Consider the following 72,089-nt stretch of genomic DNA (forward strand, 5'->3'; position numbering starts at 1 on the left):
GAATAACAGTTTTCAAACATCAAATAAAGGGTTTATATAGCTATATATATCAATTTGCATCTGAAATAAACAAGAGAAACACTTATTCAAAGCTGTTTTCAAAAGTTATGTTTAAAATGAAATATTGTCTCAAACTGATGTTCTCAGACTGAGAGAATGACGTTTTTTAAGATGATGCTGGAGCTCTGAATAACAGTTTTCAAACATCAAATAAAGGGTTTATATAGCTATATATATCAATTTGCATCTGAAATAAACAAGAGAAACACTTATTCAAAGCTGTTTTCAAAAGTTATGTTTAACCTGAAATATTGTCTCAAACTGATGTTCTCAGACTGAGAGAATGACGTTTTCCAAGATTCTGCTGGAGCTCTGAATAACAGTTTTCAAACATCAAATAAAGGGTTTATATAGCTATATATATCAATTTTCATCTGAAATAAACAAGAGAAACACTTATTCGAAGCTGTTTTCAAAAGTTATGTTTAACCTAAAATATTGTCTCAAACTGATGTTCTTAGACTGAGAGAATGACATTTTCTAAGATGCTGCTGGAGCTCTGAATAACAGTTTTCAAACATCAAATAAAGGGTTTATATAGCTATATATATCAATTTGTATCTGAAATAAACAAGAGAAACACTTATTCAAAGCTGTTTTCAAAAGTTATGTTTAAAATGAAATATTGTCTCAAACTGATGTTCTCAGACTGAGAGAATGACTTTTTTAAGATGCTGCTGGAGCTCTGAATAACAGTTTTCAAACATCAAATAAAGGGTTTATATAGCTATATATATCAATTTGCATCTGAAATAAACAAGAGAAACACTTATCCAAAGCTGTTTTCAAAAGTTATGTTTAACCTGAAATATTGTCTCAAACTGATGTTCTTTCACTGAGAGAATGACATTTTCTAAGATGCTGCTGGAGCTCTGAATAACAGTTTTCAAACATCAAATAAAGGGTTTATATAGCTATATATATCAATTTGCATCTGAAATAAACAAGAGAAACACTTATTCAAAGCTGTTTTCAAAAGTTATGTTTAAAATGAAATATTGTCTCAAACTGATGTTCTCAGACTGAGAGAATGGCGTTTTCTAAGATGCTGCTGGAGCTCTGAATAACAGTTTATATAGCTATATATATCAATTTGCATCTGAAATAAACAAGAGAAACACTTATTCGAAGCAGTTTTCAAAAGTTATGTTTAACATGAAATATTGTCTCAAACTGATGTTCTTAGACTGAGAGAATGACATTTTCTAAGATGCTGCTGGAGCTCTGAATAACAGTTTTCAAACATCAAATAAAGGGTTTATATAGCTATATATATCAATTTGCATCTGAAATAAACAAGAGAAACACTTATTCAAAGCTGTTTTCAAAAGTTATGTTTAACCTGAAATATTGTCTCAAACTGATGTTCTCAGACTGAGAGAATGACGTTTTCTAAGATTCTGCTGGAGCTCTGAATAACAGTTTTCAAACATCAAATAAAGTGTTTGTATAGCTATATATATCAATTTGCATCTGAAATAAACAAGAGAAACACTTATTCGAAGTTGTTTTCAAAAGTTATGTTTAACCTGAAATATTGTCTCAAACTGATGTTCTCAGACTGAGAGAATGACGTTTTCCAAGATTCTGCTGGAGCTCTGAATAACAGTTTTCAAACATCAAATAAAGGGTTTATATAGCTATATATATCAATTTGCATCTGAAATAAACAAGAGAAACACTTATTCGAAGCTGTTTTCAAAAGTTATGTTTAACCTGAAATATTGTCTCAAACTGATGTTCTCAGACTGAGAGAATGACGTTTTCTAAGATGCTGCTGGAGCTCTGAATAACAGTTTTCAAACATCAGATAAAGGGTTTATATAGCTATATATATCAATTTGCATCTGTATTAAACAAGAGAAACACTTATTCAAAGCTGTTTTCAAAAGTTATGTTTAACCTGAAATATTGTCTCAAACTGATGTTCTCAGACTGAGAGAATGACGTTTTCCAAGATTCTGCTGGAGCTCTGAATAACAGTTTTCAAACATCAAATAAAGGGTTTATATAGCTATATATATCAATTAGCATCTGAAATAAACAAGAGAAACACTTATTCGAAGTTGTTTTCAAAAGTTATGTTTAACCTGAAATATTGTCTCAAACTGATGTTCTCAGACTGAGAGAATGACGTTTTTTAAGATGCTGCTGGAGCTCTGAATAACAGTTTTCAAACATCAAATAAAGGGTTTATATAGCTATATATATCAATTTGCATCTGAAATAAACAAGAGAAACACTTATCCAAAGCTGTTTTCAAAAGTTATGTTTAACCTGAAATATTGTCTCAAACTGATGTTCTTTGACTGAGAGAATGACATTTTCTAAGATGCTGCTGGAGCTCTGAATAACAGTTTTCAAACATCAAATAAAGGGTTTATATAGCTATATATATCAATTTGCATCTGAAATAAACAAGAGAAACACTTATTCAAAGCTGTTTTCAAAAGTTATGTTTAACATGAAATATTGTCTCAAACTGATGTTCTCAGACTGAGAGAATGGCGTTTTCTAAGATGCTGCTGGAGCTCTAAATAACAGTTTATATAGCTATATATATCAATTTGCATCTGAAATAAACAAGAGAAACACTTATTCGAAGCAGTTTTCAAAAGTTATGTTTAACATGAAATATTGTCTCAAACTGATGTTCTTAGACTGAGAGAATGACATTTTCTAAGATGCTGCTGGAGCTCTGAATAACAGTTTTCAAACATCAAATAAAGGGTTTATATAGCTATATATATCAATTTGCATCTGAAATAAACAAGAGAAACACTTATTCAAAGCTGTTTTCAAAAGTTATGTTTAACCTGAAATATTGTCTCAAACTGATGTTCTCAGACTGAGAGAATGACGTTTTCTAAGATTCTGCTGGAGCTCTGAATAACAGTTTTCAAACATCAAATAAAGTGTTTGTATAGCTATATATATCAATTTGCATCTGAAATAAACAAGAGAAACACTTATTCGAAGTTGTTTTCAAAAGTTATGTTTAACCTGAAATATAGTCTCAAACTGATGTTCTCAGACTGAGAGAATGACGTTTTACAAGATTCTGCTGGAGCTCTGAATAACAGTTTTCAAACATCAAATAAAGGGTTTATATAGCTATATATATCAATTTGCATCTGAAATAAACAAGAGAAACACTTATCCAAAGCTGTTTTCAAAAGTTATGTTTAACCTGAAATATTGTCTCAAACTGATGTTCTTTGACTGAGAGAATGACATTTTCTAAGATGCTGCTGGAGCTCTGAATAACAGTTTTCAAACATCAAATAAAGGGTTTATATAGCTATATATATCAATTTGCATCTGAAATAAACAAGAGAAACACTTATTCAAAGCTGTTTTCAAAAGTTATGTTTAACATGAAATATTGTCTCAAACTGATGTTCTCAGACTGAGAGAATGGCGTTTTCTAAGATGCTGCTGGAGCTCTAAATAACAGTTTATATAGCTATATATATCAATTTGCATCTGAAATAAACAAGAGAAACACTTATTCGAAGCAGTTTTCAAAAGTTATGTTTAACATGAAATATTGTCTCAAACTGATGTTCTTAGACTGAGAGAATGACATTTTCTAAGATGCTGCTGGAGCTCTGAATAACAGTTTTCAAACATCAAATAAAGGGTTTATATAGCTATATATATCAATTTGCATCTGAAATAAACAAGAGAAACACTTATTCAAAGCTGTTTTCAAAAGTTATGTTTAACCTGAAATATTGTCTCAAACTGATGTTCTCAGACTGAGAGAATGACGTTTTCTAAGATTCTGCTGGAGCTCTGAATAACAGTTTTCAAACATCAAATAAAGTGTTTGTATAGCTATATATATCAATTTGCATCTGAAATAAACAAGAGAAACACTTATTCGAAGTTGTTTTCAAAAGTTATGTTTAACCTGAAATATAGTCTCAAACTGATGTTCTCAGACTGAGAGAATGACGTTTTACAAGATTCTGCTGGAGCTCTGAATAACAGTTTTCAAACATCAAATAAAGGGTTTATATAGCTATATATATCAATTTGCATCTGAAATAAACAAGAGAAACACTTATTCGAAGCTGTTTTCAAAAGTTATGTTTAACCTGAAATATTGTCTCAAACTGATGTTCTCAGACTGAGAGAATGACGTTTTCTAAGATGCTGCTGGAGCTCTGAATAACAGTTTTCAAACATCAAATAAAGGGTTTATATAGCTATATATATCAATTTGCATCTGTATTAAACAAGAGAAACACTTATTCAAAGCTGTTTTCAAAAGTTATGTTTAAAATGAAATATTGTCTCAAACTGATGTTCTCAGACTGAGAGAATGGCGTTTTCTAAGATGCTGCTGGAGCTCTGAATAACAGTTTATATAGCTATATATATCAATTTGCATCTGAAATAAACAAGAGAAACACTTATTCGAAGCAGTTTTCAAAAGTTATGTTTAACATGAAATATTGTCTCAAACTGATGTTCTTAGACTGAGAGAATGACATTTTCTAAGATGCTGCTGGAGCTCTGAATAACAGTTTTCAAACATCAAATAAAGGGTTTATATAGCTATATATATCAATTTGCATCTGAAATAAACAAGAGAAACACTTATTCAAAGCTGTTTTCAAAAGTTATGTTTAACCTGAAATATTGTCTCAAACTGATGTTCTCAGACTGAGAGAATGACGTTTTCTAAGATTCTGCTGGAGCTCTGAATAACAGTTTTCAAACATCAAATAAAGTGTTTGTATAGCTATATATATCAATTTGCATCTGAAATAAACAAGAGAAACACTTATTCGAAGTTGTTTTCAAAAGTTATGTTTAACCTGAAATATTGTCTCAAACTGATGTTCTCAGACTGAGAGAATGACGTTTTCCAAGATTCTGCTGGAGCTCTGAATAACAGTTTTCAAACATCAAATAAAGGGTTTATATAGCTATATATATCAATTTTCATCTGAAATAAACAAGAGAAACACTTATTCGAAGCTGTTTTCAAAAGTTATGTTTAACCTAAAATATTGTCTCAAACTGATGTTCTTAGACTGAGAGAATGACATTTTCTAAGATGCTGCTGGAGCTCTGAATAACAGTTTTCAAACATCAAATAAAGGGTTTATATAGCTATATATATCAATTTGTATCTGAAATAAACAAGAGAAACACTTATTCAAAGCTGTTTTCAAAAGTTATGTTTAAAATGAAATATTGTCTCAAACTGATGTTCTCAGACTGAGAGAATGACGTTTTCCAAGATTCTGCTGGAGCTCTGAATAACAGTTTTCAAACATCAAATAAAGGGTTTATATAGCTATATATGTCAATTTGCATCTTAAATAAACAAGAGAAACACTTATTCGAAGCTGTTTTCAAAAGTTATGTTTAACCTGAAATATTGTCTCAAACTGATGTTCTCAGACTGAGAGAATGACGTTTTCCAAGATTCTGCTGGAGCTCTGAATAACAGTTTTCAGACATCAAATAAAGGGTTTATATAGCTATATATATCAATTTGCATCTGAAATAAACAAGAGAAACACTTATTCGAAGCTGTTTTCAAAAGTTATGTTTAACCTGAAATATTGTCTCAAACTGATGTTCTCAGACTGAGAGAATTACGTTTCCTAAGATTCTGCTGGAGCTCTGAATAACAGTTTTCAAACATCAAATAAAGGGTTTATATAGCTATATATATCAATTTGCATCAGAAATAAACAAGAGAAACACTTATTCAAAGCTGTTTTCAAAAGTTATGTTTAACATGAAATATTGTCTCAAACTGATGTTCTCAGACTGAGAGAATGGCGTTTTCTAAGATGCTGCTGGAGCTCTGAATAACAGTTTATATAGCTATATATATCAATTTGCATCTGAAATAAACAAGAGAAACACTTATTCGAAGCTGTTTTCAAAAGTTATGTTTAACATGAAATATTGTCTCAAACTGATGTTCTCCGACTGAGAGAATGACATTTTCTAAGATGCTGCTGGAGCTCTGAATAACAGTTTTCAAACATCAAATAAAGGGTTTATATAGCTATATATATCAATTTGCATCTGAAATAAACAAGAGAAACACTTATTCAAAGCTGTTTTCAAAAGTTATGTTTAACCTGAAATATTGTCTCAAACTGATGTTCTCAGACTGAGAGAATGACGTTTTCTAAGATTCTGCTGGAGCTCTGAATAACAGTTTTCAAACATCAAATAAAGTGTTTGTATAGCTATATATATCAATTTGCATCTGAAATAAACAAGAGAAACACTTATTCGAAGCAGTTTTCAAAAGTTATGTTTAACATGAAATATTGTCTCAAACTGATGTTCTTAGACTGAGAGAATGACATTTTCTAAGATGCTGCTGGAGCTCTGAATAACAATTTCAAACATCAAATAAAGGGTTTATATAGCTATATATATCAATTTGCATCTGAAATAAACAAGAGAAACACTTATTCAAAGCTGTTTTCAAAAGTTATGTTTAACCTGAAATATTGTCTCAAACTGATGTTCTCAGACTGAGAGAATGACGTTTTCTAAGATTCTGCTGGAGCTCTGAATAACAGTTTTCAAACATCAAATAAAGTGTTTGTATAGCTATATATATCAATTTGCATCTGAAATAAACAAGAGAAACACTTATTCGAAGTTGTTTTCAAAAGTTATGTTTAACCTGAAATATTGTCTCAAACTGATGTTCTCAGACTGAGAGAATGACGTTTTCCAAGATTCTGCTTGAGCTCTGAATAACAGTTTTCAAACATCAAATAAAGGGTTTATATAGCTATATATATCAATTTGCATCTGAAATAAACAAGAGAAACACTTATTCGAAGCTGTTTTCAAAAGTTATGTTTAACCTGAAATATTGTCTCAAACTGATGTTCTCAGACTGAGAGAATGACGTTTTCTAAGATGCTGCTGGAGCTCTGAATAACAGTTTTCAAACATCAAATAAAGGGTTTATATAGCTATATATATCAATTTGCATCTGTATTAAACAAGAGAAACACTTATTCAAAGCTGTTTTCAAAAGTTATGTTTAACCTGAAATATTGTCTCAAACTGATGTTCTCAGACTGAGAGAATGACGTTTTCCAAGATTCTGCTGGAGCTCTGAATAACAGTTTTCAAACATCAAATAAAGGGTTTATATAGCTATATATATCAATTAGCATCTGAAATAAACAAGAGAAACACTTATTCGAAGTTGTTTTCAAAAGTTATGTTTAACCTGAAATATTGTCTCAAACTGATGTTCTCAGACTGAGAGAATGACGTTTTCCAAGATTCTGCTGGAGCTCTGAATAACAGTTTTCAAACATCAAATAAAGGGTTTATATAGCTATATATATCAATTTGCATCTGAAATAAACAAGAGAAACACTTATTCGAAGCTGTTTTCAAAAGTTATGTTTAACCTGAAATATTGTCTCAAACTGATGTTCTCAGACTGAGAGAATGACGTTTTCTAAGATGCTGCTGGAGCTCTGAATAACAGTTTTCAAACATCAAATAAAGGGTTTATATAGCTATATATATCAATTTGCATCTGTATTAAACAAGAGAAACACTTATTCAAAGCTGTTTTCAAAAGTTATGTTTAACCTGAAATATTGTCTCAAACTGATGTTCTCAGACTGAGAGAATGACGTTTTCCAAGATTCTGCTGGAGCTCTGAATAACAGTTTTCAAACATCAAATAAATGGTTTATATAGCTATATATATCAATTTGCATCTGAAATAAACAAGAGAAACACTTATTCGAAGCTGTTTTCAAAAGTTATGTTTAACATGAAATATTGTCTCAAACTGATGTTCTCCAACTGAGAGAATGAAATTTTCTAAGATGCTGCTGGAGCTCTGAATAACAGTTTTCAAACATCAAATAAAGGGTTTATATAGCTATATATCAATTTGCATCTGAAATAAACAAGAGAAACACTTATTCGAAGTTGTTTTCAAAAGTTATGTTTAACCTGAAATATTGTCTCAAACTGATGTTCTCAGACTGAGAGAATGACGTTTTCTAAGATTCTGCTGGAGCTCTGAATAACAGTTTTCAAACATCAAATAAAGGGTTTATATAGCGATATATATCAATTTGCATCTGAAATAAACAAGAGAAACAGTTATTCGAAGCTGTTTTCAAAAGTTATGTTTAACCTGAAATATTGTCTCAAACTGATGTTCTCAGACTGAGAGAATGACGTTTTCTAAGATGCTGCTGGAGCTCTGAATAACAGTTTTCAAACATCAAATAAAGGGTTTATATAGCTATATATATCAATTTGCATCTGTATTAAACAAGAGAAACACTTATTCAAAGCTGTTTTCAAAAGTTATGTTTAACCTGAAATATTGTCTCAAACTGATGTTCTCAGACTGAGAGAATGACGTTTTCCAAGATTCTGCTGGAGCTCTGAATAACAGTTTTCAAACATCAAATAAATGGTTTATATAGCTATATATATCAATTTGCATCTGAAATAAACAGGAGAAACACTTATTCGAAGCTGTTTTCAAAAGTTATGTTAAAATGAAATATTGTCTCAAACTGATGTTCTCAGACTGAGAGAATGACGTTTTCCAAGATTCTGCTGGAGCTCTGAATAACAGTTTTCAAACATCAAATAAAGGGTTTATATAGCTATATATATCAATTTGCATCTGAAATAAACAAGAGAAACACTTATTCGAAGCTGTTTTCAAAAGTTATGTTTAACCTGAAATATTGTCTCAAACTGATGTTCTCAGACTGAGAGAATTACGTTTCCTAAGATTCTGCTGGAGCTCTGAATAACAGTTTTCAAACATCAAATAAAGGGTTTATATAGCTATATATATCAATTTGCATCAGAAATAAACAAGAGAAACACTTATTCAAAGCTGTTTTCAAAAGTTATGTTTAACATGAAATATTGTCTCAAACTGATGTTCTCAGACTGAGAGAATGGCGTTTTCTAAGATGCTGCTGGAGCTCTGAATAACAGTTTATATAGCTATATATATCAATTTGCATCTGAAATAAACAAGAGAAACACTTATTCGAAGCTGTTTTCAAAAGTTATGTTTAACATGAAATATTGTCTCAAACTGATGTTCTCCGACTGAGAGAATGACATTTTCTAAGATGCTGCTGGAGCTCTGAATAACAGTTTTCAAACATCAAATAAAGGGTTTATATAGCTATATATATCAATTTGCATCTGAAATAAACAAGAGAAACACTTATTCAAAGCTGTTTTCAAAAGTTATGTTTAACCTGAAATATTGTCTCAAACTGATGTTCTCAGACTGAGAGAATGACGTTTTCTAAGATTCTGCTGGAGCTCTGAATAACAGTTTTCAAACATCAAATAAAGTGTTTGTATAGCTATATATATCAATTTGCATCTGAAATAAACAAGAGAAACACTTATTCGAAGCAGTTTTCAAAAGTTATGTTTAACATGAAATATTGTCTCAAACTGATGTTCTTAGACTGAGAGAATGACATTTTCTAAGATGCTGCTGGAGCTCTGAATAACAATTTCAAACATCAAATAAAGGGTTTATATAGCTATATATATCAATTTGCATCTGAAATAAACAAGAGAAACACTTATTCAAAGCTGTTTTCAAAAGTTATGTTTAACCTGAAATATTGTCTCAAACTGATGTTCTCAGACTGAGAGAATGACGTTTTCTACGATTCTGCTGGAGCTCTGAATAACAGTTTTCAAACATCAAATAAAGTGTTTGTATAGCTATATATATCAATTTGCATCTGAAATAAACAAGAGAAACACTTATTCGAAGCTGTTTTCAAAAGTTATGTTTAACCTGAAATATTGTCTCAAACTGATGTTCTCAGACTGAGAGAATGACGTTTTCTAAGATGCTGCTGGAGCTCTGAATAACAGTTTTCAAACATCAAATAAAGGGTTTATATAGCTATATATATCAATTTGCATCTGTATTAAACAAGAGAAACACTTATTCGAAGCTGTTTTCAAAAGTTATGTTTAACCTGAAATATTGTCTCAAACTGATGTTCTCAGACTGAGAGAATGACGTTTTCTAAGATGCTGCTGGAGCTCTGAATAACAGTTTTCAAACATGAAATAAAGGGTTTATATAGCTATATATATCAATTTGCATCTGTATTAAACAAGAGAAACACTTATTCAAAGCTGTTTTCAAAAGTTATGTTTAACCTGAAATATTGTCTCAAACTGATGTTCTCAGACTGAGAGAATGACGTTTTCCAAGATTCTGCTGGAGCTCTGAATAACAGTTTTCAAACATCAAATAAAGGGTTTATATAGCTATATATATCAATTAGCATCTGAAATAAACAAGAGAAACACTTATTCGAAGTTGTTTTCAAAAGTTATGTTTAACCTGAAATATTGTCTCAAACTGATGTTCTCAGACTGAGAGAATGACCTTTTCCAAGATTCTGCTGGAGCTCTGAATAACAGTTTTCAAACATCAAATAAAGGGTTTATATAGCTATATATATCAATTTGCATCTGAAATAAACAAGAGAAACACTTATTCGAAGCTGTTTACAAAAGTTATGTTTAACCTGAAATATTGTCTCAAACTGATGTTCTTAGACTGAGAGAATGACATTTTCTAAGATGCTGCTGGAGCTCTGAATAACAGTTTTCAAACATCAAATAAAGGGTTTATATAGCTATATATATCAATTTGCATCTGAAATAAACAAGAGAAACACTTATTCAAAGCTGTTTTCAAAAGTTACGTTTAAAATGAAATATTGTCTCAAACTGATGTTCTCAGACTGAGAGAATGACGTTTTTTAAGATGCTGCTGGAGCTCTGAATAACAGTTTTCAAACATCAAATAAAGGGTTTATATAGCTATATATATCAATTTGCATCTGAAATAAACAAGAGAAACACTTATCCAAAGCTGTTTTCAAAAGTTATGTTTAACCTGAAATATTGTCTCAAACTGATGTTCTTTGACTGAGAGAATGACATTTTCTAAGATGCTGCTGGAGCTCTGAATAACAGTTTTCAAACATCAAATAAAGGGTTTATATCTCTATATATATCAATTTGCATCTGAAATAAACAAGAGAAACACTTATTCAAAGCTGTTTTCAAAAGTTATGTTTAACATGAAATATTGTCTCAAACTGATGTTCTCAGACTGAGAGAATGGCGTTTTCTAAGATGCTGCTGGAGCTCTGAATAACAGTTTATATAGCTATATATATCAATTTGCATCTGAAATAAACAAGAGAAACACTTATTCGAAGCAGTTTTCAAAAGTTATGTTTAACATGAAATATTGTCTCAAACTGATGTTCTTAGACTGAGAGAATGACATTTTCTAAGATGCTGCTGGAGCTCTGAATAACAGTTTTCAAACATCAAATAAAGGGTTTATATAGCTATATATATCAATTTGCATCTGAAATAAACAAGAGAAACACTTATTCAAAGCTGTTTTCAAAAGTTATGTTTAACCTGAAATATTGTCTCAAACTGATGTTCTCAGACTGAGAGAATGACGTTTTCTAAGATTCTGCTGGAGCTCTGAATAACAGTTTTCAAACATCAAATAAAGTGTTTGTATAGCTATATATATCAATTTGCATCTGAAATAAACAAGAGAAACACTTATTCGAAGTTGTTTTCAAAAGTTATGTTTAACCTGAAATATTGTCTCAAACTGATGTTCTCAGACTGAGAGAATGACGTTTTCCAAGATTCTGCTGGAGCTCTGAATAACAGTTTTCAAACATCAAATAAAGGGTTTATATAGCTATATATATCAATTTGCATCTGAAATAAACAAGAGAAACACTTATTCGAAGCTGTTTTCAAAAGTTATGTTTAACCTGAAATATTGTCTCAAACTGATGTTCTCAGACTGAGAGAATGACGTTTTCTAAGATGCTGCTGGAGCTCTGAATAACAGTTTTCAAACATCAAATAAAGGGTTTATATAGCTATATATATCAATTTGCATCTGTATTAAACAAGAGAAACACTTATTCAAAGCTGTTTTCAAAAGTTATGTTTAACCTGAAATATTGTCTCAAACTGATGTTCTCAGACTGAGAGAATGACGTTTTCCAAGATTCTGCTGGAGCTCTGAATAACAGTTTTCAAACATCAAATAAATGGTTTATATAGCTATATATATCAATTTGCATCTTAAATAAACAAGAGAAACACTTATTCGAAGCTGTTTTCAAAAGTTATGTTTAACATGAAATATTGTCTCAAACTGATGTTCTCAGACTGAGAGAATGGCGTTTTCTAAGATGCTGCTGGAGCTCTGAATAACAGTTTATATAGCTATATATATCAATTTGCATCTGAAATAAACAAGAGAAACACTTATTCGAAGCTGTTTTCAAAAGTTATGTTTAACATGAAATATTGTCTCAAACTGATGTTCTCCGACTGAGAGAATGACATTTTCTAAGATGCTGCTGGAGCTCTGAATAACAGTTTTCAAACATCAAATAAAGGGTTTATATAGCTATATATCAATTTGCATCTGAAATAAACAAGAGAAACACTTATTCAATGCTGTTTTCAAAAGTTATGTTTAACCTGAAATATTGTCTCAAACTGATGTTCTCAGACTGAGAGAATGACGTTTTCTAAGATTCTGCTGGAGCTCTGAATAACAGTTTTCAAACATCAAATAAAGTGTTTTTATAGCTATATATATCAATTTGCATCTGAAATAAACAAGAGAAACACTTATTCGAAGTTGTTTTCAAAAGTTATGTTTAACCTGAAATATTGTCTCAAACTGATGTTCTCAGACTGAGAGAATGACGTTTTCCAAGATTCTGCTGGAGCTCTGAATAACAGTTTTCAAACATCAAATAAAGGGTTTATATAGCTATATATATCAATTTGCATCTGAAATAAACAAGAGAAACACTTATTCGAAGCTGTTTTCAAAAGTTATGTTTAACCTGAAATATTGTCTCAAACTGATGTTCTCAGACTGAGAGAATGACGTTTTCTAAGATGCTGCTGGAGCTCTGAATAACAGTTTTCAAACATCAAATAAAGGGTTTATATAGCTATATATATCAATTTGCATCTGTATTAAACAAGAGAAACACTTATTCAAAGCTGTTTTCAAAAGTTATGTTTAACCTGAAATATTGTCTCAAACTGATGTTCTCAGACTGAGAGAATGACGTTTTCCAAGATTCTGCTGGAGCTCTGAATAACAGTTTTCAAACATCAAATAAATGGTTTATATAGCTATATATATCAATTTGCATCTTAAATAAACAAGAGAAACACTTATTCGAAGCTGTTTTCAAAAGTTATGTTTAACATGAAATATTGTCTCAAACTGATGTTCTCAGACTGAGAGAATGGCGTTTTCTAAGATGCTGCTGGAGCTCTGAATAACAGTTTATATAGCTATATATATCAATTTGCATCTGAAATAAACAAGAGAAACACTTATTCGAAGTTGTTTTCAAAAGTTATGTTTAACCTGAAATATTGTCTCAAACTGATGTTCTCAGACTGAGAGAATGACGTTTTCTAAGATTCTGCTGGAGCTCGGAATAACAGTTTTCAAACATCAAATAAAGGGTTTATATAGCGATATATATCAATTTGCATCTGAAATAAACAAGAGAAACAGTTATTCGAAGCTGTTTTCAAAAGTTATGTTTAACCTGAAATATTGTCTCAAACTGATGTTCTCAGACTGAGAGAATGACGTTTTCTAAGATGCTGCTGGAGCTCTGAATAACAGTTTTCAAACATCAAATAAAGGGTTTATATAGCTATATATATCAATTTGCATCTGTATTAAACAATAGAAACACTTATTCGAAGCTGTTTTCAAAAGTTATGTTTAACCTGAAATATTGTCTCAAACTGATGTTCTCAGACTGAGAGAATGACGTTTTCTAAGATGCTGCTGGAGCTCTGAATAACAGTTTTCAAACATCAAATAAAGGGTTTATATAGCTATATATATCAATTTGCATCTGTATTAAACAAGAGAAACACTTATTCAAAGCTGTTTTCAAAAGTTATGTTTAACCTGAAATATTGTCTCAAACTGATGTTCTCAGACTGAGAGAATGACGTTTTCCAAGATTCTGCTGGAGCTCTGAATAACAGTTTTCAAACATCAAATAAATGGTTTATATAGCTATATATATCAATTTGCATCTGAAATAAACAGGAGAAACACTTATTCGAAGCTGTTTTCAAAAGTTATGTTAAAATGAAATATTGTCTCAAACTGATGTTCTCAGACTGAGAGAATGACGTTTTCCAAGATTCTGCTGGAGCTCTGAATAACAGTTTTCAAACATCAAATAAAGGGTTTATATAGCTATATATATCAATTTGCATCTGAAATAAACAAGAGAAACACTTATTCGAAGTTGTTTTCAAAAGTTATGTTTAACCTGAAATATTGTCTCAAACTGATGTTCTCAGACTGAGAGAATGACGTTTTCCAAGATTCTGCTGGAGCTCTGAATAACAGTTTTCAAACATCAAATAAAGGGTTTATATAGCTATATATATCAATTTGCATCTGAAATAAACAAGAGAAACACTTATTCGAAGCTGTTTTCAAAAGTTATGTTTAACCTGAAATATTGTCTCAAACTGATGTTCTCAGACTGAGAGAATGACGTTTTCTAAGATGCTGCTGGAGCTCTGAATAACAGTTTTCAAACATCAAATAAAGGGTTTATATAGCTATATATATCAATTTGCATCTGTATTAAACAATAGAAACACTTATTCAAAGCTGTTTTCAAAAGTTATGTTTAACCTGAAATATTGTCTCAAACTGATGTTCTCAGACTGAGAGAATGACGTTTTCCAAGATTCTGCTGGAGCTCTGAATAACAGTTTTCAAACATCAAATAAATGGTTTATATAGCTATATATATCAATTTGCATCTTAAATAAACAAGAGAAACACTTATTCGAAGCTGTTTTCAAAAGTTATGTTTAACATGAAATATTGTCTCAAACTGATGTTCTCAGACTGAGAGAATGGCGTTTTCTAAGATGCTGCTGGAGCTCTGAATAACAGTTTATATAGCTATATATATCAATTTGCATCTGAAATAAACAAGAGAAACACTTATTCGAAGCTGTTTTCAAAAGTTATGTTTAACATGAAATATTGTCTCAAACTGATGTTCTCCGACTGAGAGAATGACATTTTCTAAGATGCTGCTGGAGCTCTGAATAACAGTTTTCAAACATCAAATAAAGGGTTTATATAGCTATATATCAATTTGCATCTGAAATAAACAAGAGAAACACTTATTCAATGCTGTTTTCAAAAGTTATGTTTAACCTGAAATATTGTCTCAAACTGATGTTCTCAGACTGAGAGAATGACGTTTTCTAAGATTCTGCTGGAGCTCTGAATAACAGTTTTCAAACATCAAATAAAGTGTTTGTATAGCTATATATATCAATTTGCATCTGAAATAAACAAGAGAAACACTTATTCGAAGTTGTTTTCAAAAGATATGTTTAACCTGAAATATTGTCTCAAACTGATGTTCTCAGACTGAGAGAATGACGTTTTCCAAGATTCTGCTGGAGCTCTGAATAACAGTTTTCAAACATCAAATAAAGGGTTTATATAGCTATATATATCAATTTGCATCTGAAATAAACAAGAGAAACACTTATTCGAAGCTGTTTTCAAAAGTTATGTTTAACCTGAAATATTGTCTCAAACTGATGTTCTCAGACTGAGAGAATGACGTTTTCTAAGATGCTGCTGGAGCTCTGAATAACAGTTTTCAAACATCAAATAAAGGGTTTATATAGCTATATATATCAATTTGCATCTGTATTAAACAAGAGAAACACTTATTCAAAGCTGTTTTCAAAAGTTATGTTTAACCTGAAATATTGTCTCAAACTGATGTTCTCAGACTGAGAGAATGACGTTTTCCAAGATTCTGCTGGAGCTCTGAATAACAGTTTTCAAACATCAAATAAATGGTTTATATAGCTATATATATCAATTTGCATCTTAAATAAACAAGAGAAACACTTATTCGAAGCTGTTTTCAAAAGTTATGTTTAACATGAAATATTGTCTCAAACTGATGTTCTCAGACTGAGAGAATGGCGTTTTCTAAGATGCTGCTGGAGCTCTGAATAACAGTTTATATAGCTATATATATCAATTTGCATCTGAAATAAACAAGAGAAACACTTATTCAATGCTGTTTTCAAAAGTTATGTTTAACCTGAAATATTGTCTCAAACTGATGTTCTCAGACTGAGAGAATGACGTTTTCTAAGATTCTGCTGGAGCTCTGAATAACAGTCTTCAAACATCAAATAAAGTGTTTGTATAGCTATATATATCAATTTGCATCTGAAATAAACAAGAGAAACACTTATTCGAAGTTGTTTTCAAAAGTTATGTTTAACCTGAAATATTGTCTCAAACTGATGTTCTCAGACTGAGAGAATGACGTTTTCTAAGATTCTGCTGGAGCTCGGAATAACAGTTTTCAAACATCAAATAAAGGGTTTATATAGCGATATATATCAATTTGCATCTGAAATAAACAAGAGAAACAGTTATTCGAAGCTGTTTTCAAAAGTTATGTTTAACCTGAAATATTGTCTCAAACTGATGTTCTCAGACTGAGAGAATGACGTTTTCTAAGATGCTGCTGGAGCTCTGAATAACAGTTTTCAAACATCAAATAAAGGGTTTATATAGCTATATATATCAATTTGCATCTGTATTAAACAAGAGAAACACTTATTCAAAGCTGTTTTCAAAAGTTATGTTTAACCTGAAATATTGTCTCAAACTGATGTTCTCAGACTGAGAGAATGACGTTTTCCAAGATTCTGCTGGAGCTCTGAATAACAGTTTTCAAACATCAAATAAATGGTTTATATAGCTATATATATCAATTTGCATCTGAAATAAACAGGAGAAACACTTATTCGAAGCTGTTTTCAAAAGTTATGTTAAAATGAAATATTGTCTCAAACTGATGTTCTCAGACTGAGAGAATGACGTTTTCCAAGATTCTGCTGGAGCTCTGAATAACAGTTTTCAAACATCAAATAAAGGGTTTATATAGCTATATATATCAATTTGCATCTGAAATAAACAAGAGAAACACTTATTCGAAGTTGTTTTCAAAAGTTATGTTTAACCTGAAATATTGTCTCAAACTGATGTTCTCAGACTGAGAGAATGACGTTTTCCAAGATTCTGCTGGAGCTCTGAATAACAGTTTTCAAACATCAAATAAAGGGTTTATATAGCTATATATATCAATTTGCATCTTAAATAAACAAGAGAAACACTTATTCGAAGCTGTTTTCAAAAGTTATGTTTAACATGAAATATTGTCTCAAACTGATGTTCTCAGACTGAGAGAATGGCGTTTTTTAAGATGCTGCTGGAGCTCTGAATAACAGTTTTCAAACATCAAATAAAGGGTTTATATAGCTATATATATCAATTTGCATCTGAAATAAACAAGAGAAACACTTATCCAAAGCTGTTTTCAAAAGTTATGTTTAACCTGAAATATTGTCTCAAACTGATGTTCTTTGACTGAGAGAATGACATTTTCTTAGATGCTGCTGGAGCTCTGAATAACAGTTTTCAAACATCAAATAAAGGGTTTATATCTCTATATATATCAATTTGCATCTGAAATAAACAAGAGAAACACTTATTCAAAGCTGTTTTCAAAAGTTATGTTTAACATGAAATATTGTCTCAAACTGATGTTCTCAGACTGAGAGAATGGCGTTTTCTAAGATGCTGCTGGAGCTCTGAATAACAGTTTATATAGCTATATATATCAATTTGCATCTGAAATAAACAAGAGAAACACTTATTCGAAGCAGTTTTCAAAAGTTATGTTTAACATGAAATATTGTCTCAAACTGATGTTCTTAGACTGAGAGAATGACATTTTCTAAGATGCTGCTGGAGCTCTGAATAACAGTTTTCAAACATCAAATAAAGGGTTTATATAGCTATATATATCAATTTGCATCTGAAATAAACAAGAGAAACACTTATTCAAAGCTGTTTTCAAAAGTTATGTTTAACCTGAAATATTGTCTCAAACTGATGTTCTCAGACTGAGAGAATGACGTTTTCTAAGATTCTGCTGGAGCTCTGAATAACAGTTTTCAAACATCAAATAAAGGGTTTGTATAGCTATATATATCAATTTGCATCTGAAATAAACAAGAGAAACACTTATTCGAAGTTGTTTTCAAAAGTTATGTTTAACCTGAAATATTGTCTCAAACTGATGTTCTCAGACTGAGAGAATGACGTTTTCTAAGATTCTGCTGGAGCTCTGAATAACAGTTTTCAAACATCAAATAAAGGGTTTATATAGCTATATATATCAATTTGCATCTGAAATAAACAAGAGAAACACTTATTCGAAGCTGTTTTCAAAAGTTATGTTTAACCTGAAATATTGTCTCAAACTGATGTTCTCAGACTGAGAGAATGACGTTTTCTAAGATGCTGCTGGAGCTCTGAATAACAGTTTTCAAACATCAAATAAAGGGTTTATATAGCTATATATATCAATTTGCATCTGTATTAAACAATCGAAACACTTATTCAAAGCTGTTTTCAAAAGTTATGTTTAACCTGAAATATTGTCTCAAACTGATGTTCTCAGACTGAGAGAATGACGTTTTCCAAGATTCTGCTGGAGCTCTGAATAACAGTTTTCAAACATCAAATAAATGGTTTATATAGCTATATATATCAATTTGCATCTTAAATAAACAAGAGAAACACTTATTCGAAGCTGTTTTCAAAAGTTATGTTTAACATGAAATATTGTCTCAAACTGATGTTCTCAGACTGAGAGAATGGCGTTTTCTAAGATGCTGCTGGAGCTCTGAATAACAGTTTATATAGCTATATATATCAATTTGCATCTGAAATAAACAAGAGAAACACTTATTCGAAGCTGTTTTCAAAAGTTATGTTTAACATGAAATATTGTCTCAAACTGATGTTCTCCGACTGAGAGAATGACATTTTCTAAGATGCTGCTGGAGCTCTGAATAACAGTTTTCAAACATCAAATAAAGGGTTTATATAGCTATATATCAATTTGCATCTGAAATAAACAAGAGAAACACTTATTCAATGCTGTTTTCAAAAGTTATGTTTAACCTGAAATATTGTCTCAAACTGATGTTCTCAGACTGAGAGAATGACGTTTTCCAAGATTCTGCTGGAGCTCTGAATAACAGTTTTCAAACATCAAATAAAGGGTTTATATAGCTATATATATCAATTTGCATCTTAAATAAACAAGAGAAACACTTATTCGAAGCTGTTTTCAAAAGTTATGTTTAACATGAAATATTGTCTCAAACTGATGTTCTCAGACTGAGAGAATGGCGTTTTTTAAGATGCTGCTGGAGCTCTGAATAACAGTTTTCAAACATCAAATAAAGGGTTTATATAGCTATATATATCAATTTGCATCTGAAATAAACAAGAGAAACACTTATCCAAAGCTGTTTTCAAAAGTTATGTTTAACCTGAAATATTGTCTCAAACTGATGTTCTTTGACTGAGAGAATGACATTTTCTAAGATGCTGCTGGAGCTCTGAATAACAGTTTTCAAACATCAAATAAAGGGTTTATATCTCTATATATATCAATTTGCATCTGAAATAAACAAGAGAAACACTTATTCAAAGCTGTTTTCAAAAGTTATGTTTAACATGAAATATTGTCTCAAACTGATGTTCTCAGACTGAGAGAATGGCGTTTTCTAAGATGCTGCTGGAGCTCTGAATAACAGTTTATATAGCTATATATATCAATTTGCATCTGAAATAAACAAGAGAAACACTTATTCGAAGCAGTTTTCAAAAGTTATGTTTAACATGAAATATTGTCTCAAACTGATGTTCTTAGACTGAGAGAATGACATTTTCTAAGATGCTGCTGGAGATCTGAATAACAGTTTTCAAACATCAAATAAAGGGTTTATATAGCTATATATATCAATTTGCATCTGAAATAAACAAGAGAAACACTTATTCAAAGCTGTTTTCAAAAGTTATGTTTAACCTGAAATATTGTCTCAAACTGATGTTCTCGGACTGAGAGAATGACGTTTTCTAAGATTCTGCTGGAGCTCTGAATAACAGTTTTCAAACATCAAATAAAGTGTTTGTATAGCTATATATATCAATTTGCATCTGAAATAAACAAGAGAAACACTTATTCGAAGTTGTTTTCAAAAGTTATGTTTAACCTGAAATATTGTCTCAAACTGATGTTCTCAGACTGAGAGAATGACGTTTTCTAAGATTCTGCTGGAGCTCTGAATAACAGTTTTCAAACATCAAATAAAGGGTTTATATAGCTATATATATCAATTTGCATCTGAAATAAACAAGAGAAACACTTATTCGAAGCTGTTTTCAAAAGTTATGTTTAACCTGAAATATTGTCTCAAACTGATGTTCTCAGACTGAGAGAATGACGTTTTCTAAGATGCTGCTGGAGCTCTGAATAACAGTTTTCAAACATCAAATAAAGGGTTTATATAGCTATATATATCAATTTGCATCTGTATTAAACAATCGAAACACTTATTCAAAGCTGTTTTCAAAAGTTATGTTTAACCTGAAATATTGTCTCAAACTGATGTTCTCAGACTGAGAGAATGACGTTTTCCAAGATTCTGCTGGAGCTCTGAATAACAGTTTTCAAACATCAAATAAATGGTTTATATAGCTATATATATCAATTTGCATCTGAAATAAACAAGAGAAACACTTATTCGAAGCTGTTTTCAAAAGTTATGTTTAACATGAAATATTGTCTCAAACTGATGTTCTCAGACTGAGAGAATGGCGTTTTCTAAGATGCTGCTGGAGCTCTGAATAACAGTTTATATAGCTATATATATCAATTTGCATCTGAAATAAACAAGAGAAACACTTATTCGAAGCTGTTTTCAAAAGTTATGTTTAACATGAAATATTGTCTCAAACTGATGTTCTCCGACTGAGAGAATGACATTTTCTAAGATGCTGCTGGAGCTCTGAATAACAGTTTTCAAACATCAAATAAAGGGTTTATATAGCTATATATCAATTTGCATCTGAAATAAACAAGAGAAACACTTATTCAATGCTGTTTTCAAAAGTTATGTTTAACCTGAAATATTGTCTCAAACTGATGTTCTCAGACTGAGAGAATGACGTTTTCTAAGATTCTGCTGGAGCTCTGAATAACAGTTTTCAAACATCAAATAAAGTGTTTGTATAGCTATATATATCAATTTGCATCTGAAATAAACAAGAGAAACACTTATTCGAAGTTGTTTTCAAAAGTTATGTTTAACCTGAAATATTGTCTCAAACTGATGTTCTCAGACTGAGAGAATGACGTTTTCCAAGATTCTGCTGGAGCTCTGAATAACAGTTTTCAAACATCAAATAAAGGGTTTATATAGCTATATATATCAATTTGCATCTGAAATAAACAAGAGAAACACTTATTCGAAGCTGTTTTCAAAAGTTATGTTTAACCTGAAATATTGTCTCAAACTGATGTTCTCAGACTGAGAGAATGACGTTTTCTAAGATGCTGCTGGAGCTCTGAATAACAGTTTTCAAACATCAAATAAAGGGTTTATATAGCTATATATATCAATTTGCATCTGTATTAAACAAGAGAAACACTTATTCAAAGCTGTTTTCAAAAGTTATGTTTAACCTGAAATATTGTCTCAAACTGATGTTCTCAGACTGAGAGAATGACGTTTTCCAAGATTCTGCTGGAGCTCTGAATAACAGTTTTCAAACATCAAATAAATGGTTTATATAGCTATATATATCAATTTGCATCTTAAATAAACAAGAGAAACACTTATTCGAAGCTGTTTTCAAAAGTTATGTTTAACATGAAATATTGTCTCAAACTGATGTTCTCAGACTGAGAGAATGGCGTTTTCTAAGATGCTGCTGGAGCTCTGAATAACAGTTTATATAGCTATATATATCAATTTGCATCTGAAATAAACAAGAGAAACACTTATTCAATGCTGTTTTCAAAAGTTATGTTTAACCTGAAATATTGTCTCAAACTGATGTTCTCAGACTGAGAGAATGACGTTTTCTAAGATTCTGCTGGAGCTCTGAATAACAGTCTTCAAACATCAAATAAAGTGTTTGTATAGCTATATATATCAATTTGCATCTGAAATAAACAAGAGAAACACTTATTCGAAGTTGTTTTCAAAAGTTATGTTTAACCTGAAATATTGTCTCAAACTGATGTTCTCAGACTGAGAGAATGACGTTTTCTAAGATTCTGCTGGAGCTCGGAATAACAGTTTTCAAACATCAAATAAAGGGTTTATATAGCGATATATATCAATTTGCATCTGAAATAAACAAGAGAAACAGTTATTCGAAGCTGTTTTCAAAAGTTATGTTTAACCTGAAATATTGTCTCAAACTGATGTTCTCAGACTGAGAGAATGACGTTTTCTAAGATGCTGCTGGAGCTCTGAATAACAGTTTTCAAACATCAAATAAAGGGTTTATATAGCTATATATATCAATTTGCATCTGTATTAAACAAGAGAAACACTTATTCAAAGCTGTTTTCAAAAGTTATGTTTAACCTGAAATATTGTCTCAAACTGATGTTCTCAGACTGAGAGAATGACGTTTTCCAAGATTCTGCTGGAGCTCTGAATAACAGTTTTCAAACATCAAATAAATGGTTTATATAGCTATATATATCAATTTGCATCTGCAATAAACAGGAGAAACACTTATTCGAAGCTGTTTTCAAAAGTTATGTTAAAATGAAATATTGTCTCAAACTGATGTTCTCAGACTGAGAGAATGACGTTTTCCAAGATTCTGCTGGAGCTCTGAATAACAGTTTTCAAACATCAAATAAAGGGTTTATATAGCTATATATGTCAATTTGCATCTTAAATAAACAAGAGAAACACTTATTCGAAGCTGTTTTCAAAAGTTATGTTTAACCTGAAATATTGTCTCAAACTGATGTTCTCAGACTGAGAGAATGACGTTTTCCAAGATTCTGCTGGAGCTCTGAATAACAGTTTTCAGACATCAAATAAAGGGTTTATATAGCTATATATATCAATTTGCATCTGAAATAAACAAGAGAAACACTTATTCGAAGCTGTTTTCAAAAGTTATGTTTAACCTGAAATATTGTCTCAAACTGATGTTCTCAGACTGAGAGAATTACGTTTCCTAAGATTCTGCTGGAGCTCTGAATAACAGTTTTCAAACATCAAATAAAGGGTTTATATAGCTATATATATCAATTTGCATCAGAAATAAACAAGAGAAACACTTATTCAAAGCTGTTTTCAAAAGTTATGTTTAACCTGAAATATTGTCTCAAACTGATGTTCTCAGACTGAGAGAATGACGTTTTCTAAGATGCTGCTGGAGCTCTGAATAACAGTTTTCAAACATCAAATAAAGGGTTTATATAGCTATATATATCAATTTGCATCTGTATTAAACAAGAGAAACACTTATTCAAAGCTGTTTTCAAAAGTTATGTTTAACCTGAAATATTGTCTCAAACTGATGTTCTCAGACTGAGAGAATGACGTTTTCCAAGATTCTGCTGGAGCTCTGAATAACAGTTTTCAAACATCAAATAAATGGTTTATATAGCTATATATATCAATTTGCATCTGAAATAAACAGGAGAAACACTTATTCGAAGCTGTTTTCAAAAGTTATGTTAAAATGAAATATTGTCTCAAACTGATGTTCTCAGACTGAGAGAATGACGTTTTCCAAGATTCTGCTGGAGCTCTGAATAACAGTTTTCAAACATCAAATAAAGGGTTTATATAGCTATATATGTCAATTTGCATCTTAAATAAACAAGAGAAACACTTATTCGAAGCTGTTTTCAAAAGTTATGTTTAACCTGAAATATTGTCTCAAACTGATGTTCTCAGACTGAGAGAATGACGTTTTCCAAGATTCTGCTGGAGCTCTGAATAACAGTTTTCAGACATCAAATAAAGGGTTTATATAGCTATATATATCAATTTGCATCTGAAATAAACAAGAGAAACACTTATTCGAAGCTGTTTTCAAAAGTTATGTTTAACCTGAAATATTGTCTCAAACTGATGTTCTCAGACTGAGAGAATTACGTTTCCTAAGATTCTGCTGGAGCTCTGAATAACAGTTTTCAAACATCAAATAAAGGGTTTATATAGCTATATATATCAATTTGCATCAGAAATAAACAAGAGAAACACTTATTCAAAGCTGTTTTCAAAAGTTATGTTTAACATGAAATATTGTCTCAAACTGATGTTCTCAGACTGAGAGAATGGCGTTTTCTAAGATGCTGCTGGAGCTCTGAATAACAGTTTATATAGCTATATATATCAATTTGCATCTGAAATAAACAAGAGAAACACTTATTCGAAGCTGTTTTCAAAAGTTATGTTTAACATGAAATATTGTCTCAAACTGATGTTCTCCGACTGAGAGAATGACATTTTCTAAGATGCTGCTGGAGCTCTGAATAACAGTTTTCAAACATCAAATAAAGGGTTTATATAGCTATATATATCAATTTGCATCTGAAATAAACAAGAGAAACACTTATTCAAAGCTGTTTTCAAAAGTTATGTTTAACCTGAAATATTGTCTCAAACTGATGTTCTCAGACTGAGAGAATGACGTTTTCTAAGATTCTGCTGGAGCTCTGAATAACAGTTTTCAAACATCAAATAAAGTGTTTGTATAGCTATATATATCAATTTGCATCTGAAATAAACAAGAGAAACACTTATTCGAAGCAGTTTTCAAAAGTTATGTTTAACATGAAATATTGTCTCAAACTGATGTTCTCAGACTGAGAGAATGACGTTTTCTAAGATGCTGCTGGAGCTCTGAATAACAGTTTTCAAACATCAAATAAAGGGTTTATATAGCTATATATATCAATTTGCATCTGTATTAAACAAGAGAAACACTTATTCAAAGCTGTTTTCAAAAGTTATGTTTAACCTGAAATATTGTCTCAAACTGATGTTCTCAGACTGAGAGAATGACGTTTTCCAAGATTCTGCTGGAGCTCTGAATAACAGTTTTCAAACATCAAATAAATGGTTTATATAGCTATATATATCAATTTGCATCTTAAATAAACAAGAGAAACACTTATTCGAAGCTGTTTTCAAAAGTTATGTTTAACATGAAATATTGTCTCAAACTGATGTTCTCAGACTGAGAGAATGGCGTTTTCTAAGATGCTGCTGGAGCTCTGAATAACAGTTTATATAGCTATATATATCAATTTGCATCTGAAATAAACAAGAGAAACACTTATTCGAAGCTGTTTTCAAAAGTTATGTTTAACATGAAATATTGTCTCAAACTGATGTTCTCCGACTGAGAGAATGACATTTTCTAAGATGCTGCTGGAGCTCTGAATAACAGTTTTCAAACATCAAATAAAGGGTTTATATAGCTGTTTATCAATTTGCATCTGAAATAAACAAGAGAAACACTTATTCAATGCTGTTTTCAAAAGTTATGTTTAACCTGAAATATTGTCTCAAACTGATGTTCTCAGACTGAGAGAATGACGTTTTCTAAGATTCTGCTGGAGCTCTGAATAACAGTCTTCAAACATCAAATAAAGTGTTTGTATAGCTATATATATCAATTTGCATCTGAAATAAACAAGAGAAACACTTATTCAAAGTTGTTTTCAAAAGTTATGTTTAACCTGAAATATTGTCTCAAACTGATGTTCTCAGACTGAGAGAATGACGTTTTCTAAGATTCTGCTGGAGCTCTGAATAACAGTTTTCAAACATCAAATAAAGGGTTTATATAGCGATATATATCAATTTGCATCTGAAATAAACAAGAGAAACAGTTATTCGAAGCTGTTTTCAAAAGTTATGTTTAACCTGAAATATTGTCTCAAACTGATGTTCTCAGACTGAGAGAATGACGTTTTCTAAGATGCTGCTGGAGCTCTGAATAACAGTTTTCAAACATCAAATAAAGGGTTTATATAGCTATATATATCAATTTGCATCTGTATTAAACAAGCGAAACACTTATTCAAAGCTGTTTTCAAAAGTTATGTTTAACCTGAAATATTGTCTCAAACTGATGTTCTCAGACTGAGAGAATGACGTTTTCCAAGATTCTGCTGGAGCTCTGAATAACAGTTTTCAAACATCAAATAAATGGTTTATATAGCTATATATATCAATTTGCATCTGAAATAAACAGGAGAAACACTTATTCGAAGCTGTTTTCAAAAGTTATGTTAAAATGAAATATTGTCTCAAACTGATGTTCTCAGACTGAGAGAATGACGTTTTCCAAGATTCTGCTGGAGCTCTGAATAACAGTTTTCAAACATCAAATAAAGGGTTTATATAGCTATATATGTCAATTTGCATCTTAAATAAACAAGAGAAACACTTATTCAAAGCTGTTTTCAAAAGTTATGTTTAACATGAAATATTGTCTCAAACTGATGTTCTCAGACTGAGAGAATGGCGTTTTCTAAGATGCTGCTGGAGCTCTGAATAACAGTTTATATAGCTATATATATCAATTTGCATCTGAAATAAACAAGAGAAACACTTATTCGAAGCTGTTTTCAAAAGTTATGTTTAACATGAAATATTGTCTCAAACTGATGTTCTCCGACTGAGAGAATGACATTTTCTAAAATGCTGCTGGAGCTCTGAATAACAGTTTTCAAACATCAAATAAAGGGTTTATATAGCTATATATATCAATTTGCATCTGAAATAAACAAGAGAAACACTTATTCAAAGCTGTTTTCAAAAGTTATGTTTAACCTGAAATATTGTCTCAAACTGATGTTCTCAGACTGAGAGAATGACGTTTTCTAAGATTCTGCTGGAGCTCTGAATAACAGTTTTCAAACATCAAATAAAGTGTTTGTATAGCTATATATATCAATTTGCATCTGAAATAAACAAGAGAAACACTTATTCGAAGTTGTTTTCAAAAGTTATGTTTAACCTGAAATATTGTCTCAAACTGATGTTCTCAGACTGAGAGAATGACCTTTTCCAAGATTCTGCTGGAGCTCTGAATAACAGTTTTCAAACATCAAATAAAGGGTTTATATAGCTATATATATCAATTTGCATCTGTATTAAACAAGAGAAACACTTATTCAAAGCTGTTTTCAAAAGTTATGTTTAACCTGAAATATTGTCTCAAACTGATGTTCTCAGACTGAGAGAATGACGTTTTCCAAGATGCTGCTGGAGCTCTGAATAACAGTTTATATAGCTATATATATCAATTTGCATCTGAAATAAACAAGAGAAACACTTATTCAATGCTGTTTTCAAAAGTTATGTTGAACCTGAAATATTGTCTCAAACTGATGTTCTCAGACTGAGAGAATGACGTTTTCTAAGATTCTGCTGGAGCTCTGAATAACAGTCTTCAAACATCAAATAAAGTGTTTGTATAGCTATATATATCAATTTGCATCTGAAATAAACAAGAGAAACACTTATTCGAAGTTGTTTTCAAAAGTTATGTTTAACCTTAAATATTGTCTCAAACTGATGTTCTCAGACTGAGAGAATGACGTTTTCTAAGATTCTGCTGGAGCTCGGAATAACAGTTTTCAAACATCAAATAAAGGGTTTATATAGCGATATATATCAATTTGCATCTGAAATAAACAAGAGAAACAGTTATTCGAAGCTGTTTTCAAAAGTTATGTTTAACCTGAAATATTGTCTCAAACTGATGTTCTCAGACTGAGAGAATGACGTTTTCTAAGATGCTGCTGGAGCTCTGAATAACAGTTTTCAAACATCAAATAAAGGGTTTATATAGCTATATATATAAATTTGCATCTGTATTAAACAAGAGAAACACTTATTCAAAGCTGTTTTCAAAAGTTATTTTTAACCTGAAATATTGTCTCAAACTGATGTTCTCAGACTGAGAGAATGACGTTTTCCAAGATTCTGCTGGAGCTCTGAATAACAGTTTTCAAACATCAAATAAATGGTTTATATAGCTATATATATCAATTTGCATCTGAAATAAACAGGAGAAACACTTATTCGAAGCTGTTTTCAAAAGTTATGTTAAAATGAAATATTGTCTCAAACTGATGTTCTCAGACTGAGAGAATGACGTTTTCCAAGATTCTGCTGGAGCTCTGAATAACAGTTTTCAAACATCAAATAAAGGGTTTATATAGCTATATATGTCAATTTGCATCTTAAATAAACAAGAGAAACACTTATTCGAAGCTGTTTTCAAAAGTTATGTTTAACCTGAAATATTGTCTCAAACTGATGTTCTCAGACTGAGAGAATGACGTTTTCCAAGATTCTGCTGGAGCTCTGAATAACAGTTTTCAAACATCAAATAAATGGTTTATATAGCTATATATATCAATTTGCATCTTAAATAAACAAGAGAAACACTTATTCGAAGCTGTTTTCAAAAGTTATGTTTAACATGAAATATTGTCTCAAACTGATGTTCTCAGACTGAGAGAATGGCGTTTTCTAAGATGCTGCTGGAGCTCTGAATAACAGTTTATATAGCTATATATATCAATTTGCATCTGAAATAAACAAGAGAAACACTTATTCGAAGCTGTTTTCAAAAGTTATGTTTAACATGAAATATTGTCTCAAACTGATGTTCTCCGACTGAGAGAATGACATTTTCTAAGATGCTGCTGGAGCTCTGAATAACAGTTTTCAAACATCAAATAAAGGGTTTATATAGCTGTTTATCAATTTGCATCTGAAATAAACAAGAGAAACACTTATTCAATGCTGTTTTCAAAAGTTATGTTTAACCTGAAATATTGTCTCAAACTGATGTTCTCAGACTGAGAGAATGACGTTTTCTAAGATTCTGCTGGAGCTCTGAATAACAGTCTTCAAACATCAAATAAAGTGTTTGTATAGCTATATATATCAATTTGCATCTGAAATAAACAAGAGAAACACTTATTCAAAGTTGTTTTCAAAAGTTATGTTTAACCTGAAATATTGTCTCAAACTGATGTTCTCAGACTGAGAGAATGACGTTTTCTAAGATTCTGCTGGAGCTCTGAATAACAGTTTTCAAACATCAAATAAAGGGTTTATATAGCGATATATATCAATTTGCATCTGAAATAAACAAGAGAAACAGTTATTCGAAGCTGTTTTCAAAAGTTATGTTTAACCTGAAATATTGTCTCAAACTGATGTTCTCAGACTGAGAGAATGACGTTTTCTAAGATGCTGCTGGAGCTCTGAATAACAGTTTTCAAACATCAAATAAAGGGTTTATATAGCTATATATATCAATTTGCATCTGTATTAAACAAGCGAAACACTTATTCAAAGCTGTTTTCAAAAGTTATGTTTAACCTGAAATATTGTCTCAAACTGATGTTCTCAGACTGAGAGAATGACGTTTTCCAAGATTCTGCTGGAGCTCTGAATAACAGTTTTCAAACATCAAATAAATGGTTTATATAGCTATATATATCAATTTGCATCTGAAATAAACAGGAGAAACACTTATTCGAAGCTGTTTTCAAAAGTTATGTTAAAATGAAATATTGTCTCAAACTGATGTTCTCAGACTGAGAGAATGACGTTTTCCAAGATTCTGCTGGAGCTCTGAATAACAGTTTTCAAACATCAAATAAAGGGTTTATATAGCTATATATGTCAATTTGCATCTTAAATAAACAAGAGAAACACTTATTCAAAGCTGTTTTCAAAAGTTATGTTTAACATGAAATATTGTCTCAAACTGATGTTCTCAGACTGAGAGAATGGCGTTTTCTAAGATGCTGCTGGAGCTCTGAATAACAGTTTATATAGCTATATATATCAATTTGCATCTGAAATAAACAAGAGAAACACTTATTCGAAGCTGTTTTCAAAAGTTATGTTTAACATGAAATATTGTCTCAAACTGATGTTCTCCGACTGAGAGAATGACATTTTCTAAAATGCTGCTGGAGCTCTGAATAACAGTTTTCAAACATCAAATAAAGGGTTTATATAGCTATATATATCAATTTGCATCTGAAATAAACAAGAGAAACACTTATTCAAAGCTGTTTTCAAAAGTTATGTTTAACCTGAAATATTGTCTCAAACTGATGTTCTCAGACTGAGAGAATGACGTTTTCTAAGATTCTGCTGGAGCTCTGAATAACAGTTTTCAAACATCAAATAAAGTGTTTGTATAGCTATATATATCAATTTGCATCTGAAATAAACAAGAGAAACACTTATTCGAAGTTGTTTTCAAAAGTTATGTTTAACCTGAAATATTGTCTCAAACTGATGTTCTCAGACTGAGAGAATGACCTTTTCCAAGATTCTGCTGGAGCTCTGAATAACAGTTTTCAAACATCAAATAAAGGGTTTATATAGCTATATATATCAATTTGCATCTGTATTAAACAAGAGAAACACTTATTCAAAGCTGTTTTCAAAAGTTATGTTTAACCTGAAATATTGTCTCAAACTGATGTTCTCAGACTGAGAGAATGACGTTTTCCAAGATGCTGCTGGAGCTCTGAATAACAGTTTATATAGCTATATATATCAATTTGCATCTGAAATAAACAAGAGAAACACTTATTCAATGCTGTTTTCAAAAGTTATGTTGAACCTGAAATATTGTCTCAAACTGATGTTCTCAGACTGAGAGAATGACGTTTTCTAAGATTCTGCTGGAGCTCTGAATAACAGTCTTCAAACATCAAATAAAGTGTTTGTATAGCTATATATATCAATTTGCATCTGAAATAAACAAGAGAAACACTTATTCGAAGTTGTTTTCAAAAGTTATGTTTAACCTTAAATATTGTCTCAAACTGATGTTCTCAGACTGAGAGAATGACGTTTTCTAAGATTCTGCTGGAGCTCGGAATAACAGTTTTCAAACATCAAATAAAGGGTTTATATAGCGATATATATCAATTTGCATCTGAAATAAACAAGAGAAACAGTTATTCGAAGCTGTTTTCAAAAGTTATGTTTAACCTGAAATATTGTCTCAAACTGATGTTCTCAGACTGAGAGAATGACGTTTTCTAAGATGCTGCTGGAGCTCTGAATAACAGTTTTCAAACATCAAATAAAGGGTTTATATAGCTATATATATAAATTTGCATCTGTATTAAACAAGAGAAACACTTATTCAAAGCTGTTTTCAAAAGTTATTTTTAACCTGAAATATTGTCTCAAACTGATGTTCTCAGACTGAGAGAATGACGTTTTCCAAGATTCTGCTGGAGCTCTGAATAACAGTTTTCAAACATCAAATAAATGGTTTATATAGCTATATATATCAATTTGCATCTGAAATAAACAGGAGAAACACTTATTCGAAGCTGTTTTCAAAAGTTATGTTAAAATGAAATATTGTCTCAAACTGATGTTCTCAGACTGAGAGAATGACGTTTTCCAAGATTCTGCTGGAGCTCTGAATAACAGTTTTCAAACATCAAATAAAGGGTTTATATAGCTATATATGTCAATTTGCATCTTAAATAAACAAGAGAAACACTTATTCGAAGCTGTTTTCAAAAGTTATGTTTAACCTGAAATATTGTCTCAAACTGATGTTCTCAGACTGAGAGAATGACGTTTTCCAAGATTCTGCTGGAGCTCTGAATAACAGTTTTCAGACATCAAATAAAGGGTTTATATAGCTATATATATCAATTTGCATCTGAAATAAACAAGAGAAACACTTATTCGAAGCTGTTTTCAAAAGTTATGTTTAACCTGAAATATTGTCTCAAACTGATGTTCTCAGACTGAGAGAATGACGTTTTCTAAGATGCTGCTGGAGCTCTGAATAACAGTTTTCAAACATCAAATAAAGGGTTTATATAGCTATATATATCAATTTGCATCTGTATTAAACAAGAGAAACACTTATTCAAAGCTGTTTTCAAAAGTTATGTTTAACCTGAAATATTGTCTCAAACTGATGTTCTCAGACTGAGAGAATGACGTTTTCCAAGATTCTGCTGGAGCTCTGAATAACAGTTTTCAAACATCAAATAAAGGGTTTATATAGCTATATATATCAATTAGCATCTGAAATAAACAAGAGAAACACTTATTCGAAGTTGTTTTCAAAAGTTATGTTTAACCTGAAATATTGTCTCAAACTGATGTTCTCAGACTGAGAGAATGACCTTTTCCAAGATTCTGCTGGAGCTCTGAATAACAGTTTTCAAACATCAAATAAAGGGTTTATATAGCTATATATATCAATTTGCATCTGAAATAAACAAGAGAAACACTTATTCGAAGCTGTTTACAAAAGTTATGTTTAACCTGAAATATTGTCTCAAACTGATGTTCTTAGACTGAGAGAATGACATTTTCTAAGATGCTGCTGGAGCTCTGAATAACAGTTTTCAAACATCAAATAAAGGGTTTATATAGCTATATATATCAATTTGCATCTGAAATAAACAAGAGAAACACTTATTCAAAGCTGTTTTCAAAAGTTACGTTTAAAATGAAATATTGTCTCAAACTGATGTTCTCAGACTGAGAGAATGACGTTTTTTAAGATGCTGCTGGAGCTCTGAATAACAGTTTTCAAACATCAAATAAAGGGTTTATATAGCTATATATATCAATTTGCATCTGAAATAAACAAGAGAAACACTTATCCAAAGCTGTTTTCAAAAGTTATGTTTAACCTGAAATATTGTCTCAAACTGATGTTCTTTGACTGAGAGAATGACATTTTCTAAGATGCTGCTGGAGCTCTGAATAACAGTTTTCAAACATCAAATAAAGGGTTTATATCTCTATATATATCAATTTGCATCTGAAATAAACAAGAGAAACACTTATTCAAAGCTGTTTTCAAAAGTTATGTTTAACATGAAATATTGTCTCAAACTGATGTTCTCAGACTGAGAGAATGGCGTTTTCTAAGATGCTGCTGGAGCTCTGAATAACAGTTTATATAGCTATATATATCAATTTGCATCTGAAATAAACAAGAGAAACACTTATTCGAAGCAGTTTTCAAAAGTTATGTTTAACATGAAATATTGTCTCAAACTGATGTTCTTAGACTGAGAGAATGACATTTTCTAAGATGCTGCTGGAGCTCTGAATAACAGTTTTCAAACATCAAATAAAGGGTTTATATAGCTATATATATCAATTTGCATCTGAAATAAACAAGAGAAACACTTATTCAAAGCTGTTTTCAAAAGTTATGTTTAACCTGAAATATTGTCTCAAACTGATGTTCTCAGACTGAGAGAATGACGTTTTCTAAGATTCTGCTGGAGCTCTGAATAACAGTTTTCAAACATCAAATAAAGTGTTTGTATAGCTATATATATCAATTTGCATCTGAAATAAACAAGAGAAACACTTATTCGAAGTTGTTTTCAAAAGTTATGTTTAACCTGAAATATTGTCTCAAACTGATGTTCTCAGACTGAGAGAATGACGTTTTCCAAGATTCTGCTGGAGCTCTGAATAACAGTTTTCAAACATCAAATAAAGGGTTTATATAGCTATATATATCAATTTGCATCTGAAATAAACAAGAGAAACACTTATTCGAAGCTGTTTTCAAAAGTTATGTTTAACCTGAAATATTGTCTCAAACTGATGTTCTCAGACTGAGAGAATGACGTTTTCTAAGATGCTGCTGGAGCTCTGAATAACAGTTTTCAAACATCAAATAAAGGGTTTATATAGCTATATATATCAATTTGCATCTGTATTAAACAAGAGAAACACTTATTCAAAGCTGTTTTCAAAAGTTATGTTTAACCTGAAATATTGTCTCAAACTGATGTTCTCAGACTGAGAGAATGACGTTTTCCAAGATTCTGCTGGAGCTCTGAATAACAGTTTTCAAACATCAAATAAATGGTTTATATAGCTATATATATCAATTTGCATCTTAAATAAACAAGAGAAACACTTATTCGAAGCTGTTTTCAAAAGTTATGTTTAACATGAAATATTGTCTCAAACTGATGTTCTCAGACTGAGAGAATGGCGTTTTCTAAGATGCTGCTGGAGCTCTGAATAACAGTTTATATAGCTATATATATCAATTTGCATCTGAAATAAACAAGAGAAACACTTATTCGAAGCTGTTTTCAAAAGTTATGTTTAACATGAAATATTGTCTCAAACTGATGTTCTCCGACTGAGAGAATGACATTTTCTAAGATGCTGCTGGAGCTCTGAATAACAGTTTTCAAACATCAAATAAAGGGTTTATATAGCTATATATCAATTTGCATCTGAAATAAACAAGAGAAACACTTATTCAATGCTGTTTTCAAAAGTTATGTTTAACCTGAAATATTGTCTCAAACTGATGTTCTCAGACTGAGAGAATGACGTTTTCTAAGATTCTGCTGGAGCTCTGAATAACAGTTTTCAAACATCAAATAAAGTGTTTTTATAGCTATATATATCAATTTGCATCTGAAATAAACAAGAGAAACACTTATTCGAAGTTGTTTTCAAAAGTTATGTTTAACCTGAAATATTGTCTCAAACTGATGTTCTCAGACTGAGAGAATGACGTTTTCCAAGATTCTGCTGGAGCTCTGAATAACAGTTTTCAAACATCAAATAAAGGGTTTATATAGCTATATATATCAATTTGCATCTGAAATAAACAAGAGAAACACTTATTCGAAGCTGTTTTCAAAAGTTATGTTTAACCTGAAATATTGTCTCAAACTGATGTTCTCAGACTGAGAGAATGACGTTTTCTAAGATGCTGCTGGAGCTCTGAATAACAGTTTTCAAACATCAAATAAAGGGTTTATATAGCTATATATATCAATTTGCATCTGTATTAAACAAGAGAAACACTTATTCAAAGCTGTTTTCAAAAGTTATGTTTAACCTGAAATATTGTCTCAAACTGATGTTCTCAGACTGAGAGAATGACGTTTTCCAAGATTCTGCTGGAGCTCTGAATAACAGTTTTCAAACATCAAATAAATGGTTTATATAGCTATATATATCAATTTGCATCTTAAATAAACAAGAGAAACACTTATTCGAAGCTGTTTTCAAAAGTTATGTTTAACATGAAATATTGTCTCAAACTGATGTTCTCAGACTGAGAGAATGGCGTTTTCTAAGATGCTGCTGGAGCTCTGAATAACAGTTTATATAGCTATATATATCAATTTGCATCTGAAATAAACAAGAGAAACACTTATTCGAAGTTGTTTTCAAAAGTTATGTTTAACCTGAAATATTGTCTCAAACTGATGTTCTCAGACTGAGAGAATGACGTTTTCTAAGATTCTGCTGGAGCTCGGAATAACAGTTTTCAAACATCAAATAAAGGGTTTATATAGCGATATATATCAATTTGCATCTGAAATAAACAAGAGAAACACTTATTCAAAGCTGTTTTCAAAAGTTATGTTTAACATGAAATATTGTCTCAAACTGATGTTCTCCGACTGAGAGAATGACATTTTCTAAGATGCTGCTGGAGCTCTGAATAACAGTTTTCAAACATCAAATAAAGGGTTTATATAGCTATATATATCAATTTGCATCTGAAATAAACAAGAGAAACACTTATTCAAAGCTGTTTTCAAAAGTTATGTTTAACCTGAAATATTGTCTCAAACTGATGTTCTCAGACTGAGAGAATGACGTTTTCTAAGATTCTGCTGGAGCTCTGAATAACAGTTTTCAAACATCAAATAAAGTGTTTGTATAGCTATATATATCAATTTGCATCTGAAATAAACAAGAGAAACACTTATTCGAAGCATTTTTCAAAAGTTATGTTTAACATGAAATATTGTCTCAAACTGATGTTCTTAGACTGAGAGAATGACATTTTCTAAGATGCTGCTGGAGCTCTGAATAACAGTTTTCAAACATCAAATAAAGGGTTTATATAGCTATATATATCAATTTGCATCTGAAATAAACAAGAGAAACACTTATTCAAAGCTGTTTTCAAAAGTTATGTTTAACCTGAAATATTGTCTCAAACTGATGTTCTCAGACTGAGAGAATGACGTTTTCTAAGATTCTGCTGGAGCTCTGAATAACAGTTTTCAAACATCAAATAAAGTGTTTGTATAGCTATATATATCAATTTGCATCTAAAATAAACAAGAGAAACACTTATTCGAAGTTGTTTTCAAAAGTTATGTTTAACCTGAAATATTGTCTCAAACTGATGTTCTCAGACTGAGAGAATGACGTTTTCCAAGATTCTGCTGGAGCTCTGAATAACAGTTTTCAAACATCAAATAAAGGGTTTATATAGCTATATATATCAATTTGCATCTGAAATAAACAAGAGAAACACTTATTCGAAGCTGTTTTCAAAAGTTATGTTTAACCTGAAATATTGTCTCAAACTGATGTTCTCAGACTGAGAGAATGACGTTTTCTAAGATGCTGCTGGAGCTCTGAATAACAGTTTTCAAACATCAAATAAAGGGTTTATATAGCTATATATATCAATTTGCATCTGTATTAAACAAGAGAAACACTTATTCAAAGCTGTTTTCAAAAGTTATGTTTAACCTGAAATATTGTCTCAAACTGATGTTCTCAGACTGAGAGAATGACGTTTTCCAAGATTCTGCTGGAGCTCTGAATAACAGTTTTCAAACATCAAATAAAGGGTTTATATAGCTATATATATCAATTAGCATCTGAAATAAACAAGAGAAACACTTATTCGAAGCAGTTTTCAAAAGTTATGTTTAACATGAAATATTGTCTCAAACTGATGTTCTTAGACTGAGAGAATGACATTTTCTAAGATGCTGCTGGAGCTCTGAATAACAGTTTTCAAACATCAAATAAAGTGTTTGTATAGCTATATATATCAATTTGCATCTGAAATAAACAAGAGAAACACTTATTCGAAGTTGTTTTCAAAAGTTATGTTTAACCTGAAATATTGTCTCAAACTGATGTTCTCAGACTGAGAGAATGACGTTTTCTAAGATTCTGCTGGAGCTCTGAATAACAGTTTTCAAACATCAAATAAAGTGTTTGTATAGCTATATATATCAATTTGCATCTGAAATAAACAAGAGAAACACTTATTCAAAGCTGTTTTCAAAAGTTATGTTTAACCTGAAATATTGTCTCAAACTGATGTTCTCAGACTGAGAGAATGACGTTTTCTAAGATTCTGCTGGAGCTCTGAATAACAGTTTTCAAACATCAAATAAAGTGTTTGTATAGCTATATATATCAATTTGCATCTGAAATAAACAAGAGAAACACTTATTCGAAGCATTTTTCAAAAGTTATGTTTAACATGAAATATTGTCTCAAACTGATGTTCTTAGACTGAGAGAATGACATTTTCTAAGATGCTGCTGGAGCTCTGAATAACAGTTTTCAAACATCAAATAAAGGGTTTATATAGCTATATATATCAATTTGCATCTGAAATAAACAAGAGAAACACTTATTCAAAGCTGTTTTCAAAAGTTATGTTTAACCTGAAATATTGTCTCAAACTGATGTTCTCAGACTGAGAGAATGACGTTTTCTAAGATTCTGCTGGAGCTCTGAATAACAGTTTTCAAACATCAAATAAAGTGTTTGTATAGCTATATATATCAATTTGCATCTGAAATAAACAAGAGAAACACTTATTCGAAGTTGTTTTCAAAAGTTATGTTTAACCTGAAATATTGTCTCAAACTGATGTTCTCAGACTGAGAGAATGACGTTTTCCAAGATTCTGCTGGAGCTCTGAATAACAGTTTTCAAACATCAAATAAAGGGTTTATATAGCTATATATATCAATTTGCATCTGAAATAAACAAGAGAAACACTTATTCAAAGCTGTTTTCAAAAGTTATGTTTAACCTGAAATATTGTCTCAAACTGATGTTCTCAGACTGAGAGAATGACGTTTTCTAAGATTCTGCTGGAGCTCTGAATAACAGTTTTCAAACATCAAATAAAGTGTTTGTATAGCTATATATATCAATTTGCATCTGAAATAAACAAGAGAAACACTTATTCGAAGTTGTTTTCAAAAGTTATGTTTAACCTGAAATATTGTCTCAAACTGATGTTCTCAGACTGAGAGAATGACGTTTTCCAAGATTCTGCTGGAGCTCTGAATAACAGTTTTCAAACATCAAATAAAGGGTTTATATAGCTATATATATCAATTTGCATCTGAAATAAACAAGAGAAACACTTATTCGAAGCTGTTTTCAAAAGTTATGTTTAACCTGAAATATTGTCTCAAACTGATGTTCTCAGACTGAGAGAATGACGTTTTCTAAGATGCTGCTGGAGCTCTGAATAACAGTTTTCAAACATCAAATAAAGGGTTTATATAGCTATATATATCAATTTGCATCTGTATTAAACAAGAGAAACACTTATTCAAAGCTGTTTTCAAAAGTTATGTTTAACCTGAAATATTGTCTCAAACTGATGTTCTCAGACTGAGAGAATGACGTTTTCCAAGATTCTGCTGGAGCTCTGAATAACAGTTTTCAAACATCAAATAAAGGGTTTATATAGCTATATATATCAATTAGCATCTGAAATAAACAAGAGAAACACTTATTCGAAGCAGTTTTCAAAAGTTATGTTTAACATGAAATATTGTCTCAAACTGATGTTCTTAGACTGAGAGAATGACATTTTCTAAGATGCTGCTGGAGCTCTGAATAACAGTTTTCAAACATCAAATAAAGTGTTTGTATAGCTATATATATCAATTTGCATCTGAAATAAACAAGAGAAACACTTATTCGAAGTTGTTTTCAAAAGTTATGTTTAACCTGAAATATTGTCTCAAACTGATGTTCTCAGACTGAGAGAATGACGTTTTCTAAGATTCTGCTGGAGCTCTGAATAACAGTTTTCAAACATCAAATAAAGTGTTTGTATAGCTATATATATCAATTTGCATCTGAAATAAACAAGAGAAACACTTATTCAAAGCTGTTTTCAAAAGTTATGTTTAACCTGAAATATTGTCTCAAACTGATGTTCTCAGACTGAGAGAATGACGTTTTCTAAGATTCTGCTGGAGCTCTGAATAACAGTTTTCAAACATCAAATAAAGTGTTTGTATAGCTATATATATCAATTTGCATCTGAAATAAACAAGAGAAACACTTATTCGAAGCATTTTTCAAAAGTTATGTTTAACATGAAATATTGTCTCAAACTGATGTTCTTAGACTGAGAGAATGACATTTTCTAAGATGCTGCTGGAGCTCTGAATAACAGTTTTCAAACATCAAATAAAGGGTTTATATAGCTATATATATCAATTTGCATCTGAAATAAACAAGAGAAACACTTATTCAAAGCTGTTTTCAAAAGTTATGTTTAACCTGAAATATTGTCTCAAACTGATGTTCTCAGACTGAGAGAATGACGTTTTCTAAGATTCTGCTGGAGCTCTGAATAACAGTTTTCAAACATCAAATAAAGTGTTTGTATAGCTATATATATCAATTTGCATCTGAAATAAACAAGAGAAACACTTATTCGAAGTTGTTTTCAAAAGTTATGTTTAACCTGAAATATTGTCTCAAACTGATGTTCTCAGACTGAGAGAATGACGTTTTCCAAGATTCTGCTGGAGCTCTGAATAACAGTTTTCAAACATCAAATAAAGGGTTTATATAGCTATATATATCAATTTGCATCTGAAATAAACAAGAGAAACACTTATTCGAAGCTGTTTTCAAAAGTTATGTTTAACCTGAAATATTGTCTCAAACTGATGTTCTCAGACTGAGAGAATGACGTTTTCTAAGATGCTGCTGGAGCTCTGAATAACAGTTTTCAAACATCAAATAAAGGGTTTATATAGCTATATATATCAATTTGCATCTGTATTAAACAAGAGAAACACTTATTCAAAGCTGTTTTCAAAAGTTATGTTTAACCTGAAATATTGTCTCAAACTGATGTTCTCAGACTGAGAGAATGACGTTTTCCAAGATTCTGCTGGAGCTCTGAATAACAGTTTTCAAACATCAAATAAAGGGTTTATATAGCTATATATATCAATTAGCATCTGAAATAAACAAGAGAAACACTTATTCGAAGCAGTTTTCAAAAGTTATGTTTAACATGAAATATTGTCTCAAACTGATGTTCTTAGACTGAGAGAATGACATTTTCTAAGATGCTGCTGGAGCTCTGAATAACAGTTTTCAAACATCAAATAAAGTGTTTGTATAGCTATATATATCAATTTGCATCTGAAATAAACAAGAGAAACACTTATTCGAAGTTGTTTTCAAAAGTTATGTTTAACCTGAAATATTGTCTCAAACTGATGTTCTCAGACTGAGAGAATGACGTTTTCTAAGATTCTGCTGGAGCTCTGAATAACAGTTTTCAAACATCAAATAAAGTGTTTGTATAGCTATATATATCAATTTGCATCTGAAATAAACAAGAGAAACACTTATTCGAAGTTGTTTTCAAAAGTTATGTTTAAAATGAAATATTGTCTCAAACTGATGTTCTCAGACTGAGAGAATGACGTTTTCTAAGATGCTGCTGGAGCTCTGAATAACAGTTTTCAAACATCAAATAAAGGGTTTATATAGCTATATATATCAATTTGCATCTGTATTAAACAAGAGAAACACTTATTCAAAGCTGTTTTCAAAAGTTATGTTTAACCTGAAATATTGTCTCAAACTGATGTTCTCAGACTGAGAGAATGATGTTTTCTAAGATTCAGCTGGAGCTCTGAATAACAGTTTTCAAACATCAAATAAAGGGTTTATATAGCTATATATATCAATTTGCATCTGAAATAAACAAGAGAAACACTTATTCGAAGCTGTTTTCAAAAGTTATGTTTAACCTGAAATATTGTCTCAAACTGATGTTCTCAGACTGAGAGAATGACGTTTTCTAAGATGCTGCTGGAGCTCTGAATAACAGTTTTCAAACATCAAATAAAGGGTTTATATAGCTATATATATCAATTTGCATCTGTATTAAACAATAGAAACACTTATTCAAAGCTGTTTTCAAAAGTTATGTTTAACCTGAAATATTGTCTCAAACTGATGTTCTCAGACTGAGAGAATGACGTTTTCCAAGATTCTGCTGGAGCTCTGAATAACAGTTTTCAAACATCAAATAAATGGTTTATATAGCTATATATATCAATTTGCATCTTAAATAAACAAGAGAAACACTTATTCGAAGCTGTTTTCAAAAGTTATGTTTAACATGAAATATTGTCTCAAACTGATGTTCTCAGACTGAGAGAATGGCGTTTTCTAAGATGCTGCTGGAGCTCTGAATAACAGTTTATATAGCTATATATATCAATTTGCATCTGAAATAAACAAGAGAAACACTTATTCGAAGCTGTTTTCAAAAGTTATGTTTAACATGAAATGTCTCAAACTGATGTTCTCCGACTGAGAGAATGACATTTTCTAAGATGCTGCTGGAGCTCTGAATAACAGTTTTCAAACATCAAATAAAGGGTTTATATAGCTATATATCAATTTGCATCTGAAATAAACAAGAGAAACACTTATTCAATGCTGTTTTCAAAAGTTATGTTTAACCTGAAATATTGTCTCAAACTGATGTTCTCAGACTGAGAGAATGACGTTTTCTAAGATTCTGCTGGAGCTCTGAATAACAGTTTTCAAACATCAAATAAAGTGTTTGTATAGCTATATATATCAATTTGCATCTGAAATAAACAAGAGAAACACTTATTCGAAGTTGTTTTCAAAAGTTATGTTTAACCTGAAATATTGTCTCAAACTGATGTTCTCAGACTGAGAGAATGACGTTTTCCAAGATTCTGCTGGAGCTCTGAATAACAGTTTTCAAACATCAAATAAAGGGTTTATATAGCTATATATATCAATTTGCATCTGAAATAAACAAGAGAAACACTTATTCGAAGCTGTTTTCAAAAGTTATGTTTAACCTGAAATATTGTCTCAAACTGATGTTCTCAGACTGAGAGAATGACGTTTTCTAAGATGCTGCTGGAGCTCTGAATAACAGTTTTCAAACATCAAATAAAGGGTTTATATAGCTATATATATCAATTTGCATCTGTATTAAACAAGAGAAACACTTATTCAAAGCTGTTTTCAAAAGTTATGTTTAACCTGAAATATTGTCTCAAACTGATGTTCTCAGACTGAGAGAATGACGTTTTCCAAGATTCTGCTGGAGCTCTGAATAACAGTTTTCAAACATCAAATAAATGGTTTATATAGCTATATATATCAATTTGCATCTTAAATAAACAAGAGAAACACTTATTCGAAGCTGTTTTCAAAAGTTATGTTTAACATGAAATATTGTCTCAAACTGATGTTCTCAGACTGAGAGAATGGCGTTTTCTAAGATGCTGCTGGAGCTCTGAATAACAGTTTATATAGCTATATATATCAATTTGCATCTGAAATAAACAAGAGAAACACTTATTCAATGCTGTTTTCAAAAGTTATGTTTAACCTGAAATATTGTCTCAAACTGATGTTCTCAGACTGAGAGAATGACGTTTTCTAAGATTCTGCTGGAGCTCTGAATAACAGTCTTCAAACATCAAATAAAGTGTTTGTATAGCTATATATATCAATTTGCATCTGAAATAAACAAGAGAAACACTTATTCGAAGTTGTTTTCAAAAGTTATGTTTAACCTGAAATATTGTCTCAAACTGATGTTCTCAGACTGAGAGAATGACGTTTTCTAAGATTCTGCTGGAGCTCGGAATAACAGTTTTCAAACATCAAATAAAGGGTTTATATAGCGATATATATCAATTTGCATCTGAAATAAACAAGAGAAACAGTTATTCGAAGCTGTTTTCAAAAGTTATGTTTAACCTGAAATATTGTCTCAAACTGATGTTCTCAGACTGAGAGAATGACGTTTTCTAAGATGCTGCTGGAGCTCTGAATAACAGTTTTCAAACATCAAATAAAGGGTTTATATAGCTATATATATCAATTTGCATCTGTATTAAACAAGAGAAACACTTATTCAAAGCTGTTTTCAAAAGTTATGTTTAACCTGAAATATTGTCTCAAACTGATGTTCTCAGACTGAGAGAATGACGTTTTCCAAGATTCTGCTGGAGCTCTGAATAACAGTTTTCAAACATCAAATAAATGGTTTATATAGCTATATATATCAATTTGCATCTGAAATAAACAGGAGAAACACTTATTCGAAGCTGTTTTCAAAAGTTATGTTAAAATGAAATATTGTCTCAAACTGATGTTCTCAGACTGAGAGAATGACGTTTTCCAAGATTCTGCTGGAGCTCTGAATAACAGTTTTCAAACATCAAATAAAGGGTTTATATAGCTATATATGTCAATTTGCATCTTAAATAAACAAGAGAAACACTTATTCGAAGCTGTTTTCAAAAGTTATGTTTAACCTGAAATATTGTCTCAAACTGATGTTCTCAGACTGAGAGAATGACGTTTTCCAAGATTCTGCTGGAGCTCTGAATAACAGTTTTCAGACATCAAATAAAGGGTTTATATAGCTATATATATCAATTTGCATCTGAAATAAACAAGAGAAACACTTATTCGAAGCTGTTTTCAAAAGTTATGTTTAACCTGAAATATTGTCTCAAACTGATGTTCTCAGACTGAGAGAATTACGTTTCCTAAGATTCTGCTGGAGCTCTGAATAACAGTTTTCAAACATCAAATAAAGGGTTTATATAGCTATATATATCAATTTGCATCAGAAATAAACAAGAGAAACACTTATTCAAAGCTGTTTTCAAAAGTTATGTTTAACATGAAATATTGTCTCAAACTGATGTTCTCAGACTGAGAGAATGGCGTTTTCTAAGATGCTGCTGGAGCTCTGAATAACAGTTTATATAGCTATATATATCAATTTGCATCTGAAATAAACAAGAGAAACACTTATTCGAAGCTGTTTTCAAAAGTTATGTTTAACATGAAATATTGTCTCAAACTGATGTTCTCCGACTGAGAGAATGACATTTTCTAAGATGCTGCTGGAGCTCTGAATAACAGTTTTCAAACATCAAATAAAGGGTTTATATAGCTATATATATCAATTTGCATCTGAAATAAACAAGAGAAACACTTATTCAAAGCTGTTTTCAAAAGTTATGTTTAACCTGAAATATTGTCTCAAACTGATGTTCTCAGACTGAGAGAATGACGTTTTCTAAGATTCTGCTGGAGCTCTGAATAACAGTTTTCAAACATCAAATAAAGTGTTTGTATAGCTATATATATCAATTTGCATCTGAAATAAACAAGAGAAACACTTATTCGAAGCAGTTTTCAAAAGTTATGTTTAACATGAAATATTGTCTCAAACTGATGTTCTCAGACTGAGAGAATGACGTTTTCTAAGATGCTGCTGGAGCTCTGAATAACAGTTTTCAAACATCAAATAAAGGGTTTATATAGCTATATATATCAATTTGCATCTGTATTAAACAAGAGAAACACTTATTCAAAGCTGTTTTCAAAAGTTATGTTTAACCTGAAATATTGTCTCAAACTGATGTTCTCAGACTGAGAGAATGACGTTTTCCAAGATTCTGCTGGAGCTCTGAATAACAGTTTTCAAACATCAAATAAATGGTTTATATAGCTATATATATCAATTTGCATCTTAAATAAACAAGAGAAACACTTATTCGAAGCTGTTTTCAAAAGTTATGTTTAACATGAAATATTGTCTCAAACTGATGTTCTCAGACTGAGAGAATGGCGTTTTCTAAGATGCTGCTGGAGCTCTGAATAACAGTTTATATAGCTATATATATCAATTTGCATCTGAAATAAACAAGAGAAACACTTATTCGAAGCTGTTTTCAAAAGTTATGTTTAACATGAAATATTGTCTCAAACTGATGTTCTCCGACTGAGAGAATGACATTTTCTAAGATGCTGCTGGAGCTCTGAATAACAGTTTTCAAACATCAAATAAAGGGTTTATATAGCTGTTTATCAATTTGCATCTGAAATAAACAAGAGAAACACTTATTCAATGCTGTTTTCAAAAGTTATGTTTAACCTGAAATATTGTCTCAAACTGATGTTCTCAGACTGAGAGAATGACGTTTTCTAAGATTCTGCTGGAGCTCTGAATAACAGTCTTCAAACATCAAATAAAGTGTTTGTATAGCTATATATATCAATTTGCATCTGAAATAAACAAGAGAAACACTTATTCAAAGTTGTTTTCAAAAGTTATGTTTAACCTGAAATATTGTCTCAAACTGATGTTCTCAGACTGAGAGAATGACGTTTTCTAAGATTCTGCTGGAGCTCTGAATAACAGTTTTCAAACATCAAATAAAGGGTTTATATAGCGATATATATCAATTTGCATCTGAAATAAACAAGAGAAACAGTTATTCGAAGCTGTTTTCAAAAGTTATGTTTAACCTGAAATATTGTCTCAAACTGATGTTCTCAGACTGAGAGAATGACGTTTTCTAAGATGCTGCTGGAGCTCTGAATAACAGTTTTCAAACATCAAATAAAGGGTTTATATAGCTATATATATCAATTTGCATCTGTATTAAACAAGCGAAACACTTATTCAAAGCTGTTTTCAAAAGTTATGTTTAACCTGAAATATTGTCTCAAACTGATGTTCTCAGACTGAGAGAATGACGTTTTCCAAGATTCTGCTGGAGCTCTGAATAACAGTTTTCAAACATCAAATAAATGGTTTATATAGCTATATATATCAATTTGCATCTGAAATAAACAGGAGAAACACTTATTCGAAGCTGTTTTCAAAAGTTATGTTAAAATGAAATATTGTCTCAAACTGATGTTCTCAGACTGAGAGAATGACGTTTTCCAAGATTCTGCTGGAGCTCTGAATAACAGTTTTCAAACATCAAATAAAGGGTTTATATAGCTATATATGTCAATTTGCATCTTAAATAAACAAGAGAAACACTTATTCAAAGCTGTTTTCAAAAGTTATGTTTAACATGAAATATTGTCTCAAACTGATGTTCTCAGACTGAGAGAATGGCGTTTTCTAAGATGCTGCTGGAGCTCTGAATAACAGTTTATATAGCTATATATATCAATTTGCATCTGAAATAAACAAGAGAAACACTTATTCGAAGCTGTTTTCAAAAGTTATGTTAAAATGAAATATTGTCTCAAACTGATGTTCTCAGACTGAGAGAATGACGTTTTCCAAGATTCTGCTGGAGCTCTGAATAACAGTTTTCAAACATCAAATAAAGGGTTTATATAGCTATATATGTCAATTTGCATCTTAAATAAACAAGAGAAACACTTATTCGAAGCTGTTTTCAAAAGTTATGTTTAACCTGAAATATTGTCTCAAACTGATGTTCTCAGACTGAGAGAATGACGTTTTCCAAGATTCTGCTGGAGCTCTGAATAACAGTTTTCAGACATCAAATAAAGGGTTTATATAGCTATATATATCAATTTGCATCTGAAATAAACAAGAGAAACACTTATTCGAAGCTGTTTTCAAAAGTTATGTTTAACCTGAAATATTGTCTCAAACTGATGTTCTCAGACTGAGAGAATTACGTTTCCTAAGATTCTGCTGGAGCTCTGAATAACAGTTTTCAAACATCAAATAAAGGGTTTATATAGCTATATATATCAATTTGCATCAGAAATAAACAAGAGAAACACTTATTCAAAGCTGTTTTCAAAAGTTATGTTTAACATGAAATATTGTCTCAAACTGATGTTCTCAGACTGAGAGAATGGCGTTTTCTAAGATGCTGCTGGAGCTCTGAATAACAGTTTATATAGCTATATATATCAATTTGCATCTGAAATAAACAAGAGAAACACTTATTCGAAGCTGTTTTCAAAAGTTATGTTTAACATGAAATATTGTCTCAAACTGATGTTCTCCGACTGAGAGAATGACATTTTCTAAGATGCTGCTGGAGCTCTGAATAACAGTTTTCAAACATCAAATAAAGGGTTTATATAGCTATATATATCAATTTGCATCTGAAATAAACAAGAGAAACACTTATTCAAAGCTGTTTTCAAAAGTTATGTTTAACATGAAATATTGTCTCAAACTGATGTTCTCAGACTGAGAGAATGGCGTTTTCTAAGATGCTGCTGGAGCTCTGAATAACAGTTTATATAGCTATATATATCAATTTGCATCTGAAATAAACAAGAGAAACACTTATTCGAAGCTGTTTTCAAAAGTTATGTTTAACATGAAATATTGTCTCAAACTGATGTTCTCCGACTGAGAGAATGACATTTTCTAAAATGCTGCTGGAGCTCTGAATAACAGTTTTCAAACATCAAATAAAGGGTTTATATAGCTATATATATCAATTTGCATCTGAAATAAACAAGAGAAACACTTATTCAAAGCTGTTTTCAAAAGTTATGTTTAACCTGAAATATTGTCTCAAACTGATGTTCTCAGACTGAGAGAATGACGTTTTCTAAGATTCTGCTGGAGCTCTGAATAACAGTTTTCTAACATCAAATAAAGTGTTTGTATAGCTATATATATCAATTTGCATCTGAAATAAACAAGAGAAACACTTATTCGAAGTTGTTTTCAAAAGTTATGTTTAACCTGAAATATTGTCTCAAACTGATGTTCTCAGACTGAGAGAATGACCTTTTCCAAGATTCTGCTGGAGCTCTGAATAACAGTTTTCAAACATCAAATAAAGGGTTTATATAGCTATATATATCAATTTGCATCTGTATTAAACAAGAGAAACACTTATTCAAAGCTGTTTTCAAAAGTTATGTTTAACCTGAAATATTGTCTCAAACTGATGTTCTCAGACTGAGAGAATGACGTTTTCCAAGATGCTGCTGGAGCTCTGAATAACAGTTTATATAGCTATATATATCAATTTGCATCTGAAATAAACAAGAGAAACACTTATTCAATGCTGTTTTCAAAAGTTATGTTTAACCTGAAATATTGTCTCAAACTGATGTTCTCAGACTGAGAGAATGACGTTTTCTAAGATTCTGCTGGAGCTCTGAATAACAGTCTTCAAACATCAAATAAAGTGTTTGTATAGCTATATATATCAATTTGCATCTGAAATAAACAAGAGAAACACTTATTCGAAGTTGTTTTCAAAAGTTATGTTTAACCTTAAATATTGTCTCAAACTGATGTTCTCAGACTGAGAGAATGACGTTTTCTAAGATTCTGCTGGAGCTCGGAATAACAGTTTTCAAACATCAAATAAAGGGTTTATATAGCTATATATATCAATTTGCATCTGAAATAAACAAGAGAAACACTTATTCAAAGCTGTTTTCAAAAGTTACGTTTAAAATGAAATATTGTCTCAAACTGATGTTCTCAGACTGAGAGAATGACGTTTTTTAAGATGCTGCTGGAGCTCTGAATAACAGTTTTCAAACATCAAATAAAGGGTTTATATAGCTATATATATCAATTTGCATCTGAAATAAACAAGAGAAACACTTATCCAAAGCTGTTTTCAAAAGTTATGTTTAACCTGAAATATTGTCTCAAACTGATGTTCTTTGACTGAGAGAATGACATTTTCTAAGATGCTGCTGGAGCTCTGAATAACAGTTTTCAAACATCAAATAAAGGGTTTATATCTCTATATATATCAATTTGCATCTGAAATAAACAAGAGAAACACTTATTCAAAGCTGTTTTCAAAAGTTATGTTTAACATGAAATATTGTCTCAAACTGATGTTCTCAGACTGAGAGAATGGCGTTTTCTAAGATGCTGCTGGAGCTCTGAATAACAGTTTATATAGCTATATATATCAATTTGCATCTGAAATAAACAAGAGAAACACTTATTCGAAGCAGTTTTCAAAAGTTATGTTTAACATGAAATATTGTCTCAAACTGATGTTCTTAGACTGAGAGAATGACATTTTCTAAGATGCTGCTGGAGCTCTGAATAACAGTTTTCAAACATCAAATAAAGGGTTTATATAGCTATATATATCAATTTGCATCTGAAATAAACAAGAGAAACACTTATTCAAAGCTGTTTTCAAAAGTTATGTTTAACCAGAAATATTGTCTCAAACTGATGTTCTCAGACTGAGAGAATGACGTTTTCTAAGATTCTGCTGGAGCTCTGAATAACAGTTTTCAAACATCAAATAAAGTGTTTGTATAGCTATATATATCAATTTGCATCTGAAATAAACAAGAGAAACACTTATTCGAAGTTGTTTTCAAAAGTTATGTTTAACCTGAAATATTGTCTCAAACTGATGTTCTCAGACTGAGAGAATGACGTTTTCCAAGATTCTGCTGGAGCTCTGAATAACAGTTTTCAAACATCAAATAAAGGGTTTATATAGCTATATATATCAATTTGCATCTGAAATAAACAAGAGAAACACTTATTCGAAGCTGTTTTCAAAAGTTATGTTTAACCTGAAATATTGTCTCAAACTGATGTTCTCAGACTGAGAGAATGACGTTTTCTAAGATGCTGCTGGAGCTCTGAATAACAGTTTTCAAACATCAAATAAAGGGTTTATATAGCTATATATATCAATTTGCATCTGTATTAAACAAGAGAAACACTTATTCAAAGCTGTTTTCAAAAGTTATGTTTAACCTGAAATATTGTCTCAAACTGATGTTCTCAGACTGAGAGAATGACGTTTTCCAAGATTCTGCTGGAGCTCTGAATAACAGTTTTCAAACATCAAATAAATGGTTTATATAGCTATATATATCAATTTGCATCTTAAATAAACAAGAGAAACACTTATTCGAAGCTGTTTTCAAAAGTTATGTTTAACATGAAATATTGTCTCAAACTGATGTTCTCAGACTGAGAGAATGGCGTTTTCTAAGATGCTGCTGGAGCTCTGAATAACAGTTTATATAGCTATATATATCAATTTTAATCTGAAATAAACAAGAGAAACACTTATTCGAAGCTGTTTTCAAAAGTTATGTTTAACATGAAATATTGTCTCAAACTGATGTTCTCCGACTGAGAGAATGACATTTTCTAAGATGCTGCTGGAGCTCTGAATAACAGTTTTCAAACATCAAATAAAGGGTTTATATAGCTATATATCAATTTGCATCTGAAATAAACAAGAGAAACACTTATTCAATGCTGTTTTCAAAAGTTATGTTTAACCTGAAATATTGTCTCAAACTGATGTTCTCAGACTGAGAGAATGACGTTTTCTAAGATTCTGCTGGAGCTCTGAATAACAGTTTTCAAACATCAAATAAAGTGTTTTTATAGCTATATATATCAATTTGCATCTGAAATAAACAAGAGAAACACTTATTCGAAGTTGTTTTCAAAAGTTATGTTTAACCTGAAATATTGTCTCAAACTGATGTTCTCAGACTGAGAGAATGACGTTTTCCAAGATTCTGCTGGAGCTCTGAATAACAGTTTTCAAACATCAAATAAAGGGTTTATATAGCTATATATATCAATTTGCATCTGAAATAAACAAGAGAAACACTTATTCGAAGCTGTTTTCAAAAGTTATGTTTAACCTGAAATATTGTCTCAAACTGATGTTCTCAGACTGAGAGAATGACGTTTTCTAAGATGCTGCTGGAGCTCTGAATAACAGTTTTCAAACATCAAATAAAGGGTTTATATAGCTATATATATCAATTTGCATCTGTATTAAACAAGAGAAACACTTATTCAAAGCTGTTTTCAAAAGTTATGTTTAACCTGAAATATTGTCTCAAACTGATGTTCTCAGACTGAGAGAATGACGTTTTCCAAGATTCTGCTGGAGCTCTGAATAACAGTTTTCAAACATCAAATAAATGGTTTATATAGCTATATATATCAATTTGCATCTTAAATAAACAAGAGAAACACTTATTCGAAGCTGTTTTCAAAAGTTATGTTTAACATGAAATATTGTCTCAAACTGATGTTCTCAGACTGAGAGAATGGCGTTTTCTAAGATGCTGCTGGAGCTCTGAATAACAGTTTATATAGCTATATATATCAATTTGCATCTGAAATAAACAAGAGAAACACTTATTCGAAGTTGTTTTCAAAAGTTATGTTTAACCTGAAATATTGTCTCAAACTGATGTTCTCAGACTGAGAGAATGACGTTTTCTAAGATTCTGCTGGAGCTCGGAATAACAGTTTTCAAACATCAAATAAAGGGTTTATATAGCGATATATATCAATTTGCATCTGAAATAAACAAGAGAAACACTTATTCAAAGCTGTTTTCAAAAGTTATGTTTAACATGAAATATTGTCTCAAACTGATGTTCTCCGACTGAGAGAATGACATTTTCTAAGATGCTGCTGGAGCTCTGAATAACAGTTTTCAAACATCAAATAAAGGGTTTATATAGCTATATATATCAATTTGCATCTGAAATAAACAAGAGAAACACTTATTCAAAGCTGTTTTCAAAAGTTATGTTTAACCTGAAATATTGTCTCAAACTGATGTTCTCAGACTGAGAGAATGACGTTTTCTAAGATTCTGCTGGAGCTCTGAATAACAGTTTTCAAACATCAAATAAAGTGTTTGTATAGCTATATATATCAATTTGCATCTGAAATAAACAAGAGAAACACTTATTCGAAGCATTTTTCAAAAGTTATGTTTAACATGAAATATTGTCTCAAACTGATGTTCTTAGACTGAGAGAATGACATTTTCTAAGATGCTGCTGGAGCTCTGAATAACAGTTTTCAAACATCAAATAAAGGGTTTATATAGCTATATATATCAATTTGCATCTGAAATAAACAAGAGAAACACTTATTCAAAGCTGTTTTCAAAAGTTATGTTTAACCTGAAATATTGTCTCAAACTGATGTTCTCAGACTGAGAGAATGACGTTTTCTAAGATTCTGCTGGAGCTCTGAATAACAGTTTTCAAACATCAAATAAAGTGTTTGTATAGCTATATATATCAATTTGCATCTGAAATAAACAAGAGAAACACTTATTCGAAGTTGTTTTCAAAAGTTATGTTTAACCTGAAATATTGTCTCAAACTGATGTTCTCAGACTGAGAGAATGACGTTTTCCAAGATTCTGCTGGAGCTCTGAATAACAGTTTTCAAACATCAAATAAAGGGTTTATATAGCTATATATATCAATTTGCATCTGAAATAAACAAGAGAAACACTTATTCGAAGCTGTTTTCAAAAGTTATGTTTAACCTGAAATATTGTCTCAAACTGATGTTCTCAGACTGAGAGAATGACGTTTTCTAAGATGCTGCTGGAGCTCTGAATAACAGTTTTCAAACATCAAATAAAGGGTTTATATAGCTATATATATCAATTTGCATCTGTATTAAACAAGAGAAACACTTATTCAAAGCTGTTTTCAAAAGTTATGTTTAACCTGAAATATTGTCTCAAACTGATGTTCTCAGACTGAGAGAATGACGTTTTCCAAGATTCTGCTGGAGCTCTGAATAACAGTTTTCAAACATCAAATAAAGGGTTTATATAGCTATATATATCAATTAGCATCTGAAATAAACAAGAGAAACACTTATTCGAAGCAGTTTTCAAAAGTTATGTTTAACATGAAATATTGTCTCAAACTGATGTTCTTAGACTGAGAGAATGACATTTTCTAAGATGCTGCTGGAGCTCTGAATAACAGTTTTCAAACATCAAATAAAGTGTTTGTATAGCTATATATATCAATTTGCATCTGAAATAAACAAGAGAAACACTTATTCGAAGTTGTTTTCAAAAGTTATGTTTAACCTGAAATATTGTCTCAAACTGATGTTCTCAGACTGAGAGAATGACGTTTTCTAAGATTCTGCTGGAGCTCTGAATAACAGTTTTCAAACATCAAATAAAGTGTTTGTATAGCTATATATATCAATTTGCATCTGAAATAAACAAGAGAAACACTTATTCGAAGTTGTTTTCAAAAGTTATGTTTAAAATGAAATATTGTCTCAAACTGATGTTCTCAGACTGAGAGAATGACGTTTTCTAAGATGCTGCTGGAGCTCTGAATAACAGTTTTCAAACATCAAATAAAGGGTTTATATAGCTATATATATCAATTTGCATCTGTATTAAACAAGAGAAACACTTATTCAAAGCTGTTTTCAAAAGTTATGTTTAACCTGAAATATTGTCTCAAACTGATGTTCTCAGACTGAGAGAATGATGTTTTCTAAGATTCAGCTGGAGCTCTGAATAACAGTTTTCAAACATCAAATAAAGGGTTTATATAGCTATATATATCAATTTGCATCTGAAATAAACAAGAGAAACACTTATTCGAAGCTGTTTTCAAAAGTTATGTTTAACCTGAAATATTGTCTCAAACTGATGTTCTCAGACTGAGAGAATGACGTTTTCTAAGATGCTGCTGGAGCTCTGAATAACAGTTTTCAAACATCAAATAAAGGGTTTATATAGCTATATATATCAATTTGCATCTGTATTAAACAATAGAAACACTTATTCAAAGCTGTTTTCAAAAGTTATGTTTAACCTGAAATATTGTCTCAAACTGATGTTCTCAGACTGAGAGAATGACGTTTTCCAAGATTCTGCTGGAGCTCTGAATAACAGTTTTCAAACATCAAATAAATGGTTTATATAGCTATATATATCAATTTGCATCTTAAATAAACAAGAGAAACACTTATTCGAAGCTGTTTTCAAAAGTTATGTTTAACATGAAATATTGTCTCAAACTGATGTTCTCAGACTGAGAGAATGGCGTTTTCTAAGATGCTGCTGGAGCTCTGAATAACAGTTTATATAGCTATATATATCAATTTGCATCTGAAATAAACAAGAGAAACACTTATTCGAAGCTGTTTTCAAAAGTTATGTTTAACATGAAATATTGTCTCAAACTGATGTTCTCCGACTGAGAGAATGACATTTTCTAAGATGCTGCTGGAGCTCTGAATAACAGTTTTCAAACATCAAATAAAGGGTTTATATAGCTATATATCAATTTGCATCTGAAATAAACAAGAGAAACACTTATTCAATGCTGTTTTCAAAAGTTATGTTTAACCTGAAATATTGTCTCAAACTGATGTTCTCAGACTGAGAGAATGGCTTTTTCTAAGATTCTGCTGGAGCTCTGAATAACAGTTTTCAAACATCAAATAAAGTGTTTGTATAGCTATATATATCAATTTGCATCTGAAATAAACAAGAGAAACACTTATTCGAAGTTGTTTTCAAAAGTTATGTTTAACCTGAAATATTGTCTCAAACTGATGTTCTCAGACTGAGAGAATGACGTTTTCCAAGATTCTGCTGGAGCTCTGAATAACAGTTTTCAAACATCAAATAAAGGGTTTATATAGCTATATATATCAATTTGCATCTGAAATAAACAAGAGAAACACTTATTCGAAGCTGTTTTCAAAAGTTATGTTTAACCTGAAATATTGTCTCAAACTGATGTTCTCAGACTGAGAGAATGACGTTTTCTAAGATGCTGCTGGAGCTCTGAATAACAGTTTTCAAACATCAAATAAAGGGTTTATATAGCTATATATATCAATTTGCATCTGTATTAAACAAGAGAAACACTTATTCAAAGCTGTTTTCAAAAGTTATGTTTAACCTGAAATATTGTCTCAAACTGATGTTCTCAGACTGAGAGAATGACGTTTTCCAAGATTCTGCTGGAGCTCTGAATAACAGTTTTCAAACATCAAATAAATGGTTTATATAGCTATATATATCAATTTGCATCTTAAATAAACAAGAGAAACACTTATTCGAAGCTGTTTTCAAAAGTTATGTTTAACATGAAATATTGTCTCAAACTGATGTTCTCAGACTGAGAGAATGGCGTTTTCTAAGATGCTGCTGGAGCTCTGAATAACAGTTTATATAGCTATATATATCAATTTGCATCTGAAATAAACAAGAGAAACACTTATTCAATGCTGTTTTCAAAAGTTATGTTTAACCTGAAATATTGTCTCAAACTGATGTTCTCAGACTGAGAATTCTGCTGGAGCTCTGAATAACAGTCTTCAAACATCAAATAAAGTGTTTGTATAGCTATATATATCAATTTGCATCTGAAATAAACAAGAGAAACACTTATTCGAAGTTGTTTTCAAAAGTTATGTTTAACCTGAAATATTGTCTCAAACTGATGTTCTCAGACTGAGAGAATGACGTTTTCTAAGATTCTGCTGGAGCTCGGAATAACAGTTTTCAAACATCAAATAAAGGGTTTATATAGCGATATATATCAATTTGCATCTGAAATAAACAAGAGAAACAGTTATTCGAAGCTGTTTTCAAAAGTTATGTTTAACCTGAAATATTGTCTCAAACTGATGTTCTCAGACTGAGAGAATGACGTTTTCTAAGATGCTGCTGGAGCTCTGAATAACAGTTTTCAAACATCAAATAAAGGGTTTATATAGCTATATATATCAATTTGCATCTGTATTAAACAAGAGAAACACTTATTCAAAGCTGTTTTCAAAAGTTATGTTTAACCTGAAATATTGTCTCAAACTGATGTTCTCAGACTGAGAGAATGACGTTTTCCAAGATTCTGCTGGAGCTCTGAATAACAGTTTTCAAACATCAAATAAATGGTTTATATAGCTATATATATCAATTTGCATCTGAAATAAACAGGAGAAACACTTATTCGAAGCTGTTTTCAAAAGTTATGTTAAAATGAAATATTGTCTCAAACTGATGTTCTCAGACTGAGAGAATGACGTTTTCCAAGATTCTGCTGGAGCTCTGAATAACAGTTTTCAAACATCAAATAAAGGGTTTATATAGCTATATATGTCAATTTGCATCTTAAATAAACAAGAGAAACACTTATTCGAAGCTGTTTTCAAAAGTTATGTTTAACCTGAAATATTGTCTCAAACTGATGTTCTCAGACTGAGAGAATGACGTTTTCCAAGATTCTGCTGGAGCTCTGAATAACAGTTTTCAGACATCAAATAAAGGGTTTATATAGCTATATATATCAATTTGCATCTGAAATAAACAAGAGAAACACTTATTCGAAGCTGTTTTCAAAAGTTATGTTTAACCTGAAATATTGTCTCAAACTGATGTTCTCAGACTGAGAGAATTACGTTTCCTAAGATTCTGCTGGAGCTCTGAATAACAGTTTTCAAACATCAAATAAAGGGTTTATATAGCTATATATATCAATTTGCATCAGAAATAAACAAGAGAAACACTTATTCAAAGCTGTTTTCAAAAGTTATGTTTAACATGAAATATTGTCTCAAACTGATGTTCTCAGACTGAGAGAATGGCGTTTTCTAAGATGCTGCTGGAGCTCTGAATAACAGTTTATATAGCTATATATATCAATTTGCATCTGAAATAAACAACAGAAACACTTATTCGAAGCTGTTTTCAAAAGTTATGTTTAACATGAAATATTGTCTCAAACTGATGTTCTCCGACTGAGAGAATGACGTTTTCCAAGATTCTGCTGGAGCTCTGAATAACAGTTTTCAAACATCAAATAAAGGGTTTATATAGCTATATATATCAATTTGCATCTGAAATAAACAAGAGAAACACTTATTCCAAGCTGTTTTCAAAAGTTATGTTTAACCTGAAATATTGTCTCAAACTGATGTTCTCAGACTGAGAGAATGACGTTTTCTAAGATGCTGCTGGAGCTCTGAATAACAGTTTTCAAACATCAAATAAAGGGTTTATATAGCTATATATATCAATTTGCATCTGTATTAAACAAGAGAAACACTTATTCAAAGCTGTTTTCAAAAGTTATGTTTAACCTGAAATATTGTCTCAAACTGATGTTCTCAGACTGAGAGAATGACGTTTTCCAAGATTCTGCTGGAGCTCTGAATAACAGTTTTCAAACATCAAATAAAGGGTTTATATAGCTATATATATCAATTAGCATCTGAAATAAACAAGAGAAACACTTATTCGAAGCAGTTTTCAAAAGTTATGTTTAACATGAAATATTGTCTCAAACTGATGTTCTTAGACTGAGAGAATGACATTTTCTAAGATGCTGCTGGAGCTCTGAATAACAGTTTTCAAACATCAAATAAAGTGTTTGTATAGCTATATATATCAATTTGCATCTGAAATAAACAAGAGAAACACTTATTCGAAGTTGTTTTCAAAAGTTATGTTTAACCTGAAATATTGTCTCAAACTGATGTTCTCAGACTGAGAGAATGACGTTTTCCAAGATTCTGCTGGAGCTCTGAATAACAGTTTTCAAACATCAAATAAAGGGTTTATATAGCTATATATATCAATTTGCATCTGAAATAAACAAGAGAAACACTTATTCGAAGCTGTTTTCAAAAGTTATGTTTAACATGAAATATTGTCTCAAACTGATGTTCTCCGACTGAGAGAATGACATTTTCTAAGATGCTGCTGGAGCTCTGAATAACAGTTTTCAAACATCAAATAAAGGGTTTATATAGCTGTTTATCAATTTGCATCTGAAATAAACAAGAGAAACACTTATTCAATGCTGTTTTCAAAAGTTATGTTTAACCTGAAATATTGTCTCAAACTGATGTTCTCAGACTGAGAGAATGACGTTTTCTAAGATTCTGCTGGAGCTCTGAATAACAGTCTTCAAACATCAAATAAAGTGTTTGTATAGCTATATATATCAATTTGCATCTGAAATAAACAAGAGAAACACTTATTCAAAGTTGTTTTCAAAAGTTATGTTTAACCTGAAATATTGTCTCAAACTGATGTTCTCAGACTGAGAGAATGACGTTTTCTAAGATTCTGCTGGAGCTCTGAATAAATGTTTTCAAACATCAAATAAAGGGTTTATATAGCGATATATATCAATTTGCATCTGAAATAAACAAGAGAAACAGTTATTCGAAGCTGTTTTCAAAAGTTATGTTTAACCTGAAATATTGTCTCAAACTGATGTTCTCAGACTGAGAGAATGACGTTTTCTAAGATGCTGCTGGAGCTCTGAATAACAGTTTTCAAACATCAAATAAAGGGTTTATATAGCTATATATATCAATTTGCATCTGTATTAAACAAGAGAAACACTTATTCAAAGCTGTTTTCAAAAGTTATGTTTAACCTGAAATATTGTCTCAAACTGATGTTCTCAGACTGAGAGAATGACGTTTTCCAAGATTCTGCTGGAGCTCTGAATAACAGTTTTCAAACATCAAATAAATGGTTTATATAGCTATATATATCAATTTGCATCTGAAATAAACAGGAGAAACACTTATTCGAAGCTGTTTTCAAAAGTTATGTTAAAATGAAATATTGTCTCAAACTGATGTTCTCAGACTGAGAGAATGACGTTTTCCAAGATTCTGCTGGAGCTCTGAATAACAGTTTTCAAACATCAAATAAAGGGTTTATATAGCTATATATGTCAATTTGCATCTTAAATAAACAAGAGAAACACTTATTCGAAGCTGTTTTCAAAAGTTATGTTTAACCTGAAATATTGTCTCAAACTGATGTTCTCAGACTGAGAGAATGACGTTTTCCAAGATTCTGCTGGAGCTCTGAATAACAGTTTTCAGACATCAAATAAAGGGTTTATATAGCTATATATATCAATTTGCATCTGAAATAAACAAGAGAAACACTTATTCGAAGCTGTTTTCAAAAGTTATGTTTAACCTGAAATATTGTCTCAAACTGATGTTCTCAGACTGAGAGAATTACGTTTCCTAAGATTCTGCTGGAGCTCTGAATAACAGTTTTCAAACATCAAATAAAGGGTTTATATAGCTATATATATCAATTTGCATCAGAAATAAACAAGAGAAACACTTATTCAAAGCTGTTTTCAAAAGTTATGTTTAACATGAAATATTGTCTCAAACTGATGTTCTCAGACTGAGAGAATGGCGTTTTCTAAGATGCTGCTGGAGCTCTGAATAACAGTTTATATAGCTATATATATCAATTTGCATCTGAAATAAACAAGAGAAACACTTATTCGAAGCTGTTTTCAAAAGTTATGTTTAACATGAAATATTGTCTCAAACTGATGTTCTCCGACTGAGAGAATGACATTTTCTAAAATGCTGCTGGAGCTCTGAATAACAGTTTTCAAACATCAAATAAAGGGTTTATATAGCTATATATATCAATTTGCATCTGAAATAAACAAGAGAAACACTTATTCAAAGCTGTTTTCAAAAGTTATGTTTAACCTGAAATATTGTCTCAAACTGATGTTCTCAGACTGAGAGAATGACGTTTTCTAAGATTCTGCTGGAGCTCTGAATAACAGTTTTCAAACATCAAATAAAGGGTTTGTATAGCTATATATATCAATTTGCATCTGAAATAAACAAGAGAAACACTTATTCGAAGTTGTTTTCAAAAGTTATGTTTAACCTGAAATATTGTCTCAAACTGATGTTCTCAGACTGAGAGAATGACCTTTTCCAAGATTCTGCTGGAGCTCTGAATAACAGTTTTCAAACATCAAATAAAGGGTTTATATAGCTATATATATCAATTTGCATCTGAAATAAACAAAAGAAACACTTATTCGAAGCTGTTTTCAAAAGTTATGTTTAACCTGAAATATTGTCTCAAACTGATGTTCTCAGACTGAGAGCATGACGTTTTCTAAGATGCTGCTGGAGCTCTGAATAACAGTTTTCAAACATCAAATAAAGGGTTTATATAGCTATATATATCAATTTGCATCTGTATTAAACAAGAGAAACACTTATTCAAAGCTGTTTTCAAAAGTTATGTTTAACCTGAAATATTGTCTCAAACTGATGTTCTCAGACTGAGAGAATGACGTTTTCCAAGATTCTGCTGGAGCTCTGAATAACAGTTTTCAAACATCAAATAAAGGGTTTATATAGCTATATATATATCAATTTTCATCTGAAATAAACAAGAGAAACACTTATTCAAAGCTGTTTTCAAAAGTTATGTTTAACCTGAAATATTGTCTCAAACTGATGTTCTCAGACTGAGAGAATGACGTTTTCCAAGATTCTGCTGGAGCTCTGAATAACAGTTTTCAAACATCAAATAAAGGGTTTATATAGCTATATATATCAATTTGCATCTGAAATAAACAAGAGAAACACTTATTCGAAGCTGTTTTCAAAAGTTATGTTTAACCTGAAATATTGTCTCAAACTGATGTTCTCAGACTGAGAGAATGACATTTTCTAAGATGCTGCTGGAGCTCTGAATAACAGTTTTTAAACATCAAATAAAGGGTTTATATAGTTATATATCAATTTGCATCTGAAATAAACAAGAGAAACACTTATTCGAAGCTGTTTTCAAAAGTTATGTTTAACCTCAAATATTGTCTCAAACTGATGTTCTTAGACTGAGAGAATGACATTTTCTAAGATGCTGCTGGAGCTCTGAATAACAGTTTTCAAACATCAAATAAAGGGTTTATATAGCTATATATATCAATTTGCATCTGAAATAAACAAGAGAAACACTTATTCAAAGCTGTTTTCAAAAGTTATGTTTAAAATGAAATATTGTCTCAAACTGATGTTCTCAGACTGAGAGAATGACGTTTTTTAAGATGCTGCTGGAGCTCTGAATAACAGTTTTCAAACATCAAATAAAGGGTTTATATAGCTATATATATCAATTTGCATCTGAAATAAACAAGAGAAACACTTATCCAAAGCTGTTTTCAAAAGTTATGTTTACCATGAAATATTGTCTCAAACTGATGTTCTCCGACTGAGAGAATGACATTTTCTAAGATGTTGCTGGAGCTCTGAATAACAGTTTTCAAACATCAAATAAAGGGTTTATATAGCTATATATATCAATTTGCATCTGAAATAAACAAGAGAAACACTTATTCGAAGCTGTTTTCAAAAGTTATGTTTACCATGAAATATTGTCTCAAACTGATGTTCTCCGACTGAGAGAATGACATTTTCTAAGATGCTGCTGGAGCTCTGAATAACAGTTTTCAAACATCAAATAAAGGGTTTATATAGCTATATATATCAATTTGCATCTGAAATAAACAAGAGAAACACTTATTCGAAGCTGTTTTCAAAAGTTATGTTTACCATGAAATATTGTCTCAAACTGATGTTCTCCGACTGAGAGAATGACATTTTCTAAGATGCTGCTGGAGCTCTGAATAACAGTTTTCAAACATCAAATAAAGGGTTTATATAGCTATATATATCAATTTGCATCTGTATTAAACAAGAGAAACACTTATTCAAAGCTGTTTTCAAAAGTTATGTTTAACCTGAAATATTGTCTCAAACTGATGTTCTCAGACTGAGAGAATGACGTATTCCAAGATTCTGCTGGAGCTCTGAATAACAGTTTTCAAACATCAAATAAAGGGTTTATATAGCTATATATATCAATTTGCATCTGAAATAAACAAGAGAAACACTTATTCAAAGCTGTTTTCAAAAGTTATGTTTAACCTGAAATATTGTCTCAAACTGATGTTCTCAGACTGAGAGAATGACGTTTTCCAAGATTCTGCTGGAGCTCTGAATAACAGTTTTCAAACATCAAATAAAGGGTTTATATAGCTATATATATCAATTTGCATCTGAAATAAACAAGAGAAACACTTATTCGAAGCTGTTTTCAAAAGTTATGTTTAACCTGAAATATTGTCTCAAACTGATGTTCTCAGACTGAGAGAATGACATTTTCTAAGATGCTGCTGGAGCTCTGAATAACAGTTTTTAAACATCAAATAAAGGGTTTATATAGTTATATATCAATTTGCATCTGAAATAAACAAGAGAAACACTTATTCGAAGCTGTTTTCAAAAGTTATGTTTAACCTAAAATATTGTCTCAAACTGATGTTCTTAGACTGAGAGAATGACATTTTCTAAGATGCTGCTGGAGCTCTGAATAACAGTTTTCAAACATCAAATAAAGGGTTTATATAGCTATATATATCAATTTGCATCTGAAATAAACAAGAGAAACACTTATTCAAAGCTGTTTTCAAAAGTTATGTTTAAAATGAAATATTGTCTCAAACTGATGTTCTCAGACTGAGAGAATGACGTTTTTTAAGATGCTGCTGGAGCTCTGAATAACAGTTTTCAAACATCAAATAAAGGGTTTATATAGCTATATATATCAATTAGCATCTGAAATAAACAAGAGAAACACTTATCCACAGCTGTTTTCAAAAGTTATGTTTAACCTGAAATATTGTCTCAAACTTATGTTCTCAGACTGAGAGAATGACGTTTTCTAAGATTCTGCTGGAGCTCTGAATAACAGTTTTCAAACATCAAATAAAGGGTTTATATAGCTATATATATCAATTTGCATCTGAAATAAACAAGAGAAACACTTATTCAAAGCTGTTTTCAAAAGTTATGTTTAACCTGAAATATTGTCTCAAACTGATGTTCTCAGACTGAGAGAATGACGTTTTCTAAGATGCTGCTGGAGCTCTGAATAACAGTTTTTAAACATCAAATAAAGGGTTTATATAGTTATATATCAATTTGCATCTGAAATAAACAAGAGAAACACTTATTCGAAGCTGTTTTCAAAAATTATGTTTAACCTAAAATATTGTCTCAAACTGATGTTCTTAGACTGAGAGAATGACATTTTCTAAGATGCTGCTGGAGCTCTGAATAACAGTTTTCAAACATCAAATAAAGGGTTTATATAGCTATATATATCAATTTGCATCTGAAATAAACAAGAGAAACACTTATTCAAAGCTGTTTTCAAAAGTTATGTTTAACCTGAAATATTGTCTCAAACTTATGTTCTCAGACTGAGAGAATGACGTTTTCTAAGATTCTGCTGGAGCTCTGAATAACAGTTTTCAAACATCAAATAAAGGGTTTATATAGCTATATATATCAATTTGCATCTGAAATAAACAAGAGAAACACTTATTCAAAGCTGTTTTCAAAAGTTATGTTTAACATGAAATATTGTCTCAAACTGATGTTCTCAGACTGAGAGAATGACGTTTTCCAAGATTCTGCTGGAGCTCTGAATAACAGTTTTCAAACATCAAATAAAGGGTTTATATAGCTATATATATCAATTTGCATCTGAAATAAACAAGAGAAACACTTATTCGAAGCTGTTTTCAAAATTTATGTTTAAAATGAAATATTGTCTCAAACTGATGTTCTCAGACTGAGAGAAGGACGTTTTCCAAGATTCTGCTGGAGCTCTGAATAACAGTTTTCAAACATCAAATAAAGGGTTTATATAGCTATATATATCAATTTGCATCTGAAATAAACAAGAGAAACACTTATTCAAAGCTGTTTTCAAAAGTTATGTTTAACCTGAAATATTGTCTCAAACTGATGTTCTCAGACTGAGAGAATGACATTTTCTAAGATGCTGCTGGAGCTCTGAATAACAGTTTTTAAACATCAAATAAAGGGTTTATATAGTTATATATCAATTTGCATCTGAAATAAACAAGAGAAACACTTATTCGAAGCTGTTTTCAAAAGTTATGTTTAACCTAAAATATTGTCTCAAACTGATGTTCTCAGACTGAGAGAATGACGTTTTCTAAGATGCTGCTGGAGCTCTGAATAACAGTTTTCAAACATCAAATAAAGGGTTTATATAGCTATATATATCAATTTGCATCTGAAATAAACAAGAGAAACACTTATTCGAAGCTGTTTTCAAAAGTTATGTTTAACCTGAAATATTGTCTCAAACTGATGTTCTTAGACTGAGAGAATGACATTTTCTAAGATGCTGCCGGAGCTCTGAATAACAGTTTTCAAACATCGAATAAAGGGTTTATATAGCTATATATATCAATTTGCATCTGAAATAAACAAGAGAAACACTTATTCAAAGCTGTTTTCAAAAGTTATGTTTAACCTGAAATATTGTCTCAAACTGATGTTCTCAGACTGAGAGAATGACGTTTTCTAAGATGCTGCTGGAGCTCTGAATAACAGTTTTCAAACATCAAATAAAGGGTTTATATAGCTATATATATCAATTTGCATCCGAAATAAACAAGAGAAACACTTATTCAAAGCTGTTTTCAAAAGTTATGTTTAACCTGAAATATTGTCTCAAACTGATGTTCTCAGACTGAGAGAATTACGTTTCCTAAGATTCTGCTGGAGCTCTGAATAACAGTTTTCAAACATCAAACAAAGGGTTTATATAGCTATATATATCAATTTGCATCTGAAATAAACAAGAGAAACACTTATTCAAAGCTGTTTTCAAAAGTTATGTTTAACATGAAATATTGTCTCAAACTGATGTTCTCAGACTGAGAGAATGGCGTTTTCTAAGATGCTGCTGGAGCTCTGAATAACAGTTTATATAGCTATATATATCAATTTGCATCTGAAATAAACAAGAGAAACACTTATTCGAAGCTGTTTTCAAAAGTTATGTTTAACATGAAATATTGTCTCAAACTGATGTTCTCCGACTGAGAGAATGACATTTTCTAAGATGCTGCTGGAGCTCTGAATAACAGTTTTCAAACATCAAATAAAGGGTTTATATAGCTATATATATCAATTTGCATCTGAAATAAACAAGAGAAACACTTATTCAAAGCTGTTTTCAAAAGTTATGTTTAACCTGAAATATTGTCTCAAACTGATGTTCTCAGACTGAGAGAATGACGTTTTCTAAGATTCTGCTGGAGCTCTGAATAACAGTTCTCAAACATCAAATAAAGTGTTTGTATAGCTATATATATCAATTTTCATCTGAAATAAACAAGAGAAACACTTATTCGAAGTTGTTTTCAAAAGTTATGTTTAACCTGAAATATTGTCTCAAACTGATGTTCTCAGACTGAGAGAATGACATTTTCTAAGATGCTGCTGGAGCTCTGAATAACAGTTTTCAAACATCGAATAAAGGGTTTATATAGCTATATATATCAATTTGCATCTGAAATAAACAAGAGAAACACTTATTCGAAGCTGTTTTCAAAAGTTATGTTTAACCTGAAATATTGTCTCAAACTGATGTTCTCAGACTGAAAGAATGACGTTTTCTAAGATGCTGCTGGAGCTCTGAATAACAGTTTTCAAACATCAAATAAAGGGTTTATATAGCTATATATATCAATTTGCATCTGTATTAAACAAGAGAAACACTTATTCAAAGCTGTTTTCAAAAGTTATGTTTAACCTGAAATATTGTCTCAAACTGATGTTCTCAGACTGAGAGAATGACGTTTTCCAAGATTCTGCTGGAGCTCTGAATAACAGTTTTCAAACATCAAATAAAGGGTTTATATAGCTATATATATCAATTTGCATCTGAAATAAACAGGAGAAACACTTATTAGAAGCTGTTTTCAAAAGTTATGTTAAAATGAAATATTGTCTCAAACTGATGTTCTCAGACTGAGAGAATGACGTTTTCTAAGATTCTGCTGGAGCTCTGAATAACAGTTTTCAAACATCAAATAAAGGGTTTATATAGCTATATATATCAATTTGCATCTTAAATAAACAAGAGAAACACTTATTCGAAGCTGTTTTCAAAAGTTATGTTTAACCTGAAATATTGTTTCAAACTGATGTTCTCAGACTGAGAGAATGACGTTTTCCAAGATTCTGCTGGAGCTCTGAATAACAGTTTTCAAACATCAAATAAAGGGTTTATATAGCTATATATATCAATTTGCATCTGAAATAAACAAGAGAAACACTTATTCGAAGCTGTTTTCAAAAGTTATGTTTAACATGAAATATTGTCTCAAACTGATGTTCTCAGACTGAGAGAATGACGTTTTCTAAGATGCTGCTGGAGCTCTGAATAACAGTTTTCAAACATCAAATAAAGGGTTTATATAGCTATATATATCAATTTGCACTTGAAATTAACAAGAAAAAAACTTATTCGAAGCTGTTTTCAAAAGTTATGTTTAACCTGAAATATTGTCTCAAACTGATGTTCTCAGACTGAGAGAATGACGTTTTCTAAGATTCTGCTGGAGCTCTGAATAACAGTTTTCAAACATCAAATAAAGGGTTTATATAGCTATATATATCAATTTGCATTTGAAATAAACAAGAGAAACACTTATTCGAAGCTGTTTTCAAAAGTTATGTTTAACCTGAAATATTGTCTCAAACTGATGTTCTCAGACTGAGAGAATGATGTTTTCTAAGATTCTGCTGGAGCTCTGAATAACAGTTTTCAAACATCAAATAAAGGGTTTATATAGCTATATATATCAATTTGCATCTGAAATAAACAAGAGAAACACTTATTCGTAGCTGTTTTCAAAAGTTATGTTTAAAATGAAATATTGTCTCAAACTGATGTTCTCAGACTGAGAGAATGACGTTTTTTAAGATGCTGCTGGAGCTCTGAATAACAGTTTTCAAACATCAAATAAAGGGTTTATATAGCTATATATATCAATTTGCATCTGAAATAAACAAGAGAAACACTTATTCGAAGCTGTTTTCAAAAGTTATGTTTAACATGAAATATTGTCTCAAACTGATGTTCTCAGACTGAGAGAATGACGTTTTCTAAGATGCTGCTGGAGCTCTGAATAACAGTTTTCAAACATCAAATAAAGGGTTTATATAGCTATATATATATCAATTTGCACTTGAAATTAACAAGAAAAACACTTACTCGAAGCTGTTTTCAAAAGTTATGTTTAACCTGAAATATTGTCTCAAACTGATGTTCTCAGACTGAGAGAATGACGTTTTCTAAGATTCTGCTGGAGCTCTGAATAACAGTTTTCAAACATCAAATAAAGGGTTTATACAGCTATATATATCAATTTGCATCTGAAATAAACAAGAGAAACACTTATTCGAAGCTGTTTTCAAAAGTTATGTTTAAAATGAAATATTGTCTCAAACTGATGTTCTCAGACTGAGAGAATGACGTTTTCTAAGATTCTGCTGGAGCTCTGAATAACAGTTTTCAAACATCAAATAAAGGGTTTATATATCTATATATATCAATTTGCATCTGAAATAAACAAGAGAAACACTTATTCGAAGCTGTTTTCAAAAGTTATGTTAAAACGAAATATTGTCTCAAACTGATGTTCTCAGACTGAGAGAATGACGTTTTCCAAGATTCTGCTGGAGCTCTGAATAACAGTTTTCAAACATCAAATAAAGGGTTTATATAGCTATATATATCAATTTGCATCTGAAATAAACAACAGAAACACTTATTCGAAGCTGTTTTCAAAAGTTATGTTTAACATGAAATATTGTCTCAAACTGATGTTCTCAGACTGAGAGAATGACGTTTTCCAAGATTCTGCTGGAGCTCTGAATAACAGTTTTCAGACATCAAAAAAAGGGTTTATATAGCTATATATATCAATTTGCATCTGAAATAAACAGGAGAAACACTTATTCGAAGCTGTTTTCAAAAGTTATGTTTAACCTGAAATATTGTCTCAAACTGATATTCTCCGGCTGAGAGAATGACGTTTTCCAAGATTCTGCTGGAGCTCTGAATAACAGTTTTCAAACATCAAATAAAGGGTTTATATAGCGATATATATCAATTTGCATCTTAAATAAACAAGAGAAACACTTATTCGAAGCTGTTTTCAAAAGTTATGTTTAACCTGAAATATTGTTTCAAACTGATGTTCTCAGACTGAGAGAATGACGTTTTCCAAGATTCTGCTGGAGCTCTGAATAACAGTTTTCAAACATCAAATAAAGGGTTTATATAGCTATATATATCAATTTGCATCTGAAATAAACAAGAGAAACACTTATTCGAAGCTGTTTTCAAAAGTTATGTTTAACATGAAATATTGTCTCAAACTGATGTTCTCAGACTGAGAGAATGACGTTTTCTAAGATGCTGCTGGAGCTCTGAATAACAGTTTTCAAACATCAAATAAAGGGTTTATATAGCTATATATATCAATTTGCACTTGAAATTAACAAGAAAAACACTTATTCAAAGCTGTTTTCAAAAGTTATGTTTAACCTGAAATATTTTCTCAAACTGATGTTCTCAGACTGAGAGAATGACGTTTTCTAAGATTCTGCTGGAGCTCTGAATAACAGTTTTCAAACATCAAATAAAGGGTTTATATAGCTATATATATCAATTTGCATTTGAAATAAACAAGAGAAACACTTATTCGAAGCTGTTTTCAAAAGTTATGTTTAACCTGAAATATTGTCTCAAACTGATGTTCTCAGACTGAGAGAATGATGTTTTCTAAGATTCTGCTGGAGCTCTGAATAACAGTTTTCAAACATCAAATAAAGGGTTTATATAGCTATATATATCAATTTGCATCTGAAATAAACAAGAGAAACACTTATTCGTAGCTGTTTTCAAAAGTTATGTTTAAAATGAAATATTGTCTCAAACTGATGTTCTCAGACTGAGAGAATGACGTTTTTTAAGATGCTGCTGGAGCTCTGAATAACAGTTTTCAAACATCAAATAAAGGGTTTATATAGCTATATATATCAATTTGCATCTGAAATAAACAAGAAAAACACTTACTCGAAGCTGTTTTCAAAAGTTATGTTTAACCTGAAATATTGTCTCAAACTGATGTTCTCAGACTGAGAGAATGACGTTTTCTAAGATTCTGCTGGAGCTCTGAATAACAGTTTTCAAACATCAAATAAAGGGTTTATATAGCTATATATATCAATTTGCATCTGAAATAAACAAGAGAAACACTTATTCGAAGCTGTTTTCAAAAGTTATGTTTAAAATGAAATATTGTCTCAAACTGATGTTCTCAGACTGAGAGAATGACGTTTTCTAAGATTCTGCTGGAGCTCTGAATAACAGTTTTCAAACATCAAATAAAGGGTTTATATAGCTATATATATCAATTTGCATCTGAAATAAACAAGAGAAACACTTATTCGAAGCTGTTTTCAAAAGTTATGTTAAAACGAAATATTGTCTCAAACTGATGTTCTCAGACTGAGAGAATGACGTTTTCCAAGATTCTGCTGGAGCTCTGAATAACAGTTTTCAAACATCAAATAAAGGGTTTATATAGCTATATATATCAATTTGCATCTGAAATAAACAACAGAAACACTTATTCGAAGCTGTTTTCAAAAGTTATGTTTAACCTGAAATATTGTCTCAAACTGATGTTCTCAGACTGAGAGAATGACGTTTTCCAAGATTCTGCTGGAGCTCTGAATAACAGTTTTCAGACATCAAAAAAAGGGTTTATATAGCTATATATATCAATTAGCATCTGAAATAAACAAGAGAAACACTTATTCGAAGCTGTTTTCAAAAGTTATGTTTAACCTGAAATATTGTCTTAAACTGATGTTCTCAGACTGAAAGAATGATGTTTTCTAAGATGCTGCTGGAGCTCTGAATAACAGTTTTCAAACATCAAATAAAGGGTTTATATAGCTATATATATAAATTTGCATCTGAAATAAACAAGAGTAACACTTATTCGAAGCTGGTTTCAAAAGTTTTGTTTAACATGAAATATTGTCTCAAACTGATGTTCTTAGACTGAGAGAATGACGTTTTTTAAGATGCTGCTGGAGCTCTGAATAACAGTTTTCAAACATCAAATAAAGGGTTTATATAGCTATATATATCAATTTGCATCTGAAATAAACAAGAGAAACACTTATTCGAAGCTGTTTTCAAAAGTTATGTTTAACATGAAATATTGTCTCAAACTGATGTTCTCAGACTGAGAGAATGACGTTTTCTAAGATGCTGCTGGAGCTCTGAATAACAGTTTTCAAACATCGAATAAAGGGTTTATATAGCTATATATATCAATTTGCACTTGAAATTAACAAGAAAAACACTTATTCGAAGCTGTTTTCAAAAGTTATGTTTAACCTGAAATATTGTCTCAAACTGATGTTCTCAGACTGAGAGAATGACGTTTTCTAAGATTCTGCTGGAGCTCTGAATAACAGTTTTCAAACATCAAATAAAGGGTTTATATAGCTATATATATCAATTTGCATCTGAAATAAACAAGAGAAACACTTATTCGAAGCTGTTTTCAAAAAGTTATGTTAAAATGAAATATTGTCTCAAACTGATGTTCTCAGAGTGAGAGAATGACGTTTTCCAAGATTCTGCTGGAGCTCTGAATAACAGTTTTCAAACATCAAATAAAGGGTTTATATAGCTATATATATCAATTTGCATCTGAAATAAACAAGAGAAACACTTATTCGAAGCTGTTTTCAAAAGTTATGTTTAACCTGAAATATTGTCTCAAACTGATGTTCTCAGACTGAGAGAATGACGTTTTCTAAGATTCTGCTGGAGCTCTGAATAACAGTTTTCAAACATCAAATAAAGGGTTTATATAGCTATATATATCAATTTGCATCTGAAATAAACAAGAGAAACACTTATTCGAAGCTGGTTTCAAAAGTTATGTTTAAAATGAAATATTGTCTCAAACTGATGTTCTCAGACTGAGAGAATGACGTTTTCTAAGATTCTGCTGGAGCTCTGAATAACAGTTTTCAAACATCAAATAAAGGGTTTATATAGCTATATATATCAATTTGCATCTGAAATAAACAAGAGAAACACTTATTCGAAGCTGTTTTCAAAAGTTATGTTTAACCTGAAATATTGTCTCAAACTGATGTTCTCAGCCTGAGAGAATGACGTTTTCTAAGATTCTGCTGGAGCTCTGAATAACAGTTTTCAAACATCAAATAAGGGTTTATATAGCTATATATATAAATTTGCATCTGAAATAAACAAGAGAAACACTTATTCGAAGCTGTTTTCAAAAGTTATGTTTAACATGAAATATTGTCTCAAACTGATGTTCTCCGACTGAGAGAATGACATTTTCTAAGATGCTGCTGGAGCTCTGAATAACAGTTTTCAAACATCAAATAAAGGGTTTATATAGCTATATATATCAATTTGCATCTGAAATAAACAAGAGAAACACTTATTCAATGCTGTTTTCAAAAGTTATGTTTAACCTGAAATATTGTCTCAAACTGATGTTCTCAGACTGAGAGAATGACGTTTTCTAAGATTCTGCTGGAGCTCTGAATAACAGTCTTCAAACATCAAATAAAGTGTTTGTATAGCTATATATATCAATTTGCATCTGAAATAAACAAGAGAAACACTTATTCGAAGTTGTTTTCAAAAGTTATGTTTAACCTGAAATATTGTCTCAAACTGATGTTCTCAGACTGAGAGAATGACGTTTTCTAAGATTCTGCTGGAGCTCTGAATAACAGTTTTCAAACATCAAATAAAGGGTTTATATAGCGATATATATCAATTTGCATCTGTATTAAACAAGAGAAACACTTATTCAAAGCTGTTTTCAAAAGTTATGTTTAACCTGAAATATTGTCTCAAACTGATGTTCTCAGACTGAGAGAATGACGTTTTCCAAGATTCTGCTGGAGCTCTGAATAACAGTTTTCAAACATCAAATAAATGGTTTATATAGCTATATATATCAATTTGCATCTGAAATAAACAGGAGCAACACTTATTCGAAGCTGTTTTCAAAAGTTATGTTAAAATGAAATATTGTCTCAAACTGATGTTCTCAGACTGAGAGAATGACGTTTTCCAAGATTCTGCTGGAGCTCTGAATAACAGTTTTCAGACATCAAATAAAGGGTTTATATAGCTATATATATCAAATTGCATCTGAAATAAACAAGAGAAACACTTATTCGAAGCTGTTTTCAAAAGTTATGTTTAACCTGAAATATTGTCTCAAACTGATGTTCTCAGACTGAGAGAATTACGTTTCCTAAGATTCTGCTGGAGCTCTGAATAACAGTTTTCAAACATCAAATAAAGTGTTTATATAGCTATATATATCAATTTGCATCTGAAATAAACAAGAGAAACACTTATTCAAAGCTGTTTTCAAAAGTTATGTTTAACCTGAAATATTGTCTCAAACTGATGTTCTCAGACTGAGAG

Source organism: Callionymus lyra, chromosome 1 (assembly GCF_982586985.1).
Source record: "Callionymus lyra chromosome 1, fCalLyr1.hap1.1, whole genome shotgun sequence".
Taxonomy (NCBI): Eukaryota; Metazoa; Chordata; class Actinopteri; order Syngnathiformes; family Callionymidae; genus Callionymus; species Callionymus lyra.